General features: G+C 48.0%; 2 protein-coding genes across 2 annotated transcripts; both read right to left on the bottom strand.

Annotated features, from left to right (window-relative positions):
- Positions 1-29,504: 29,504 nt before the first annotated feature.
- On the bottom strand, positions 29,505-31,714 carry LOC124655708 (putative F-box/LRR-repeat protein At4g15060). Its single transcript, XM_047194561.1, has 3 exons — positions 30,746-31,714; positions 30,509-30,643; positions 29,505-30,406 (listed from the first exon to the last, which is right to left on the bottom strand). The coding sequence occupies exons 1-3, from the start codon at positions 31,712-31,714 to the stop codon at positions 30,005-30,007; spliced, it is 1,506 nt and encodes a 501-aa protein (XP_047050517.1). The 3' UTR covers positions 29,505-30,004.
- A 2,281-nt stretch (positions 31,715-33,995) lies between these two features.
- On the bottom strand, positions 33,996-37,274 carry LOC124653795 (protein lin-54-like). Its single transcript, XM_047192861.1, has 6 exons — positions 37,033-37,274; positions 36,842-36,907; positions 35,886-36,036; positions 35,703-35,795; positions 35,568-35,631; positions 33,996-34,760 (listed from the first exon to the last, which is right to left on the bottom strand). Exons 1-6 carry the CDS (start codon positions 37,272-37,274, stop codon positions 34,165-34,167), a joined length of 1,212 nt encoding a protein of 403 aa, XP_047048817.1. The 3' UTR covers positions 33,996-34,164.
- Positions 37,275-68,695: the final 31,421 nt, after the last annotated feature.

A 68,695-nucleotide genomic window follows, 5' to 3' on the forward strand; every position in this document is an offset into this window, starting at 1 on the left:
ACACTAAATGGAAACTATCATTTACATATGTAATGAGAGGAAATTATTTTTCCTAAGAAAAGAAACCAATGCACCTAATTATATTAAGTGTGTGATTAGAATAGTTTGTGTGAATGCATGCGATGCTTAGTATAGCTATTGAATTTGTTGAGTGATTATACCTCGTATTCGAATTTAGACGCTAGCACCGGAGAATACCAGGAAAAGGAAGGTTGCTACCAAGAGGAGGAAGATGAGAACTTTGATCACTACCAAGGCAAGCTAATATTCTTGCAAAGTGCAAAGCCCTTTGGGGCAAGGCACCATTAGTCTTACCTTTCTTACCACAATCCCATCCCAATTTTTTACCATACAAGTTTTTACTTGTTTATTTAAAGAGTTACTTTTATAGTTAACTTTGGTCTAAGTCAAAGGAGGTTACTAGAGTAGTAAAGTTAGTCTCAATCTAGCCAAGCAAAATAGCACCCCTCATGATTGGTGCTAGTACTAAATACTAAAAGTTGACTACTCTAGATGGGAACATGTGACTTGAAATGAATTTGAAACCTTGGAATGATGAGTCATTCCATTGAATGATTTTTTGAAGGTGAATATGACTTGGAGAAGATGGTGAATTTTGATTAAAACTAATATTGGTTTGAATGCGACACCTTTCCAATTTTGAGTACCCCCACAATACCTGATTATGGGTAGGGCTTAACTGGAAATTTATGCATCTTAGTATGGGTTCCCTCTGAACACACATCATAGGGGTTATGCCGAGGCTGCCTCCGTTGTTGAGAAATGATGTGAATTGAGGTGAATTGTATGGCTAAGCCCCGTGCATTTCCCAGGTTGACAGTTGGTCTTCACTGGGAGGCCAAGCTCATGGGGAGAGGTGCTCATACTAGGGTTTGTAAGTGAAAGGTTATGGTTGATGATCCGCGTACTGTGTTACGATGATTCGGGGTTATCCCGACGGATGAAATCAAATGTTGTGGCACAAGTGTGCAACCTCTGCAGAGTGTAAACCTATTCGAATAGCCGTATCCACAGTTACGGACGGTTGGAAAGGCCATACAGTTTCCGGTGTCAGATTCTTGAAAATACTTGGTGAAATGAATGGTGAATGGTGACTTGTTTGAATCACAACTTGAGTTGTGGGAATGACACTAATGTTCCCACTTGAGTTAGTTAGCACATGAATAAGTCTTTTCTCAAATACTTGTGAACTAAAATTGGCTTTATGCAAATAAACTAGAGCTTAGCACCCCTTACTAGAATTGTTAGCACTTACACTAGTATTAGTTTGCGAGTACTTAAAGTACTCACGGCTTTGTCCCTGGCTATTCAAATGGCCAGAGTATGAAGATGAACAAAACTACCAAGGAGATGACCAGCAGGACGCCTACGATAACTTGGATTCTTCCGACGTCAAGCGTTGGCCTGTGGACTAGATAATCCATTTATCTTTACGCTTCCGCTATGAACTTGTGTTTGTTCGTTGATCAATAGATCAACTATTTGTGTAATATGGATCATGTGATTCAAGTTGTAAGACAATATGGTTTGTAAGGAATGATGACTATGATATTCTACTATTATACCTCGCAACAACAATACTCCTGGGATTGCGATGAATGACATAATAGGCATCTGGACATAAAAATCTGGGTGTTGACAAGTTGGTATCAGAGCCATTGTTTGACCTTAGAAGACCCTAGTTATAATGGATGTTCAGAAAAACTTAACTTTGAAATCAAATGAAGGGAATATTTATGAAAATTTACTCACACTCTTGTCTTTGAGACTTTTTCAAAATTTGATGAATCATGCTCTTTCTTATTTGAATCTACTTAAATTTTTGCCACACTTGTTCACTCTCTAACTTACTTATCCATTTCGCTTTCAGATGGAGCCGAATGAACCCATCAACACCAAGTTCTACCAGCTTGGGAATGGTGGAAGCTTGATCTTCGAGCACGACCTCAACACCCTCTCGGACTTCCTTGGACGCCCACACCCCGAGTTCCACGGGATCCAGTTGGACGAACAGCCTGGAGGAGAGTTGCAGTGGGTCATCACCGCTGACTTGAGGGGCAAGATGGAGCCTCCCACCTCGGAGAGGATCCTCTTCTCCTTCCGCAAGAGCAACTGGCTCGACGGTCTTGCACGTGCCCTTCAGGAGTCACTTCCTCGCCTCTGCGGGCAGAATGTGGTGCGCATCCTCGCATCCCGCTTCGCGCATCTTGTGAGGCGTGATGCCATGGGAGTGCCCATGGAGCTGCAGCCGCACCCGGAGTTGAGGCACCATGTTGAGTACCTCGACTTCATGTTGTACCAGACTCAGAAGGATCTGGACGCCTCCCGCGCTTACGCCAACCAGACCCACGCTCACATCACTAAGCAGGGTGAGGCGATCAAGCTACTCGCCCGCGACCGCAAGACCCTTCGCCAGCAGCGTGCCAAGAAGGATGCTACTATCGTGCGCCTTCGCTCCAAGATAGCATCTTTGGAGGCCACTGTCAAGGCCCAGGAGGACCAGCTGAGAGAGATGGAGGAAGACGATGGAGGTATCGACCTTCAGAGAGGAGGAGCCTTCCTGAGCGACGACAATGACTTTGAGGAGGACGAGTTCACCGAGGAGGAGGACTACGAGTTCCTGGAGGCAGGACCCGACGACTTCGTCCCGATTGATGTCGATGATGAGGAGTAGTTGCACTTGATCACTTATGTAGGTGTGAGTTGTATCCCGCCCGTTGTCTCGTAGCATGAGAAATGGTTCTTAAAACCATGGGAAGTGTTAGTTTGTAATGTGTGATGTTGAATGAATGAATGAATGTTTGTGTTTGTCAAAAGAATTCAAGTTTCAAATTTATGAACTTACTCAAAATAAACCATAGAAATTTCCCTCTTATCTCATGATCTTCTCTATGTTCAGATGGCCCCTCCCAATCGCAACAACAACGACGCCATGATGTAACTGCTGCAAACCCTGATGGCAGATCGAGAGGCTGACAGGGCTGAACGCCAAGCTAACATCACAGCACTGCAAAACCTTGTCAATCAAGGCCATGGAAATCATGACCACCCCGGATCCAAGCTCAAGAACTTCCAGAACACCAACCCTCCGGTGTTTAGCAAGACTGAGGAACCCCTCGACGCCGACGACTGGCTCCAGACTATGGAGAACAACTTGGAGGTAGCCGGAGTGGAAGCCAACGAGAAGGTCCTGTTCGCAACCCATTACCTTGCCGGACCAGCCCGAGCCTGGTGGACTAGCACCCGTGCCATGAATGGAGGTCAAGTCATGACTTGGGCAGACTTCAAGCTCAAGTTTAGCAAGTACCATGTGCCCCCGGGTCTTATCAAGAAGATGAGGGACGAGTTCCGCGAACTCAAGCAAGGACGCATGACGGTGGTAGAATACCGCGACTGGTTCCTTACACTGTCAAGGTACGCCCCCGACGAGACTGACACCACCGAGAAGAGGCAGGAGAGATTCCTGAACGGACTGCATGATGAGATGCAGACTGTCCTCGTCAACATCCCTTTCGCCGACCTTGAAGCCCTAGTGGACTCCGCCATCCAGATGGAAGGCAAGCTGAACCAAGCCAACGAGAACCGCAAATGCCGTATGATGCACCAGAGTGGGCCCAGCAACGCCCCGAAGTATCGCCCGAGCTCAAGCGGAGGTTTCACTCCGAGAAACAACAACAAGCCCCAGATGCAGACTTCACGCCCAAGTTATCAGGACCGGAGTGGAGGAAACTCCAGGCCAGGAGGCCACCACAACAACAGCAACAACAACAACAACAACAACTTCAACCGCGCTCCGCCCAGAGCCCCCAACACCAACAACAACAACACCAACACCGCTCCAAGGACTGGGAGCAACGCCATCCCCGTCGCAACCAAGGACAAGGCCACCATCACTTGCTATGAGTGTGGTGTGGTGGGACACTACTCCAACGAGTGCCCCAAGAGGTTAGCCAAGAATGCCGGCAACACCGCTGCACCTGCTCGGCAACAACGCCGTGTCTCCACCGGCAAGAATTTCGTCCCCAACAACCCCAATAACCGCAACGGCCGTCTCTTCCACATGAACGTCGAAGAAGCCCAGGAAGCACCAGATGTTGTACTGGCTATGTTTTCTGTCAACTTCGTACCTGCCAGAGTGTTGTTAGATTCCGGAGCATCTCATTCATTTGTCACCGAAGACTTTGCATCCACAAGTAAAATTCAACCTATCAGTTTGAAGCATGTTATGATAGTTCAAATTCCCGGATCAACCACCAAAGCCAGAAAAATTTGCAAAAATGTACCCATCAGAATCCATGAAGTAGATTTTTATGCCAATCTGATTATTCTGGGAACCAAAGGTTTGGAAGTCGTACTAGGAATGGACTGGATGTCAAAACACCATGGACTGATTGACTGTGTAAGAAATCCATCACCATGACTAGCAGCACCGGTATCCTAGTAGAACATGTATCTGAAAGACTACCCAGAAAATTCACCTGCAACCAAAGTGTAGCCAAGCCAACTCGGATCAGATCGGTGGTCGTCTGTCGATACCCTGATGTGTTTCCGAATGATCTACCCGGTATGCCCCCAGATTGGGATACCGAGTTCATCATCGAGTTAATCCCCGGAACTTGACCTATAGCGCAGAGAGCCTATAGTATGAACCCAACAAAGCTTGTGGAGCTGAAGAAGCAGATCGATGATATGTTAGCCAAAGGTTTGATTCGACCTGGTGCATCACCCTGGAGATCCCCTGTTTTGTTTGTGGACAAGAAGGATGGTGCCACTCGTTTATGTACGGACTACCATAAGCTTAACGATGTCACCGTCAAGAACAAATACCCCTACCCAAGATAGAAGACTTGTTCGATCAGTTGACCGGTGCCAAAGTGTTCTCTAAGATTGACCTTAGGACTGGTGATCATCAGCTGAAGATTCGTGCCACCGATATTCCAAAGACTGCCTTTACCACTAGATATGGGTTGTATGAGTACAACGTCATGTCGTTTGGATTAACCAATGCCCCATCTTATTTCATGAACCTCATGAATAAGATCTTCATGAACTTTTTGGACAAGTTTGTCATTGTCTTCATCGACAACATCCTTATCTACTCCAAGTCCGAAGAGGAACATGAACATCATTTGGAGACTATCCTTGAAACCCTTAGACACCACCAGTTGTATGCCAAGTTCAGCAAATGTGAGTTTTGGTTGAAGGAAGTAGGATTTGTGGGACATATCTTGTCTGCAGGAGGAATTGCCGTAGATCCCGCCAAGATCAAAACTGTTACAGAATGGCAAGCCCCAACCACCCAAACCGAGGTCCGCGCTTTTCTTGGATTAGCCGGGTATTACCGCAGATTTGTAGAAGGCTTCTCGAGCATCGCTCGACCAATGACCCAACTGTTGAAGAAGGACAAGAAGTTCGAATGGACTGACAAATGTGAAGAGAGTTTCCAACAACTCAAGAGTAGACTGACCTCAGCCCCAATCCTAATCATGCCGGACATCACCAAGCCCTTTGACGTCTATTGTGACGCCTCCAAGATTGGTCTTGGATGTGTACTTATGCAAGAAGGCAAAGTGATATCATATCTGTCAAGACAACTGAAGCAACATGAGCAGAACTATCCAACCCAGGACTTAGAGCTTGCAGCCGTAGTTTTAGCCTTGAAAGTTTGGCATCATTACCTCATGGGTAATCGATGCGAGATCTACTCCGACCACAAAAGCCTGAAGTATATCTTCACCCAGAAAGAGCTGAATATGAGGCAGCGCCGATGGATAGAATTGATCAAGGATTATGACATGGAGATTCACTACCACCCCGACAAGCCCAATGTGGTAGCGGATGCTTTGTGTCGACTGCCGTGTCAGTTGAACTCCATGATCGCAATCGAGCAACCCAGCCTGTTTCATGAGTTTGAACAGTTTAGACTGGAACTTGTTAGTGAAGGATTCCTAGCCAGCATAGAGCTACAACCCACCTTGATCAGCCAGATTAAGGAAGCCCAGAAAGGAAACGTTAGCATCGACGGAATCAAGAACCAGATAGCCGCAGGGAAAGCACCAGGATTCACCGTAGATGAAGCCGGAGCTCTTTGGTACAAAGGACGCCTTTGTGTGCCATTGGACTCAGAGTTGAAGCAAGTCATCCTGAAAGAAGCCCATGACACCCTTTACTCAATCCACCCCGGAGGTACCAAGATGTATCAAGATCTGAAGGAACAATTCTGGTGGCATGGAATGAAGAGAGAAATCGGCAGCTACATCGCCAAGTGTGATATCTGTCAATGAGTCAAGGCGGAACATCAGTGACCCGCAGGACTGCTGCAACCACTGCAGATTCCAGAATGGAAGTGGGACTCCGTAGGAATGGACTTTATCACAGGTTTGCCCAAATCTAGCAAAGGAAATGATTCGATCTGGGTAGTTGGCGATAGACTGACCAAGGTAGCCCATTTCATCGCCGTCAAGACCACATACCAAGGCCCAAAGTTAGCTGAATTGTATATCTCCAGAATAGTCGCCCTGCACGGAACCCCGAAGTCGATAGTGTCAGATAGAGGATCTCAATTCACCTCAAGATTCTGGCAGAAAGTGCATGAAGGACTAGGAACCCGTCTGAATTTCAGCACCGCCTATCACCCTCAGACCGATGGACAGACGAAAAGTGTCAACCAGATATTGGAGGACATGTTGAGAGAATGTGTACTAGAGTACGGATCCAAGTGGGAAGAATGACTGCCTTACGCAGAATTCTCTTACAACAACAGCTACCAAGCCAGCTTACAGATGGCCCCCTTTGAAGCCTTGTACGGAAGGAAATGTCGTACCCCTCTGAATTGGTCGGAAGTCAGAGAAAGCCAAGTCTTTGGACCAGATGTTCTTCGTGAAGCCGAAGAGAAAGTGCACAAGATCCACGAGTACCTCAAGATGGCGCAATCAAGATAGAAGAGCTACGCCAACAAGAGACGCCGAGAGATGACCTTCGAGATCGGAGATTTTGTCTATCTCAGAGTATCCCCCCTGAAAGGAATGCAGAGATTCCAACTGAAAGGAAAGCTTGCACCCCGATATGTCGGACCCTTCAAAGTTCTCAGTCGCCGAGGTGAAGTGTCTTATCAACTGGAGCTACCAGAAGAAATGTCGGCTGTGCACGACGTGTTTCACATCTCGCTCCTCCGGAAGTGCAGTCCCCGAGAAGACCGAAGTGTTCAAGAACATCAATCACCGATCGGTGGGTATCAACAAGGACTTGACATACCGCGAAGTGCCGATTCGCATCCTAGAGGAAGCTTACCGAACCACCCGCACCCGAAGCATCAAGTTTCTGAAGATACAATAGAGCAACCATACCGAAGATGAAGCCACTTGGGAACGCGAAGACTTCATGAAGAAGGAGTACCCAGATCTCTTTAGTACCTAACTTTCTTTTAGATCTCGGGACGAGATCTTTTGTAAGGGGGAAGGTTTTGTAACATCCCAAATTTCAATAAGAAGAAGAAGAAGAAGAATTCCAGAGATCCAAAATTTAGAACCAACAAAAACTTTTATTTGCATATAGTGCCATGCATAGGAGTTGTGCATTTTGAGTGATATGCCATTATGATTGTTCTTATGCTTATGTGATAAAACCTAAAACCCTAAAGTGATCAAGTGAAGATCACAAACCAAATAAAATAAAAAGAGAAACAAATCAAATAAGAAAACCCTAAAACCTTCACGTATGGTTTAAGCCATTTTTACAAATCTTTACCCTAGACCAATTTGACCTTCACCATTAGTTGTATTATGTTACTAAACACTTATTACAACTTTTAGAACCAAAGAAACACAAATCAAATCAATTTCAAACTCAAATTGTGATCACATATGATAATGGTCAAATCTGCCATTTATATTCTGGTCACTACTTTGAGCCCTTGCATTTCAAGTTTTTCAAACTAAACTTTCCCAATTCTTTGCACCTCATCCAAGAGCACATCAAGGTGAACAACTTTGGTGAAGACCACCATGCCAAAATCATCTTGGATCAAAAACTATGCTCATCCAAAATTGAGACTTTTTAACATGTGCAACAATCTCACATTTTGCAAATTTGCATTTCTTTGATTTTTAAAATTCCACCACCACTTGTATTTGTCTCTGGTCATTTAAAACTCAACCAAACCAACCACTTTCAAATTTTGAAACCTTTTGAGCTCAACCAAATTTGGCAAGAAATTGAATTTGGCAAATAGGGATCAAATTCAAACACTATTTGGAATAGTGTTTTGGCCAACCCTACTGCCCCACTCGACCCTACCTTGTCCCCTGGTCCCCTCTCTCTCTCTTTCCTACATAGAAACCCTAGGAGGAGCCCTAAGATGGCAAGGACATGGCCATGCCGGCCATGTCTCACAATGTCCCTCACCCTCTCTTCTCCTTCCTCCCCAACCCTGGCCATGGCACCCCAGAGCACCACCTTGCTCTGCTACACTCGCCTGCCCTAGCCTTGGTCGAAGCAACGCCCTGCACGCGCCAGACACGGACGCGCCCGCGACGTCCTGCGCATGCCGATCATGGCGTGGACGCACCCACAGGCACACACTGGCCACGCGTCGACTCGCCGCCTCGCTCCATCCCTGGCCCCCTTTCTTCACCTCGAGCCTCGCCGTGCCACCGCGAATGCGCAGGACACGCTCAAGACACCGACCCTTGCCCGCCACCGCCGGAGACGACGACCGTATCCCGCAGCATATGCGCAGTACCCCGCGACCGATTTAGGCACCATCCGACCGCGTCGTCGCCGCCAAAAGAACCGCCTAGACACGCAGCACAGTGCCCCGCCATCGTCTAGCTCACTAGCTCGACGGAGCTCCCGCGTCGATGTCGACCTCGTCACAGCACCCGCGGCACCCTCTCGATTCTATAGATAGAGCAGCCCAGAGCACAAACCAAGCACACCATCTCACTCCCCTCTCTTCACTGCTTCGCCTCACACCATTAGCCAGTCCAATCGTCGCCGGAGCCGCCAGAATTGCAAGCTCGACGCCGCCAGTACCCGGAGGTTGCAGCCGTCGATTCAAGCCTCCCCAAACTCCGCCACTTGTACCAGTCGCCTCAGCATCATCGACAACGTCGCCGTGAACCTCGCCGCCGACCGCCGGAGCCCTGGTACTCCCTCCGACCCCCTAGGCTCGCCAGAGAAGCCACGGCATCTCGTCGGAGACGACGATGCCTGTGAGCCGTCCGATCTTGTTTTAATCCAACGCGCCACACTGCACCGTACCGTTTCGGGTTTAATAAGCCACTGACGGGTGGAGCCCACCCTGTCAGGCAGCCCACGCGTCTATGGACCGTGGTGGGCTGAGCAGGCCGTTTCAGTTTGAATCTGGCCCGTTAGCTTGTCCCGCCAGCCCTTTTATTCAAATTCGAAATTCCAAATCCTATTTACATTCAATACTGACCCTGTCTTTGAAATTGAATAGTTTCAAATTGTCTTGGCCAAATTTAACAAAATTTATATTGTTGGAAAGCTACTGAAAAGTTCTACAAAACCCCACTGGTCTCATTGTGAGATCCTTTGTAGAAATAATGTGACAAAAATAACAAGTCAGGGACTTTTGCACATTAAAATAAATCTTAAAAATCAACCAAAAATGATATTTAGTTGATTCCAACTCTAACAGCTCACATTTCACTTACACTAATTGTTTCTGCAAAAATATGGTGTGGTCACCTTGGATGATCATGGCCTAGTTGAAATAAAGGACTATATGGCTAGTTTAATTAAGTGATATTGTCCAAAACTATTATGCAAATCATATGAAGTGTTTCACTTCATTTAAATCTTGTCCCAAGTACTTTCATATGAAGTTTGGACCCCTGGTCAAATACTCTCACATGAAATACTTGGTGATTTTAAATCATATTTAGAATTGTTAAAGTGTATGAGGTATCCTACCTCATTTAAATCATTTTCCCAAATGATGATGATGAATGGTTGACTTAGGTCAACATGATTTCATGCATGATTATGGAGGAAGTTAAATCTTAAGAAGATTCAATGAGAGGAAATTATTCTCCTCCAACACTAAATGGAAACTATCATTTACATATGTAATGAGAGGAAATTATTTTTCCTAAGAAAAGAAACCAATGCACCTAATTGTATTAAGTGTGTGATTAGAATAGTTTGTGTGAATGCATGTGATGCTTAGTATAGCTATTGAATTTGTTGAGTGATTATACCTCGTATTTGAATTTAGACGCTAGCACCGGAGAATACCAGGAAGAGGAAGGTTGCTACCAAAAGGAGAAGAGGAGAACTTTGATCACTACCAAGGCAAGCTAATATTCTTGCAAAGTGCAAAGCCCTTTGGGGCAAGGCACCATTAGTCTTACCTTTCTTACCACAATCCCATCCCAAGTTTTTACCATACAAGTTTTCACTTGTTTATTTAAAGAGATACTTTTATAGTTAACTTTGGTCTAAGTCAAAGGAGGTTACTAGAGTAGTAAAGTTAGTCTCAAGCTAGCCAAGCAAGATAGCACCCCTCATGATTAGTGCTAGTGCTAAATACTAAAACTTGACTACTCTAGATGGGAACATGTGACTTGAAATGAATTTGAAACCTTGGAATGATGAGTCATTCCATTGAATGATTTTTTGAAGGTGAATATGACTTGGAGAAGATGGTGAATTTTGATTAAAACTGATATTGGTTTGAATGCGACACCTTTCCAATTTTGAGTACCCCCACAATACCTGATTATGGGTAGGGCTTAACTGGAAATTTATGCATCTTAGTATGGGTTCCCTCTGAACACACATCATAGGGGTTATGTCGAGGCTGCCTCCATTGTTGAGAAATGATGTGAATTGAGGTGAATTGTATGGCCAAGCCCCGTGCAGTTCCCAGGTTGACAGTTGGTCTTCACTGGGAGGCCAAGCTCATGGGGAGAGGTGCTCATACTAGGGTTTGTAAGTGAAAGGTTATGGTTGATGATCCGCGTACTGTGTTACGATGATTCGGGGTTATTCCGACGGATGAAATCAAATGTTGTGGCACAAGTGTGCAACCTCTGCAGAGTGTAAACCTATTCAAATAGCCGTGTCCACGGTTACGGACGGTTGGAAAGGCCATACAGTTTCTGGTGTCAGATTCTTGAAAATACTTGGTGAAAATGAATGGTGAATGGTGACTTGTTTGAATCACAACTTGAGTTGTGGGAATGACACTAATGTTCCCACTTGAGTTAGTTAGCACATGAATAAGTCTTTTCTCAAATACTTGTGAACTAAAATTGGCTTTATGCAAATAAACTAGAGCTTAGCACCCCTTACTAGAATTGTTAGCACTTACACTAGTATTAGTTTGCGAGTACTTAAAGTACTCACGGCTTTGTCCCCGGCTATTCAAATGGCCTCGAGTATGAAGATGAACGTGAACTACCAAGGAGATGACCAGCAGGACGCCTACGACAACTAGGAGTCTTCCGACGTCAAGTGTTGGCCTGTGGACTAGAGAGTCTATTTATCTTTACGCTTCCGCTATGAACTTGTGTTTGTTCGTTGATCAATAGATCAACTATTTGTGTAATATGGATCATGTGATTCAAGTTGTAAGACAATATGGTTTGTAAGGAATGATGGCTATGATATTCTACTATTATGCCTCGCAACAACAATACTCCTGGGATTGCGATGAATGACATAATAGGCATCTGGACTTAAAAATCCGGGTGTTGACAGGTTCCCCCTTCTCCCAAAAAGAAGAAGAAAGCCGCTGCCTCCCCCGCCAAGACCGTGTCAGAAACTTCCGCGCCGGCAAGCTCATCACCGGCCAAGGAAGCGCCGGAAGCTCCCGCGCCAACCAAGGACGCGCCAGCAACTTCTCCGGCAGCTCCTACCGGCAAGCCCGCTGCCGCCGAGCCAACTCGCCCGGGAGGCGCCCCTCTTACCACCCAGCAACTTGCTGCGGTGGTGACAGCGGCGACCGCGCCACCTTCCGGTTCGCAGGCACTAACGCTGCACGCCGGCCGCGCCGCCTTTGCGGCCAGTGAGAAGGCTTCAGCTCAGCTGGGTCGGATTACTGAGCTCAGCCGCGACAAGGTCAACCTGAGCCCGCTGCAGGCATGTGCCGAAAAGTGGAACCTGGCGGACTTGTCCCCGGCCACCCGCGGCTTGAGCAAGGACAAGCTTCCGGTTGCTGACCCTTCCGGCCCGCGGAGCTCGGCACAACACCTGAGCTGGCTTAAGCGCGCCGTCAAAGAGTTTGACCTTGCGTGGCACGACATTAGCGGCAACGTGGTGGTAAGTTTCACATCCAAACCCTTTTCTTCTTTCAACAATGCTGGTTTTTCATCTCTCAACTTATATATATATCCTCGTAGTCCCCGAGTTTCGGGTTAAGTACGCAGTTCTTAGCGCGAAACTTTGCTGAATCAAAATACCGGCATAGCCAGTCCCCGAGTTTCGGGTTAAGCACGCAGTTCTTAGCACGAAACTTGATTGAAACAAAAAACCGGAATAGCCAGTCCCCGAGTTTCGGGTTGAGCATGCAGTTCTTAGCGCGAAACTTGTTTGAAACAAAAAAAACGGCATAGCCAGTCCCCGAGTTTCGGGTTGAGCACGCAGTTCTTAGCGCTAAACTTGCTTGAAACAAAAAACCGACATATCCAGTCCCCGAGTTTCGGGTTGAGCACGCAGTTCTTAGCGCGAGACTTGCTTGAAACAAAAAACCGGCATAGCCAGTCCCCGGGTTTTGGGTTGAGCACGCAGTTCTTAGCGTGAGACTTGCTTGAAACAAAAAACCGGCATAGCCAGTCCCCGAGTTTCGGGCTAAGTGCGCAGTTCTTAGCGCGGAATTTTTTTGATTGCCGGCATAGCCTTACCGGAACCTCTTATCTTGAACAGGGCACCCTGGACAACCGGAAGCATCTCTTTGAAGAGCTTCTGTGGGAGCACCGGTTCCTTTTCGAGGCCCACAGCAAGTGTCAAGGTGAGTTTCCATCTTCCAGCCTCTTTTTGTACCAGTTGCTTTTCATAATGTATATTCATAAGTCCTTTGTACAGCTGCCCTTCCGGAAGCCTCCTTCGAGGACCTCTCCGCCCAGCTCTCCGCGCTCAAAGGTACCATTTCCTTGCTCATTTTATTTTTCCTCTTTTGAATCTACCGGTTTCTCTTTGTTAATCTTTTGTTCTTCCGGATTACAGCTGAAAAGGAGCAGCTCATCGTCGAGCACCGCAAGGCCCTGGACGCACAGGAGAATGTCTCCGCAGAGCTGAAGGATCAGCTCGTGCAGGCAGAACTCCGGCATGCGCGGGAGCTCAAGGAGGCCCAAGCTGCCGCTGAGACCAAACTGGACGAGTCGCTGAAGGACTTCACCAACGCCAGCGCTTAGCTGCGGAAGGAGCTGGAGGAGGAGTCCCGGCTGCTGAAGGAGGCGCGAGACCGGAACGCCGTGCTCACGTCTGACCAGGCTGAGTATGACCGGTTGGTCATTCAAGCCGATGCGCTGGCCCTCAGTAAGGCTCTTTTCTTCTCTTTTTGCTTATAAGCTTATACCTTCCGGTAGTATATCCTTATGCCGGTTCCTTTTTTTCCTTTTTCTTTCCTTGCAGAGCTTTTCCCGGAGTCTCAGCCGCACGCGTTCAAGAAGGTAGCAGAGCGCAGGGCTGAGCAATCTCTGAGCAATCCGGATGCGCCCTGGGACGCCTACGACCATCTTGTCGCGCTGGCCGCCCGGATCTCCCACATGAGGGCTGTAGAACGGCATCTGGTCGATCTTCCGGATGTGGCCATGCAGATTTTCAAGGTCATGTGGCCCGGGGAAGCGCCACCGGCAAATCTGACGCTCCACTCCAACCGTCTGAAAGACGCCAGCAAGAGGTTCAGCGACTGGCGACGCTCATCTGCCCGTGCCGGAGCTGACGCAGCGCTCCGCGTTGCCTGCTCTTGGTACAAGGATCTGGACCTCGACGCCCTCCACAGCTTGCGCGGTGGTGCGCCTACCGACACCGATCCCGCCAAGACTGTGAAGCGCAAGGACCGCGCATACCGGATTGCCCAGTCCGCTGCTACTAGCACCTTCATCCCTCCTCCTGCTGACTTAGCGGATGAGCTATCTGATGACGAGGAGGAGGAGGATGCCGGCGAGGACTAGGAGGAGGCCCCGGAAGACGACGTCGTCCCAGATTAAATCCCGGAAGCTCCGGCTGCCTAAAATATCTTGCTTTGTTTGCTTGCCACACCTGTTGTCTTAAAACAATGTCCGTTAAATTCTCCCCCGGTGTGCCGGGGTGTTTGATGTAAAACAATGTCCGTTAAATCCTTTTGGTTGCGTTATACTCTATTATGCTGGTATTTCACCGGTAACTTATGAAGTTATGTTGGTACGCTATATAAGCAATTTGCCTTTACTGTTTTGCTTTGATCTTGCACAGTGAAGATTCTGAAATTTTTTCTGCATCCAATCTAATGCACACTTTGTTCTTTTGCTTTGGCTCTGCCTACCTCTCTGGGTTTTTTGGCGTATGAGTCACAAAGTTCTTTTGCAAAGAAAGCACTTTCTTGAACTTAGAAAAAATTCGAATTTTTTCACAAAAAACCGGTACAACCGAGGTTAGTTAAACTTTCCTCGGATTACTTGTTCACAATTTCCCTTCGAATTTTTCACGTGTTTGGGTCCTTCCGGTTTATCTTTCTTGCCATGAAGCCGGGTTTCGGACAGTAGCAAGTCGAAGACTCCGGTAGGTTTAGCACGTTACTGAACCGGAAAAGAAATTGTCCAACAACCAAACCGGTATACTGAAAAAATAAACATGTTGCATGCAATTCCGGTAGAGGCAGTCCCCGAGTCTCACTCGAGGTGCCGATATCTTTTATTCATAGCAAATAATGTACAAAAAAAGAACTCCTTACAGCACATCTTCAGGAATAGAAAGGACGCAACAAAGCTATGTTCCATGGACGCTTGGTTTCATCTCCGGATCTGTACGCCTTTCCTTTCTTTGATTCCTGTGCATCGATCAAGTAGTAGGCATCATTGTGCAGAGCCTTGCTCACAATGAACGGCCCTTCCCACGGAGGTGAGAGTTTGTGGCGCCCCTCAGTGCGCTGCACTAAGCGTAGCACCAGGTCCCCTTCCCGGAACACTCTCGGATTAACCTTCCGGCTATGATAGCGTCTGAGGTTTTGCTGGTATATGGATGTTCTTGCCAAAGCTAGCTCTCTTGCTTCCTCGAGCAGGTCCACATCATTTTCTCGGGCCTCTTTTACCTCTTCTTCGGTATAAAGCTGAACCCTCGGTGAATCATGAATGATGTCGGTTGGTATCACGGCCTCTGCCCCATAGACCATGAAGAATGGAGTGTATCCGGTAGACCGGTTCGGAGTTGTTCTTATGCTCCACAGCACTGATGGTAGCTCATCGAGCTAGCATCGCGGTGTCTTTTCGAGCAGTTCAATGAGCCTTGGTTTGATACCTGAAAGCACCAGCGCATTTGTTCTTTCCACTTGGCCATTGCCTTGCGGGTGTGCCACTAAGCACAAATCCAACCGGATGTTGTTATCCCCACAGAATCTCTTGAATTCTCCTTGGGAAAAGTTTGTCCCATTATCAGTGATGATGCTATGCGGGTATCCATACCGCAAGATGACATCTTTCAAGAACTTCACCGCTGTGTGCCCATCACATTTTGCGATAGGCTTCACTTCCAACCACTTGGTGAATTTATCCACCATCACTAGGATGTGAGTCATGCTTCCCCTTGCAGTTTTGAATGGGCCAACCATGTCAAGGCACCAAACAACGAACGGCCAGGTTAAAGGTATGGTTTTCAGACCGGATGCCGGGGTATGGTTTTTCTTGGCGTACCTCTGGCACCCGTTGCATTTCCGTACCAGATCCTCGGCATCTTCGAGTGCAGTGGGCCAATAGAACCCATGCCGGAACACCTTTTCCACCAACGCCCTGGACGAGGCGTGATGCCCGCATTCTACTTGGTGAATTTCCACCAACATCTCTTTTCCCTCTTCCGGTTCCACACATCTTTGGAGGACACCGGTAACACTTCTCTTGTACACTTCGCCGTTGATGATGGTATAGGCCTTGGATCTCCTTTGGATCCTCCTTGATTCAGTTTCGTCAACCGGCAGTGTGCCGTTGATCAGGAATTCCTTAATAGGTTCGACCCAAGTTGGTGCTTCACGAACCGAGAACACCGGTACATCTATCTCAATGCTATCCACCAGCAGTGCTTCTTCCGGTTTTGACCTCGAAGTCCCCGGGTTTGCCGAAACAGTCCCCATGCTTCCCTCATCAATATCCACTGGCACAACATGTGACTCCGGTACGAAAATTGATTCGGATTCCGGACTTGGTTTGATTGATGGTGCCCTTAGGTGAGCCAAAGCTATTCCGGGAGGAATTTCCTGCCTGGAGGAGCCCAGCTTGGACAAAGCATCTGCGGCTTCATTTTCTGCCCGCTGTACATGGTGAAACTCACACCCTTCAAAGAATCCAGCAATATTTTGCACATGAAACCGGTACGAGGCCATGTTGGCATCTTTTGCATCCCAATCACCGGAACAGTGCTGCACCACCAGATCCGAGTCACCGTAGCAAATGATCCGGTGTGCACCGATTTCTTTTGCGACCTTGAGTCCATGGATCAGAGCCTCATACTCAGCGACATTGTTCGATGCCCTGAAATGTACTTGCAGAACATACCGGAGGTGATCTCCCTTAGGTGAAGTGAGAACCACGCTGGCACCCAGACCCTCTTTGAGCTTGGATCCATCAAAGTGCATCTTCCAGTACTCTATTTTTTGTTCCGGCGGCTTGTATTGCATTTCCGCCCAATCAACCAGGAAATCAGCCAAGGCCTGTGATTTTATGGCATCCCTTCTCTCGTATACCGGTACGTAAGGTGACAGCTGAATTGCCCACTTTGCAATCATGCCACTAGCATCCTTGTTGCACATGATTTCTGAGATTGGTGCCTCACTCACACTTTCATCGGGTGCTCCTCCAAGTAATGTTTGAGCTTTGTGGCGGCCATGAACACACCGTAGGTCATTTTTTGGAAGTGAGGGTAGTTTTTTTAGAGTGAGAGCACCTCGCTCAGGTAGTATACCGGCCTCTGCACGGTTTTTCCTTCCTCTTCTCTTTCCACCACAACCACAACGCTCACGACCTGGTTTGTTGTTGCTATGTATAACAGCATGGGTTCTCTTTCCAAAGGCGAAGCCAATACCGACGCAGTGGCCAGCATTTGCTTAAGCTCCTTGAACGCTACGTCTGCCTGCGGGGTCCAGACGAAGGTATCTGCTTTTCTCATTAAGGCATAGAGTGGCAGGGCTTTTTCTCCCAACCGGCTGATGAACCGGCTCAACGATGCCAAGCTTCCGGTAAACTTTTGCACATCCTTAAGATCTTGCGGTACAGTCATTCTCTCTATGGCTCTGATTTTTACCGGGTTAACCTCTATACCGCGGCTTGATACTAGAAAGCCAAGCAATTTGCCGGTAGGGACGCCGAAGGTACACTTTGCCGGATTGAGTTTCATCTGGAACCTTCTTAAGTTGTCAAACGTTTGCCTCAGATCATCGATCAAGGTCTCTTTTACCTTAGTTTTTATCATGACATCGTCCACATAGACTTGCACATTTTTTCCAATTTGATCAAACAAGCACTTTTGCATACAGCGCTGGTACGTTGCACCAGTGTTGCGCAAACCGAAAGGCATAGTGACATAGCAATAAGCCCCATGCGGGGTAATGAATGCAGTATTTATTTGATCTTCCTTTTTCAGGGGGATTTGGTGGAAACCGGAATAAGCATCCAAAAAAGACAACAACTCACAATCAGCGGTAGAATCGATCACCTGATCAATTCTACCTAAAGGGAATGGATCCTTTGGGCACGCTTTGTTCAGGTTGGTGTAGTCAATGCACATGCGCCACACCTTGGGAGCTTTGGGGTCCTCCTCTTTTTTCTTCTCGACCAGCACCGGATTGGCCAGCCACTCGGTATGTAGCACCTCCACGATGAATCCAGCAACCAGCAATTTTGTCACTTCCTCTCCTATGATTTTCCTCCCGTCTTCAGCGAACCGGCGTAAAGGCTGCCTTACCGGCCTCGCATCCTTCCAAACATTTAAAGAGTGCTCAGCCAGCTCCCTCGGAACACCCACCAAATCATCGGTAGACCAAGCAAAGATATTCCGATTCTCACGGAGGAAGCTGACGAGCGCGCTTTCCTATGCCTCATTCAGGCCGGCACCGATACGAACGGTGCGTTCTGGGTAAGCCGGGTCCAGCACAATGTCTTTCGTTTCTTTTGTCGGCTTGAATGCTGGTGTGCCCAAGTTTCCGCTCATCGCCACTAAGCACAGCTACGAGGACTGAGCCAGCGCCACAGCAGTTTGCATTCTTTTCTTTTCCTCCGCTATCACCAGCAATTCCGTCAGGTTTGATCTGGCAGAAGCGGTTTCTAGTGAGACTTTGTAGTTTCCCACCACAGTTAAGGGTCCACGAGGTGCCGACATTTTCATTTTGAGATATGCGGTATGAGTGGAGGCCATAAACACCGCTAATGCCGGTCTCCCCAGCAGTGCATGGTAAGGGGTGTCCAAATCCACCACTTCGAACAGAAGTTTCTCGACCCGGCAATTGTCACGTCCTCCAAAGGACACGTCCACCCGGACTTTTCCCATAGGAGAGCAGGACAAACCCGGAACAATCCCGTGAAAAGTTGTGTGGGTTGGCTGCAGCATGTTTTCTGTGATGCCCAGCATCCGTATTGTGTGCCGGTACATGATGTTTATGCTGCTCCCATTGTCTATCAGCACTTTGCTGAACTTGACTCTTGTCGTTGGCCCATGCATGATTGGATCCACAACCAGTGCATAACCACCCGGGTTTGGCATTATCTTTGGGTGATCCTTTAACGACCAGGTGATTTCCTGATCTGACCACAACATGTATTTTGGAACGGCCGACATCACCGCGTTCACTTCCATGGAACGGTGTTGCATACTTTGCTTATCTGTGGGCTCAGTGATGAACACGACACAGCACAAGGGTGTGGGTCTAGGTAAACATTCCGGCCGAAAGGCGCCAGGGGCGGTGCTTGGTCATTGCCATTTTCCACCTGATGGACTTCTTGCTGCTGCTGCCAGCTCTGCTGAGGCAGCACCGGGTGCGCACTTGCACCGGTAAGCGGTGGTGGTGGTGGTGGTGGTAACCTCCCGGAACCTTGATTCCCGGCATCTTTCATCATGCCTCTCTCCATCAACCTCTTGGTCCAGGAATAATCTTTTGTCAAATGATTTTTCGGTCTCGCCGGATTCGGTGTGTGCCACCGGCACGGTTGATCCATTGCGGATTCCACGGTGTATCTATCTTCATCTTGCCACTGTTTCTTTTCAACACATTGCTTTTTTGGACCCGCCCACGGCTGCGATCCTGTTTTCTGTCTCTGGCTCCCGCTGGTGCGGGAATGATCCTGCACCGCGGCCACTTGCTGCGGACCATACCTTCGATCCGGGAAATCTTCCCTTCTTTTGTTGTGCCGGTTATCCCGGTAGTGATCTTGGCGTGGCTGGCTCGATTGTGTCGGCTCTGCCTGAACTGCCGGTTGCATTGGATCTCCCAATGCGTAGCTATCTGCCACACGTATCATTTCTGCCAAAGTTGTTGGCATGTTTCTCTGCAGCTTTTGCCAAAGCGGTGAACCTCTTCTGCACCCATTGCAAAACCAAGCAATGGCCTGTGCCTCAATCACTCCTTCACAAGAATTTCTCGTGGAGTTCCACCGGGTCAGGTAATCCCGGTCTGTTTCGTTGGAGCGCTGCTGGCATAAAGCGAGCTGCTGCGGCCTGTTTGGCCTCCGGTACGTGCTGCTGAAGTTGCTCACGAAAGCTTCCTCAAAGTCCAGCCAACCATTTATGCTTCCCTTTGGAAAATTGTTAAGCCAAATTCGTGCCGGTCCTACCAGGAAGGACGGTATGATTCTCACGGCAAAACGCCGGTTTCCTCCGCCTATGGCGGTACCTCCGCCACCAGCGACGTATACTGCGGTCACTGATACGTCTCCAACGTATCGATAATTTCTTATGTTCCATGCTACTTTTATGATGATACACACATGTTTTATACATACTTTATGTCATATTTATGCATTTATTGGACTAACCTATTAACAAGATGCCACAGTGCCAGTTTCTGTTTATTATGTTTGTTTATTGCAGAAAAGGCCCAAAAACCAAAGTGCTCGGAAAATCCGGAAAAATCACAGAAATTCTATTTCACCGGAAGACTCACGGAGCCGAAGGGCAAGCCGTGGGGAGGCCCAGTGGCCTCCTCACAATAGGTCGGCGCGGCCGTAGGGGTGGTCACCCCACCCTATGGGGTGGGCCCCTCGGGACTCTTCCGACTCCGCCTCTTCGCCTATAAGATGCCTCGTGACCTAAATCTTCGACCACGCGATTGACGAAACCCGAGAAAACCTTCCGCAGCCGCCGCCATCGCGAAACTCCAATTCGGGGGACAGAAGTCTCTGTTCCGGCACCCTACCGGGACGGGGAATTGCCCCCGGAGTCATCTCCACCGCCGTCTCCACCGCCATCTTCACCGCCATCGCTGTCTCCATGATGAGGAGGGAGTAATTCACCCCGGGCTGAGGGCTCCGCCGTAGCTATGTGGTTCATCTCTCTCTTTGTGATCTAGTTGAATATCATCTATGTGCTACTCTAGTGATGTTATTAAAGTAGTCTATTCCTCCTCCATGATGTAATGTTGACGAGTGTGTGCATCATGAAGTACTTGGTATATGCTATGATTGTGATCTCTTGTAGATTATGAAGTTAACTATTACTATGATGGTATTGATGTGATCTATTCCCCCTTTCATAGCTTGTCGTTGACAGTGTGCATGCTATGTTAGTACTCGGTATAATTGTGTTGGTCTATCATGCACTCTAAGGTTATTTAAATATGAACATCGAATGTTGTGGAGCTTGTTAACTCCGGCATTGAGGTGCTCTTGTAGCCCTACACAATTAATGGTGTTTGTCATCCAACAAGGGAGTGTAGAGTGGTTTTATTATGTGATCAATGTTGAGAGTGTCCACTAGTGAAAGTAGGATCCGTAGGCCTTGTTTCCACACATCGAATCTCCGTTTGTTTACTGTTTTGTTGCATGTTTACTCGCTGCCATATTTTATTCAGATTGCTATTACCACTCATACTCATCCATATTACTTGCATCTCACTATCTCTTCGCCGAACTAGTGCACCTATACATCTGACAAGTGTATTAGGTGTGTTGGGGACACAAGAGATTTCTTGTATCGTAATTGCAGGGTTGCTTGAGAGGGATATCTTTGACCTCTTCCTCCCTGAGTTCGATAAACCTTGGGTGATTCACTTAAGGGAAACTTGCTGCTGTTCTACAAACCTCTGCTCTTGGAGGCCCAACACTGTCTACAGGAAAAGAAGCGTGAGTAGACATCAGTCACATAGTCCGCAAGCCAATCTTCCGGCTTAGTGGTGCCATCATATGTTTGTATCACGGGGCAACTGAAAGTTGCGAACCGGTGGTTCTTCTCTCATGATCCACGGGCCAAAGCACTTCGGACCCGGAGGACCCGCAGCTTTGATTATCTCAGAGAGATGCACTCTATCCAGCCTGTGCCTCGCATCCTGGTCTGGCAGAAGTCTTTCTCCAACACATTCTCCCAATGGGTTCCGGTAAGCTCCGACCCTTTCCATGCCTGAATCGGCTTCATCGTAATATTCCGGTACCGCGTCTCTTACCTGTCGGTACCTTGGTGGTGGCATTTCATCTTCAACATATGCTGCCCTTGCAGCTCGATAATTTTTCCCGGTTTCACCTTTACCGGCATAGCCCTTTTCGGCATAGCCTCGTGCTGCCCCTTGCCTTTTTCTGCCGGCATCATGTTGCCCGACCTGTTGCTTTCCGGCAAGTACCGGATCATACACAGTCATCTGCTGTGCATTTGCCTCTTTTTCTCTTCTTTTGTCCAAATGGGGGGACGATGCGTGCCCATGGGACTTGCTTCCGGCATTTCTTGTCGAACGCACCGAATTCGATGCCGCAGCTGCCTGGTTTGCCTTAGCAAGCTCAGCATTTTGCTCTTGTATCATTTCTAGCAATTCTCTAACTCGATCTTGTTGTTTAGCTAGAGCATCACCGGTAAGCAAATCACACATTTCTACCGCAGCCTTAGCAGCTTTTATTGTTTTATCCGGGCTGCTGCACTTAGGTTTCTCTACGATGCTCAAAGATGCCGATGTACTTTTTCCGGCAAGAACTTCCCGGCGCAAATCCTGATCTAGATTGCGAGCTCTAAGCCGGTTTTCTGGTACTCTAGCATCATGAGCGCTAACAGAAGCAAAGCCATGGGCAGTGTTATACTCACGTAGGGTTAGGTTCAGCTCGCGCTGCGCCCTGATGATGTCCGCGCCTCCGGAGAGCAGCTTCTTGCGTGTCGCCTCCAGCTCCGCCTGAGCCGCTGCTGGGTCGATGTTTTGCGCGATGGGCGTGGCCAACACGCTCATGGCCGCTTGGAGAGGAGTCTCTAGTGGTGCTGCAGATGTACCCGCAAGAATTTCCTCATGCTCGGTCAGCGGCTTGGCCGTGCACGCGGACTTCGTCTGTCCCTCGCCTTCTGGCGTTGCCTCCTTGCCGGCGTCAGCCGCGTCAATCACCAGCACCTCCACGTTGCCGGCGGCGCAGCCGTTGCGCAGCCCATGAGCAGATCTTGGCGGGTCCGGCGCTACCAGCACCGGCGAGAGGTACTGGCGCACAGGGACGGTGCCGAGGTAGACGCGGTGGCTGCCGAACTCGATGATGCGGCCGTTCTTGGGGAACTTACCGCCGTTGGAGAAGCAGCCAGCGTTGTCGTTGATGAAGTCCAGCGAGCCGAGGCGGTAGACGAGGCCACTGACCACACGCTCGCCGGAGATGGTGAGGAGGCCCACCCGAATATGAACTCCAGCAAGCGCAGCTGCTGGCCCCACGGTGGGCGCCAACTGCTGTCGTGGTGAACAGACAGATGCCATTGGATGGCTTAAGTTGGGGTCGAATGTGCGCTAGAGGATTCAGGGGAGGGTTTTGGTAACACGAGGATGGAATTCGGATGTAATACCGGTATATTATTGATGAACTTGGCCTTGGCCAGAGATTGAAGAAGCACAGTACAAGCTCTCTCTTGATTGAATCGATCTACTAACTCATGAACCTTCTAGCGTCTCATCGTCCCCCGCAGGGGTGTTCTCCCTCTCCTTATATAGGGGAGAGGGTGGCTTACAAGGGAAGAAACCCTAATGGCATCTTTGACTAGACAAAATACTTTACAAAGCCTCTTTGGCAGCCGGTGACGCCGGTATGTCTTTAATCAGGAACGCTGACATCCTCCGGTACCTTTTACGTCATCTTCTGCTTTGGCCTCAGAGCTTCGATTAAAGCTGAAGTGCTTCGCTCATCTTTGTCCTCTAGCTCTTGAGAGAATCTTTGACCAGCTTGCCGACGTGCTACTGTGTAGCCCATCCCGGTACTCCCGGTATCTTCTTAGCCTATTCCGGTATACCCCTTCTGGGATACAGGTATAGTTTCAGTTAGCCACGTAGCTGTCTTTGTCATCCGGAATAATCTCTAAACCGGTACAACAACTGCCTAGACAAGGCTAGTTTGCCAAGCCTTTGGCATACCGGGGGTCATCCCCCCGACATCAAGCGTGGAGCAAGTCTCATGAGACGCGGTCATGTAAAGTTAGCCCGGGCCGCTTCATCCCACCATCCCGCAAGATGCAAAGTACACTAACCAAAAACAACAAGAGCATCAACGCCAAAAAAAACCATTGTGTTCTACTTGTGCAACCAATCTATGCATAGACACGGCTCTGATACCACTGATGGGATTCGTAGCATAGAAAACAAAAAATTTCCTACCGCAAGAACGAATAACAAGCCAAGATCCAATCTAGAAGATGGTAGCAACGAGAAGATCATGAGACTAACCCTCGAAGATTTCCAAAGTCTACAAGATTAGATCTTGTTGTTGATGTAGTCGATCACTTGCCGCTTTCAAAAGCGCGTAGAAGATCTTGATGGTGCCACAGTCGGGCAGCACCTCCGTACTCGGTCACACGTTCGGTGTTGATGAAGACGTCCTTCTCCCCGTTCCAGCGGGCAGCGGATGTAGTAGATCCTCCTCGGAATCCCGCCAGCACGACGACGTGGTGATGGTGGTGGTGGAGATCTCCGGCAGGGCTTCGCCGTGAGCTCTGCGGGAGAAGAGGGAGGAGGGAGTAGCTAGGGTTTGGGAGAGGGGGAGCTAGGGCTGCGACTTGTGCACATCTTTGGGCTCCCCTTGCTCTCCTTTTATAGGTGGAAAAGTTCCTTGGGTCGTCCAAGACCTGCCCCCAAAGTTTGGGAGAGTTCCGGTAGGTTTCTGTCGGTCGAAACCTACTAGAACTAGGACTCTTTTGCCAAATCCGAATCTGCCTTAGGGGAAACTTCTTAACCCTTAAGGAAAACATGGATACACCTATTATGTAACCCTCCGGACTTCTTTAGACAGCCCGGGTCGTCCCGGACACTTCCGGAACCTTCCACAATATTCCGGACTATTCCGGTCCTTCCAAAACCTTCTAGAAGCTCCAGTCAAAACACCGGACTTTTTCCGAACCCCGGACAATGACTTCCCATATATGAATCTTATTCTCCGAACCATTCCGAACCTCCTCGTGATTTCTCGGATCCCATCCGAGACTCCGAACAACATTCGAACTCCATTCCATATTCCACATCTACTTAAAATGACATCAAACCTTAAGTGTGTCACCCTACGGTTCGTGAACTATGCATACATGGTCGAGACTCCTCTCCGACCAATAACCAACAGCGGGATCTGGAGATCCATAGTGGCTCCCACATATTCAACAATAACTTAGTGATCGATTGAACCATTTACATACGATACCGATTCCCTTTGTCACGCGATACTTTACTTGTCCGAGGTTCGATCATCGGTATCTCCATACCTAGTTCAATCTCGTTGCCGACAAGTACTCTTTACTCGTACCGTGGTATATCATCTCTTGTGAACTAGTCACATGCTTGCAAGCTAATCATACGACATTCCACCGAGAGGGCCCAGAGTATATCTATCTGTCATCGGGATGGACAAATCCCACTCTTGATCCATATGCCTCAACTCGCACTTTCCGAATACTTAATCCCATCTTTATAACCACCCATTTACGCAGTGGCGTTTGATGTAATCAAAGTACCCTTCCGGTATAAGTGATTTACATGATCTCATGGTCGAAGGACTAGGTAACTATGTATCGAAAGCTTATAGCAAGTTGAACTTAAATGACTTGATATTATGCTACGCTTATTTGGGTGTGTGTCCATTATATCATTTATCTAATGACATAACCTTGTTATTAATAACATCCAATGACATAACCTTGTTATTAATAACATCCAATGTTCATGATCACGAAACCATGATCGTCTATTAATCAACAAGATAGTTATACAAGAGGCTTACTAGGGACTCCTTATTGTTTACATAACACACATGTATCAATGTTTCGGTTAATACAATTATAGCATGGTATGCAAACATTTATCATAAACACAAAGATATATTATAATAACCATTTTATTATTGCCTCTTGGGCATATCTCCAACACCACCGGCGTAAAACACCTCGCGATGGTGCACAATGCCGAGACCGGCGGCAGCAGACTCCGGTCGCTGCAACTCACCTACGACGAGGCCGATGTCATGTACTGGCAGAGCATCCCTGTGCCGCTGCAGTTCAAGCTGCCGCACTGGCGGCATCTATCCAACACCGGCTATGCCGTGCCGCCGCCACCCCTGGACCGGAGACGCGCGCCCTTATCGCCGGCGGATGCACATGTCGCCGGCCGACCGAGGCCAGCCGGCAAACGGACAGAACAACCCGGTGTGTCCGGGGAGCTTCCAAGGCAAGCGCCACGTCGAGCTCGAGCGTCCGGCCGGCCGCGACGCCGGCTGTTTCAACAGCGTCGGCCATCGGGCCTGGTGGAAAGGCCACGACGCTGGCGGAGTACGACTACTGTCCGCGCGTCCACGGTGACCCCCCGCTCGTCCCGCTGTACTACCCCCAGGTGCAGTGCATGGCACCGGAGGCACCGCCTCTAAAGAGGCCGCCGGCAAGGACGACAGCCTCTGGAAACTTGCGCACCGGATCATCGACCGCCGGTGGCCGCACACGTTTGGCCGTGCAGGTGCCTCCTCCTGGCAGCGTTGTCATCCACGACGGCCCGAGGCGAACATCTTCGGCTCCGGATCGGAGGACGACAGGGATGGTTCAACGTTGTCGCCCCAAGGAGGAGGACGTCGTGGGCTCGACACCACCTCCGCCGGTGAATAAGAGGTGGTGGGAGATGGAGGCGGAGACGCAGGCGGCCCTCCGTGGCGGCGACGACCCAGAGGACTTCCCTGGTCACCACGTGATCTTCGGTTGGTACGTCGACAAGGACTACTGGAAAATCACGCTCGACCCGCGGCAGGCGGCGGTGTGATCCGCCAGGGACCACGGCGAGAACTTCGTCGACCTCGCCGGTCCATCTGTGCCGCCGACGCCAAAGGAGGAGGACGACTGGTCCTTCGACTTCTCCGACGACGCGGACAACCTCGACTTCAGCGCCTTCGACACACGCCGCTAGTTTTTTTTTTTAGTTTTTGATTCAAATTCGAGTCACTTTTGAATAAAACTATTTCGTTTTTTTTAATGTTTTTACATCAGAATTTTTTGTGGGGCTGCTGTATGGGGGGGCACATGCTCAATGCAGCTCGGACCAAGATTGCAGTTCAAGGTTTAATCATTGAGCACTGGGAAAAATCACAGTTGAACCGCCGGGCATATGAACCCGCCGCATCGACGGTTGCCATGGACGCAAGATTCTGACTCGAAGCAGGACCACTTACCGTATTTGCTATAATCTTAATGTATGAAACGCGTATCTAAACAGATGAACAGGAACGAGGAGATGGTCCAGGGCAGACATCAACTGATTGTCGGCTGATCAGGACCGAGGGACCATCTGCAGTTTACTGTGTAACGGGAATTAATGTCTAGTTTTTACCGTGCTGGCCTTTTCAAGGAGAAGGGGTGAGCACAGCGATCACACGAGGTGCACATAACTCGATCTCTTTACTTCCCGCTTCCTTGTCCCACGAGGTGCACATAACGCTGTTGTGCAGATGATTGGGTCAGAACGTACAGGCGTGGCGAATAGGGTCTCATAGCATAAACAAGTTGGTCGCCAAGCCAAAACGATTTTCTCACTGTATCTCCCTCCCAGCGGCTCTAGACTCCAGCCAAAACTATGGCCGACGACGAGCTCCTCCAAGTGCAGGCGGAGCTGCGGAGCCACGTCTTCGCGCGCACACCAAGTCCATGGCCTTTCTGTGCGCCAGTTGAGCTCGGCAACCCAACGCCGTCCACCTCTGCCGTGGCTCCGCCATGGTGCCCAACCTCTCGTCGCGCTCTCCCTCCTGCCGTCCAGGACGGCGCCTACCTGCGCCGCCTCTTGCGTCTGCTCGCGCAATCCGGATCAGAGGAGGCTCAGGCGTGATTGGTGCCTCATCGTATCGGTGCCAGAAGCGGGGCAAAGGCCTCTCGTTGTTCGCGCTTGACATGTTGCACTCCATCATCGTGTCCTGTCCATGTCGCTGACGTCGTGGTTCCGCACGGCAACGGCGTGGCGCGAGCCCTGGGTTCGGCGCAACTTTCAACGACTCCATGGCGTGCGTTGGCTGCTTCTTGATGGACCTGGTGGTACGCAGCCATGGCCATGGATGGACTTCCATCGACCATCGCCGGAAAAGCATGGTGGTGGTCCCGCCGCCTGCGATGGACGGTGGACATCGTCCACAAGATGGGTGCCCGCGGTGTAGGAAGACGAATTGCTCGTGCCCGCCCTCCAGCTGGAAGAAGAAGCTGCTCTGTGTGCCATGCGTGACGGCGAGGAGGCGGTGCTCGTTTCTTGGAAGAGAAGTCGGCCATAGCGAGGATGCACAGGTAGTTGCGCCCTTGCATGGTGCAGATGCCGACCATGGCGGAGGCGGACACGCCTGACGATGAGGTGTTGTCCAGCAGCGACAGTGTCGCACACAAGCAGGCGCCGGCATGTATGCGCAGTAAAACTGCGAAGAAATGGTCCCGGCCAGCATAATCAACATGTACTGACAATACCACGTCAGACTGCGGTCAACGAAAGGGACATGCATGTCTGCTCTTTGTACGGGGACGACGTATATGATTGTGTATTCACCGATTCGAACTGTGAGAAAAATGACCATGTTGCAGGCCCACCACTCCCTCAGGCGCCAATGGGAGGACGAGTTCAGGCCGGTGCATGTGCCGCCCGGTTCTGAAACTCCACTCTCTTGAGCACTGCCATTAAACTGTACAATCAATGGTTCTTGCATTCACAAATAGATGTCACGCTCAGAAGAAAGACATGCAGAGGATACATGAACCTAGTAGCATGAAAAACTTCATGCGTAGCTAGAGATAATGATGAACTTATTATCGCTGCTACCAGGTGAAATAACAGGGTCATGTTAAAGCAAAATCTATAACGCTGAGCTTGACCAGCCTCTGTTGTTCGAACAACTTGCAAAAGCCAACCATGGAACACCATGAACGGGCTTGTTCAGTGGCGAAGGACGAAAACAACGGTAGGGCGAACCTTGAATGATGCAAATACCAAAATAATTCTAAAATAGTTCAAACACAATTTTTGAGTATACGAAAAATAAAAATATATTTAATTGTAAGTAGAATCTAAAAACACATACCAATAATGTCAACTCAATGGTAAAGCTTTACCTCTTTAAAAATATCTAGTGTATTTAAACAATCAAGATGTTCGATTATCTCTCGTTCGATTGGTAACTCGATCTTAATTATATTTATTGCCAAAAAATTACTTTCAATTATTGATGCCGCCCATGGATAAATCAAGGTCATCTTAAAGAAGTGATAATAAGGTCAGAGAAAGTATAATGTGTCTTTTATATCTAGAAATCTTCAAAGTCTAAAATTCTATGAGTATAAATAGTGAATAACTCGAGTTTACCTTATATATACTAAGGTCAGTGAATGATAAATCTTTGTAATGTTACATTGAACTTAGAATATGAGCCTACATTTGGAGGTAAATAGTCTATGTTTTCGGTTTGTAATCGATTTTGCGCAATGTTCACTGAAACAAGCATAACTTTTTCATTCGGAATCCATTTTCGATGTATGACCACTCAAAATTTGCAGAAAAAACACATGCATCAAAGTATATTCACCAACCTTGCCCTACTGGGAGCTTCGCCCTTGGACTTGTTGGGCGTGGCTCAAATCCACGTAAATACGTAATTCAGAACAGTGTGACCCAAAAGCAAAACACGCAAGATAACTACCACAACATAAAGCAGCTGATCATTGCAGAAACTTGGGTTCAGCATTAAGAAACCATAAATCAGAGGGATGGAGAGGCACAGCAACCTACTCCTATAAACATCAATACATTGGTTTACTAATTGGCTCCACTGCCGTAAAAGTTTACAATGTTCCAACCTCGGCATTACATCATCAGCAGGCAACAAAATTGACACACAAATTATACATTCCACAGACGCTGACGGCGAATGAAACAGGGCAAGGAACTTGCTTGGTCATGCAATTGGGCAAGGGGGCTTGTTGCACCACGGGTAATACCTTGATCTGACGAGTTTCATACACCAAATGTAGTGACACCAAAACTCAGAACCACCAATTTGGGTACGCTTATCTTCATTTTCTCATCAAATAAGTCTCCATCGGCACAGGTTAGTTTCAACAGAACTAGCATCATGAATAGCATGTTTAACTGCCATAAGGTTCCAAAAACTTAACCAAGCTACAAACGTGAGAACTACTAACAGTTACCACAAAGCATAAAGTTGGTATCTGCTATTGGAGGCTGGGTCCTTTCAAAGGGATCAGCTGGATCCAAATCATGGACACTAGGATCCAAAGAGATATAGCGATACGACCAATCTGATGTGAAACGAAGCCGTGCTCCTCTTGAGGCCCTGCTATCCACCTGAAGCATCTCACGTTGTTGTGCAAAAAACGCCTCATTGTAATCTTTGTCATGAACCTCAAAGGTCATTAACTCTAGCACTCTAGCATTTAGTAGAAAGAATGTGGCGAAATCAACATGTGACTTGATGCCCCGATAATGCCGGCAAACAACTGTCTTCAGACGGATGTCGAGAGATCTTATAAGATTCTGGTGTTTACGACGCCACAAGTTGGTTTTCCCTGGTCCATCTGACTGAAAATGAACATAGACAAATAAAAACCAATCATTTAGGAACAGTAAATAGATCAAACGAGTAATGAATACTACGAACAAACATCACAGATGAATTGTCACCTGAAGGTACAGCTTTTCCAAAGACGGGAAGCATCTCATCAAGTCAATAACAACATCCAGACTAAGAGCTTTCATATCAACAGCTAAAATCTTGACAGTGCGCACCGTTGTTGTGAAGCTATGAACACGCAATTCCTTCATGAAACATGGAAGATAACATTAGGCCAAATATAAGTGCAGGTGCTAGGTAATCCATCAGCGCAAAGAAATGCAGACTAGTGGAAAGGGCACAGCTACCTGAATAACTGTGGAGTCAAACACGAGCCTGGAACTAGAACCAGAAGAAAGGTAGCCTAAGGTCTCCAATTTAGGCGCAGAGATTACCGATATATGCAGGAAATAACATAAACCAAGTTGGAGCAATCTTTTTAGAGAAGGGGCATTCTCAATAACAAGTTCCGGAAATTCGAGCCCTGTCTGATAGCTAAAACCTCTCACGCCTATGCTTCGAAGGCTACTGGAGTTGATTCGGACACAACGGAAGCCGGTGCTATCATGAATCAGCAAGCACTCCAGAGCAGGGCAAGCAGCAAGCAGGGTGTGTAGCGAGGTTTCGGAGATGCTGACCCGGTTAAGCGCGAGCTTCTGAAGCTTGGGGAAGAGAAGCGCTTGGACGGTGCTGTCGGTAAGGTGGCACTCTCCGATGGTGGCAACACGGAGGGTGTCAGAGAAGCGGAAGGCAGCCGCCGGCAGTGGCTGCGGCGTTGCCGGTGGAAATAGTAAGTAAAACGTGTAGCTGCACAGCTCAAGCTCCTGGAGGTTGTCCAGGGCGGGGGACCGGAGCCAGGCTTCGGCTCGGTCGCCGTGGAGATGGTACACGGGCGCGCAGAAGCGGCGGCCGGGGCCCTGGTGGACGGCGAGGATGCGCGATATGATGGCGTCGCGGGCATGCCTGTCGAATAGGTAAGGAGTGCAGTGGAGGTTGAGGGGGGCGGAGCGCCAGAGGCGGCGCCACCGGGAGGCGAGGACCTGGGTGCGCGCGCCTTCCTTGGTGGGGAGGAGGGAGATGATTTCCCCGAGGACGGCGTCGGGGAGGTCGCTGATTCGGTCGCTGCCGCCTCCTTCCGCTCCGGGCAGCGGCGGCGGCGGCGGCACCTGGTCCCCCGCCGTAGGTCCCGGACCGCGCCCTTCTGAAGCCGCCCCAACCTCGGGCGAGCCGAGCTCAGCGGACTTCCTCTTCCTCGAGCATCGGCCGGCCACCTCCATCTCGGATCTGAACAGATTTTGAAATTTTGTTCTCCAATTTTTCTTTTTAAGTTAGATATTGAAAAAGAAAAATATTAACAAAAGAAACAGCAAAAAAAGAAAAAAACGTACCTACTACTAATGGGCCGCGGCCCAATCAACCGGCCTGGTCGGTGGGGTGTGCGGTGGCCCGTACACACCGACCAGGTCGGTGTACAGCACTCCCCCTAGGGTCTGTCTGGGGCGGCGTTGCTGGAGCGGAGACGAGGTCGAGGACCAGCACAAAGTGATGAAACCAAATGGTAGCCCAGCCCGGACCAGTACTGTAGCATGCTCCAGGAACGTTACTGGGTCCCGCATGTCAGAAGAGCTTCACTCTGCTTCGTCTCTTTCGCCAATTGATCACCAATGTTTCGGATTTGGCTGCTTGCTTGGCTACCGCTTTTTAATTTTGTCCATTTATCAAAAATAAAATTTTAAAAATAAAGGATAAACTAGTTGAAAAAGATAGTTCTACATATGCAACTTAGAAAGCTGGAGTGCAATCCCCTATAGTACAGATATTTCAGATAACCGAAGAAAGGACTGAAAATGTTAGATTATAAGGTGAGAAAGAGAAAGAGATGAGCTACAAATCTATATGTAACTATTATTCAATTCTGTCTTTATTGCACAAACAACTAAGCCTTACATGTCTTTTGCATAAAACGTCAACTATAGGTGTAATCTGTTGCATAAATGTTAAAATATGGGATTATACTGCTTAACAACAAATCCGACGGTTAGGATGTACATGCCAGTGATGATGTGGCGTCCATGTGTCATGAACTAGACTCTTTTTCAAGCATTTTAAAATATATGAAAAATCTGAACAAGTTTAAAGAAATTTAGATCTTCCGTGTGAAATATTTATCCTTGTTTGTAAGATTCCGCCAAAATTTGGTGACACGTGGATGCCACATCATCACTGTCATGTGGGTCCTGACCATCAGATTTGTTGTCAAACAGTTTAGTCCTAGATTCGGACCTTTGTGCAACAGATTGCATGTGTAGTTAGTGGTTTATGCAAAAGACACATAAATTGAGTAGTTTGTCAAAACAGATAATAATAGTGAGTGGTTTGTGCAATTTCATCCTCCAATTTTATCATGCTAGCAATGATGTACTGGGAAAACTCTTTGCATAGCAAGAGATTATTTGCGTATCCATGCATGTCACAATTTGTCTTCATTCTCCTATCTCAGCTGAATGCTAAAGACCTTCACAATTTTGTCTCTAAACACAAGAAAACAAAATGGATACCACAAACTTGACCAATACTATCAACCAGGTCACGCTCATTTAAAAAAAGAAGTGAAGTGATTGGATGGTGTTGTTGGAGAGGTTGCATCCTCCGATAATGACAACGCGGGGGGGGTGGTCCAAAAGCGAAGCATGGATGCCGACAACATATGGTGTTGGTCGTACCATACATTGGTGTACCATACACCGAGCTCTTGTAGGCTATCCAAGGTGGGGGAGCGGAACCAGGTGTCCATGGCCGCTCTGTCTACCCCCTCCATACAGGTGGCCGATGCAGAAACATCGGCCATGGCTTTGGTGGGAGGAAAGGATGTGTGATACAACACAAGCGAAGTCATCCTCACACTTGACGAGGCGACATCAATCGAGGTTAAGAGGGGCGGAACGTCAGAGGTGGCGCATCGGGACGCCAGTTGGTGTGGTCGCATGCCTTGCTGGGGAGCAAGGAGATGATGTCGCCAAGGACATCGTCGGGGAGGTTGCTCATGCGGTCTATACCTCCTCCATCATCATCGTCCCCGAGCAACACCAATCTGCTCCTCTTCGGACTAGGACTCCCGTCATCATCTCCATGGAGCATCGGCGAGGCTAGGGTTTGCCTCAATCAAAGGGGCCCATTGTTCTGGGAGCCAGCCGAGCAAAGAAGGCGGAGCAGCGGAGATGTGTGGGGTGGCCGGCGGTGATTCGATGAGGGTTGTTGTGGCACTGGAAGAGGGGAGCTCTCGAACCAACTATTTTGCTCTAATAACCCGCAAAGAAAAATCTGCTCTATTAAAGATGCCTGATAATAGATGATATTTGGTTACAAGTTACAAGTCAATCTGATCACAAAATACAAAACTAGCTTTCTGAGTTCTGACATAGACTAGAACTGACTTGATCTTCAAAACATAGCCTGAAGAGATGGGAAACATAGGTGTATTTCCAGGCCACATGTGAACCTTGAACAAATGGCATGGTAAACTTAATTTCTAGCTCGAGATCACTATGAACATATTGCTGCTAAACACAATGGGCATCAATATAGCTTCACCATAAATAAATCAGTCAAGTGCTAGATACATCAATAATAAATCATAACAAGACTAGCCATATATCTACAGTACAATCACATACTTATTTTAGGTTGTACGCCGGAGAAAAATCGCTGTGGTGCTACTATCTCTCTACTACACAAGGCTCCTCATCTTGCGCTTCAGCCACATGGTCCGGATATCTACACTCAGCGAGAGGAAAATCTCCCGGCTGCTCGCGTCCAAGAAGACGTCCGGTGCGAGCGATTTCTCGACCGGTGACAGCTCCGCCATGCCATTCATCACCTCGATGCACCGCGTGATGCTGTACCTGTTGTCAACATGGCTCTCCGGCTGCTTGCTGTTGTTCTCCCTATGAAACTTGGAGTGGTCAGTGTGCCCATCCATGACGTCAGATGTCCCGTCCTCACTGGGCCTCCTCGAGAACCGCCATTGCTCTCCCCGTGATTCCTCAGCAGGCCTCCTGGAGAGCGGCCATGACTCTGGCCGCACCTGGGTCAGCGGTTTCGGGTACAGGTGCCCGTTCATAGTATGAACTTCCACGCCCACCAGAGTATCCTGTTGGAATGAAGACTCTCTGGATACTGGAGATGGGGGGATAGGTGACAGTGGGCGATTCATGTAATAATCATCTTCATCGTCATCATCATCACTTGAGTCAAGTTCTGTTCCATTCCTTTCATTAGCTGCAGGTGCGGTAAGAATACTTCGACTATCCATAATAACACCAACTGCAGAACATGAACGGAAAATGTTGATTTTAAATACAGATTTAAAGGAATACTTGAGATTAAGTCATCATCACAATCAGGGGGGTAGCAAGCATCAGAAAGAACAAATCCAAAATATTGTGCCAAACATCTTTAAGAAAATAAGTATTAGGATAGAACCCATCAAGCAAATTCCATTATATCAAAAAATAATATGCAGCATAAAGCAAGCTATTCTAGAGGGTCCTGAAACCAGAAAGCATTCCAGGGTACCTGTAACCAGATCACCTACCCACTTCGACTCATTGAAGTCAAAAGAACACCACTTAACTCTTAACACCATATATTCAGAGTTTTTTTTTTTTGCAAGGATACTGAGAGGGTTGTCAATGCTGCCATATGTCTATAACTGGACGCATAATCTAAATAATCGACTGTTTTCCTGCTAAACATCTATTTATCCCATTTAGTCACTGAAATACAGTTTATTTCTACTAATCTATCTAGGCAAAGTTGAGCAAGTTATTTTGGGATGGAAGGAGTATTACTAACATAACTAATTTATAATATTGTGTACTGCTGTCCACAATATGTACCATATAGGCACATATTTGCAAGTAGACTATAATGTAGAGCATAGCTGGTAAAAGAAAAAAAAAAACAATGTATGTCTTTTTCAATTAATTTTAAACGATTGGGGCAAAAAAATGTTTTCCGGCCAATTAAAAATATAAACAAGGATACGTAAATGTCTTTTCACAACATTGACTTTAACATTGCAATTCAGTAGTTCGCTAATTCCAAGAGTTCACACCAGTTTAACCTTACCTTTTCTTCCATACGGGTTTTTACAATCATCACATTTACAGTTGATGGAGCATCCTGCTCCTCCCTTCAAATACAGAAGAAACTTGTCACGGGCTGAGACAAGAGAAAACTAACAGGATAGAGTTGGATACAAACCTGATAGCAGTCACAGTATTTCTTAAGACAGCTTGACTTTTTGCACGTGCATTTTCTTCTAAAAATGTCCATTGGAGATCTTATAAGTTGTTCCTAGAGAGAATAAAAATAGCAGGACCATCATAAACAGAACGAGAAAATAGTTAGGGCATTTACAGGGTCGTGTTTGAACAAGATTTATACCGCTGTATCTTGGCCAACCTCTGCTGGTCGAACAACCTGCAAAGGCAAGCCTGGTGCATTCCGTGGAACGCCATGAACAGGCTTGTTGTAACATGGCTCACATCCACATAATTCAGAGCAATGTGATCCCGAAGCAAAACACACACAGTAACTGCCACAACATAAAGCGACTGATCATTACAAACAAAATGAAAATTGAATTTGGCAGTAAGAAATCAGAAATCAGGTTGTGTGCAGCATGAGCATGGTTAGGCAGGTAGGGTGTATGTCTGGGTGTGTAGGGTGGGTTGGGATGGCTGGGTTCACCGATGCGTTGCAGAAAATCAGCGTTACCCCCTGTTTTCTATGCACCACTATCCCCTGCCCAAATTTGGTTCCCTCCGTGGGCAGTGCTGGGTACTTGGGTAGCATTAGGATTACATGGCACTAATATGCTGGCTATCTACAACTCGACCGGAAATCACAACCAATCTGCTCATCTGAATTGTGATTCAAGTGTGTGCCATTGCAGTAGTAATAAGTATAGGTGAACGATTTCCCCTCACTACTTTCACCATAGAACACTCAAGAACTCAACACGTTGAAATAAAGTTCTGGGCTTGTTTCAGCAGAAAAAAATAGTTCCATGCATGTTTCAAATAGAGCTGGTAAACATGCTCAAATAGACTTGCACAATTATGATAGCAAGGCAGTCTCAAATTCACTACATTGGGTTTTCTTTCCATCGTACAACTGAAAAGTTCGGCTACCGAATCTAGAGTTGCTACAAAACAGCAGCAGACTCATTGCCGATGTAAAACTCACTCAGTGCTTAATCAAAATGGCAACCGCATCCAAGACAATTAGACGCTGTAGTGGAAATTCAATTGGCTCATCTCTAAATTCTCGCCTTGTACAATGAGGTACACGCAGCATTCGCCATTTAACGAGACAGTGGAAAACGAGCGTGCACTTACAGCTTGAGGCACCTGGACTTCTTGCAGCTGCACGTCCTGCACCCGTCAGCGTCGTCCGCCCTCCGCCTGACAAACACACGCACAAAAAGGTGTTAATCGGGGGGAAATACCAAGCACGCAACGAAACACAATAGGAAATCGGGGCCAAAGCCAAAACTTTGCCGGGAAGGGGAAAAGGGGGGGTCACCGACTTTTTCTTCCTGTCGGAGTTCCCGTTGGCCTCCGCCGGCGGCGACACGGCCGTCCACACCGCGGCGGGTGGGGGTAGGGGTACGGAGGCGGGCGCCGCGGCTTCGGTGGCTGGGGCGGCCGGGGTTGGGAGGGCCGGAGGCGGGGGAGGGGCGGGGGCGGGGACGGGGTCGTCGGGGGGAGCCTCCGATCCGGACGGCTCGAGCGGGGGCGGAGGGTTCGGGGGCTCCTCCTCGGCGGGCATCGGGATGGGCGACGGCGGCCGCCCGATCGGCGCCGGAGGTGGGAGCGGCGGCGGTGGATTCGCCGTGGTGGCGGTCGAGGGGAGAGGAGAGAGGGTGGAGGAGTGCACGAGGCGGAGTGGGATTGGAGAGCGAGAGGCGAGAAGAGGGTGGATCGGACGGCGCGTGGACTGCTTTACGATTCGGGACAGGGACGGTGGAGGGTCCAGATCGGTGGGTCCTCTTTTGCTCTCGATTTGCTTCTGATTAAAAAATTCTTCAGGAGAATCGAAGGCGATTTACACAGGAATAACTCTTTGTTGCAACTATAGCACAGACTGACCCTCTGGTCAAACTATTTCACCCATCTAACTTTTCTGTGTGGCGTTCCGCACATCGGCGCCACACCTCACTGTGTGACGCCCGTGCCGGCGGCGCCACTCTCCCAGCCGACGTGGCGCCCTCGACACTGAGCTGTGCGCCGATCTGACGTGGCAGGATGGCGCCGCTCCCATCGGCGCCACACATCCACTTATAATTGGCCAAAACATACTTCTCCTAGGACTTAGCCGTCTTGGCGAGGTTGTATGTGTGGCGCCGATGCCACGGGCGCCACACTTCACAGTGTAGCGCCGATGCCACGGACACCACACAAACAGCTCATCAAAATGGCTAAGGACTGATACGCGTGAGGCACATGTCTGTTGGGAACCCCAAGAGGAAGGTGATGTCTACGGGAGCTTCTATTCTTGTAGACAGTGTTGGGCCTCCAAGAGCAGAGGTTTGTAGAACAGCAGCAAGTTTCCCTTAAGTGGATCACCCAAGGTTTATCGATCTCAGAGAGGAAGAGGTCAAAGATATCCCTCTCATGCAACCCTGCAACCACAAAGCAAGAAGTCTCTTGTGTCCCCAACACACCTAATAGGTGCACTAGTTCGGCGAAGAGATAGTAAAATACAGGTGGTATGAATAAGTATGAGCACTAGTAACAGCGCCAGAAAAGTGCTTTGCCCAGGACTGGCGTGTGGTTGATGGTGGTAATATTGCAGGCAGTACAGGTACAGTAAAACAGTAAACAAGCAGCGATAGCAGTATTTAGGAACAAGGCCTAGGGATCATACTTTCACTAGTGGACACTCTCAACATTGATCACATAAATAAATAGATAGATGCTAGACTCTACACCCTTTTGTTGGATGATGAACACCACTAGCGTGTAGGATTACACGAACCCTCAATGCCGGAGTTAACAAGCTCCACAATATTCGATGTTCATGTTTAAATAACCTTAGAGTGCATGACGAGATCAACATAACCAAACCAAGTACTAACATAGCATGCACGCTCGTCACCTTCACACTACGAAAGGAGGCATAGATCACATCAATACCATCATAGCAATAGTTAACTTCATAATCTACAAGAGATCACAATCATAGCCTACGCCAAGTACTAACACGATGCACACCTTGTCACCATTACACCGTGCGGGAGGAATAAACTACTTTAATAACATCACTAGAGTAGCACACCAGATAAATTGTGATACAAAACACATTGCAATCATAAAGAGATATAAATAAGCACCTCACTATGCCATTCATAACAGTTGAATAAGTATTCAGTGAAATATAGCCTAAGAGACCCACACGGTGCACACACTTTGTCACCTTTACACACATGGGGCAAGGAGTCTCCAGGAGATCACATAAGTAAAATCCACTTGACTAGCATAATGACATCTAGATTACAAGCATCATCATATGAATCTCAATCATGTAAGGCAGCTCATGAGATTATTGTATTGAAGTACATAGGGAGAGAGGTGAACCACATAGCTACCGGTACAGCCCCGAGCCTCGATGGAGAACTACTCCCTCCTCATGGGAGACAGCAGCGTTGATGGAGATGGCGGTGGTGTCGATGGAGAAACCTTCGGGGCACTCCCCGTCCCGGCGGCGTGCCGGAACAGAGACTCCTGTCCCCCAGATCTTGGCTTCGCGATGGCGGCGGCTCTGGATGGTTTCTCGTACCGTGGCTTTTCCGTCTCGAGGTTTTAGGTCGAGGGGGCTTAAATAGGCGAAGAGGCGGAGTCGGAGGGTCGAAGAGGCGGTGAGAGGGTAAGGCGGCGCGGCCAGGGTCTGGGCCGCGCCGGCCTACCTCCTGGGCCCACCAGGGCTCCCCTCTGGCGACTCTCGGGTGTTCTGGAAGCTTCGTGGAAAAATAGGATGCTGGGCGTTGATTTCGTCCGATTCAGAGAATATTTCCTTACTAGGATTTACGAAACCAAAAACGATGAAAACGAGAAGCGGCCCTTCGGCATCTCGTCAATAGGTTAGTTCCGGAAAACGCATAATAATGACATAAAGTATGCATAAAACATGTAGATATCATCAATAATGTGGCATGGAACATAAGAAATTATCGATACGTCGGAGACGTATCAGCATCCCCAAGCTTAGTTTACGCTCGTCCGAAGCGAGGTAAGCGATAACAAAGATAATTTACTGGAGTGACATGCCATCATAACCTTGATCATACTATTGTAAGCACATGTAATGAATGCAGCGATCAAAGCAATGGTAAATGACATGAGTAAACAAATAAATCATATAGCAAAGACTTTTCATGAATAGTACTTCAAGACAAGCATCAATAAATCTTGCATAAGAGTTAACTCGTAAAGCAATAATTCATAGTAAAGGCATTGAAACAACATAAAGGAAGATGAAGTTTCAGCGGTTGCTTTCAACTTGTAACATGTGTATCTCATGGATATTGTCAACATAGAGTAATATAACAAGTGCAATATGCAAGTATGTAGGAATCAATGCACAGTTCACACAAGTGCTTGCTTCCTGAGATAGAGAGAAATAGGTGAACTGACTCAACATAAAAGTAAAAGAAAGGCCCTTCGCAGAGGGAAGCATTGATTGCTATATTTGTGCTAGAGCTTTGGTTTTGAAAACATATAGAGAGCATAAAAGTAAAGTTTTGAGAGGTGTTTGTTGTTGTCAACGAATGGTAGTGGGCACTCTAACCCCCTTGCCAGACAAACCTTCAAAGAGCGGCTCCCATTTTATTTTTATTTTTGGGTGGCACTCCTTCCAACCTTTCTTTCACAAACCATGGCTAACCGAATCCTCGGGTGCCCGCTAACAATCTCATACCATGAAGGAGTGCCTTTTTATTTTAGTTTTATTATGATGACACTCCTCCCCACCTTTGCTTTCTCAAGCCATGGCTAACCGAATCCTTCGGATGCCGTCCAACAATCACATACCATGGAGGAGTGTCTATTTTTATTAATTAATTTGGGACTGGGAATCCCATTGCCGCTCTTTTTGCAAAATTATTGGATAAGCGGATGAAGCCACTAGTCCATTGGTGAAAGTTGCCCAACAAGATTGAAAGATAAACACCACATACTTCCTCATGAGCTATAAAACATTGACACAAATCAGAGGTGATAAATTTTGAATTGTTTAAAGGTAGCACTCAAGCAATTTACTTTGGGATGGCGGAGAAATACCATGTAGTAGGTAGATATGGTGGACACAAATGGCATAGTGGTTGGCTCAAGAATTTGGATGCATGAGAAGTATTCCCTCTCAATACAAGGTTTAGGCTAGCAAGGCTATTTGAAACAAACACAAGGATGAACCGGTGCAGCAAAACTCACATAAAAGACATATTGTAAACATTATAAGACTCTACACCGTCTTCCCTGTTATTCAAACTCAATACTAGAAATTATCTAGACCTTAGAGAGACCAATTATGCAAACCAAATTTTAGCATGCTCTATGTATTTCTTCATTAATAGGTGCAAAGTATATGATGCAAGAGCTTAAACATGTGTTATCACCAGATTTTGGCCAGATCAGGAGATGGGCCGTAAGGGAGATGGGCTTGGAAGATTACACATGGAAGATCTCTGAAGCGGCCTTGCACGAAGAGTTTGGGCTAGATTGCCCGTGTATACGTAATATAGTAGATCGCATCTTAGATTAAAAGATAGAGTTTTACCCGTGCACGGTTAGGTGCACGCCTAAGTTAGAAAGTCCCCTGGACTATAAATATGTATCTAGGGTTTATGAAATAAACAACAACCATCATTCAACACAAATCAATCTAGGCGCATCGCCAACTCCTTCGTCTCGAGGGTTTCTTCCGGGTAAGCATCATGCTGCCTAGATCGCATCTTGCGATCTAGGCAGTACAAGTTTATTCGTTACCATGCGTTGCTCGTACTGAAGCCTTTTTGATGGCGAGCAACGTAGTTATCTTAGATGTGTTAGGGCTAGCATTGTTCTTCGTATCATATGCTATCGTAGTGCAACCCTTATACATCTAGCCGCCCTTACACCTATCTTAGGTGTAGGGGCGGCACCCGCTTGATCATTATTTAGTAGATCCGATCCGTTACGGTTGCTCCTTGTTCTTCAAGGATTAGTTTAATATACGCAATAGTTAGGCCTTACAAAGGGTTGGAGGATCCGGCGACGCGTAGGGTGTAGTTTGCTAGCCCTATACGGGATGTTCCGGGGATCAACCTCGTGTTGGTTTTTAGGCCTTGTCTAGGATCGGCTTACGATCACCGTACGTGACCGCGAGGCCCAATCGTGAGTAGGATGATCCGATTATGCGGTGAAAACCCTAAATCGTCGTAGATCGCTTTAGCTTTATCTTGATCAAGCAGGACCACCATATATTCGTACACCTCGTACGAATCATGGGTGGATCGGCTCCTTGAGCCGATTCACGGGATAACTCGGAGCCGATCGAGGCTCGTATTTAATGTTTACGTGTATGCCATGCGAGGAAACTAAGCGAGCATCTCCATCACCTTCCCGACCGGGTATAGGTCAGGTGGCACGCCCTTGCACCAGCATCGGACGTGCGTGCCGGAGGCTTTGCGGGCCGTCGCTCAGAGGGACCAGGGCCAGCCGCAGCCCTAAGTTGTTCCCGGCTCTACTGTGTTGCCCATCGTTACTCGCCGGTGGGTTTCTGACCGCAACACATTCTGGCACGCCCGGTGGGACAATCTTCGACATCAACCACATCGCCATCTACATCTGAGATGGCGGACGGCACTCCAGTCACGTACGAGGATCGGCCGAGCGAGCTCAAGAAGAAGTATGACGAGGTCAAAGCTATCCTCGAGGCCGACCTCATCGGCTCTTTTCACAGAACCCGTTCACATGGCATCAGGTGGAAAGGGTTCTCGCCTGATGGTGCGCTCGATGGAATAGACCTGTCCGCTACGTCAGAAGAACGCACCAGGTCCCTTCGTCAGGAGATTAACTACATGGTGGCTCACTCGCTGCACCGCCACTCTGAGAACTTGGTGAACACTTTGGAGCGTGTCGCTCTTCGGGTGATCCAGGAGATCATGAGGCACCAGTACTCTCCGTCAGGACCACCTCTCGGGACACACCAAGGAGAGATGCCACTCCAGTCCCGTCCACCGCTGCCATTTGCGTTGGCAGCACCGTAAGTGCCGAATTCACCGGCATTCGTCGTCTACAAGATCGGTGGTGACCCTAGTGATCGCCGGTTCTTGCATGAGGCGCCCGAGGAGATCCCTCACGGTACATGTGCACATATGTGCCGGACCGAGGTAACTCGGGCGCTCACGTGCTCAGGCCGCAACAGCAGGGACTTCGGAAAGCGGGAGGAACGTCGACAACGGATCTTGAGAAGCGGACGTGGCTAGCTAAATGTGCCACCCCGACGAACCTCCCGAGCTCAGCTCCGCGGTTGGCTCGAGCTGGAAAAGCAAGCATGGCTGGCTGAGTACGCCACCCCGGCGAATCTTCGAGTTCGACTCCTGCGCGGCCAGCACCGTGGATCAAATCGGTACTATGCCGAGAGACCGATTCGGCATGGTGCCGAAAAGGAGGACAATCGGCTATTCCAAGCCGTACCCGACGAGTACGAGTTGGTCCCGCTACCACCCAAATATCGGCTCCCTGATTTCTCCAAATTCGAGTGGATCAGATGGTTCCGGCTCCATCGAGCATGTGAGCCGATATTTGGCATTGACTAGGAACGGCCTCAGCGTCGGATCCACTACGTGTGAGGTTCTTCGCACAGTCCCTCACGGGATCGGCTTTCGGGTGGTACGCTTCGTTGCCACCAGACTCGATCCGGACTTGGAAGCAGTTGGAAGAACAGTTCCACATGCAGTACCATTCAGAGGCTTCCGAGTCTGGCCTTGCCGATCTAGCACGAGATACGTCGAAGCGTGGAGAAGCGTGGCGAGAATACATCCGGCGCTTCAGAAATCCGAAGAACCGATGTTATTCGGCTCGTGTGACCGAAAAGAAGCGATCGAGTTGGCGGTGGTGGGCCTTGCCTCACAAATCAAGGATATGGCTTCCCAAGCGGACGACCCTTCACCGGCGCACATGGTTCGAAAGCTGTCGGCATATGAACAGCGCCATCCGGACTTGTACCGGGACAAATTCAAGCGTGCGGTAGTCCTGGTTGAGGCGGATGAAGACGAAGGCTGCGGGAGATCAAGAGGTAGCAGTGGCTGAATGGACTCGGGGGGGCAACCCCCGTGTCCTGCAAATGGGTAAAGCCACCAGGTCCGCCCAGAGGGTTCGATTTTGACGTGACTAAAACGGAGCAAATCTTCGACCTCCTACTCAAGGAAAAGCAGTTGAAGATACCCGAAGGCCTCAAAATCCCCACGGTACAGGAGCTGAACGGAAAGCCATACTGCAAATGGCATAACTCGCTCTCCCATGCCACCAACGACTGCAGGGTGTGGCGTCGGCCAGATCCAAATGGCTATAGAACAAGGACGTCTGATTTTCAACCAGTACGCCATGAAGGTCGACACTCACCCCTTCCCCGCCGTTAACATGGTGGAGTGCACTTACCCTGAAGGTTGCTAGCCAGGATCCTCGTTCAGCGTCAACATGGTAGGACCTGGGCACCACTCTGGCAAGGATGGAGACGAGGGCAGCTGCTCTCGTAGCAAGGACACGAGAGGAGGCCGCTCCACGCGATCGGCTCCGTCACGATGGCAAGCGCTACGTCACGAGAGGAGAAGTGAAGAACATAAGATATCAGCGACCTCTCTCTCGATCACCTCCTCAACAAGTATGTGAGTCAATATAGCCAACGCCTACGATCCGGCGACGATGATGATAGGAGACCGTCCGGCTAGGGACGCCGAGGAGACATCGTCGGCATGATCGCGATGAGGAGGAGTACGAGCGCCGTGCCAAGGAAGAATCGAGGGAGCAAGACGACGAGGATAGGCACCGGGATTGCCCCTTCTTCGGACACTGCGCGGGATTCGGGGAATGAGCCGATTGCCTACAATCGGCAGCGCGAGAATGTAGACGAGAAGAGGAAGGATGCAGCTAACGTGTCCGTGTTCAAACGTCTAGGGCCTCTCCCACCACAAAGCAAACACGCTGAGTCCCCTCGGATGGAAGATCTCGAGGATTTGGAAGACGAGGGAGAAGAAGAAGAAGACAGGTACCACCGGCCAAGGTGGTGCCCACGATGGACTCAGCCGTTCCCAAAAGCGTAGGGTTCAGCGATTGCGCGGCTTGGAGGAAGCCGAAAGGTTATACCTGCACACGCTAAGGAAGGCGCGGCCTGATCTGGCCGCGAAAATTCAGCGAACCCTAGATGAAGAGGGTCGACCACAAAAGATGGTGTGGCGCCCCAAGCAAGGAAAGCCGATGATGAGACATCGGCTGCGCACAAGCTATGGTGCTCGTCCTTCCGACGGAGTTTAGTGCTCCGAGGATTACACGAGGCACCCAATTTGGACGACTGCGAGCGCATCGACGTGACGAAGGGCAGGGTTAGGCTGGTCTTATCCACTGGCCTGACTGTGTAGCAAGAGCAAACCGATGAGCAAATGTGGCGAGGCCGATCCTTGGGATCGGCCCCCAAAGGTATATGAAGGAAAAGCACAACGCCTTCATTGAGCACTTCGATCAATATGGAGGCCGATTCCGAGCAATCGGCCAAAATTATCCTCACCACATGTTCCGCTTGTGTTCAACATCGATCTGCCGGGCGGCGGTTTTACGTCGGTCGATGGAGTTAGGAAGAATCGACATTGGTCCTACCGAAGCCGACGTGCAAATACGGTGCCTTGGCTAAACTACGAGCCGATATACGCGGTTACACGCGAGTTCGGCTCGGGGGGCACCTAATCAGGTGAACATGTGAGGTGAACATGTGCAGATGAACATGTGTGCAGTGAAATATTGGGGGCCGATAGAAAAAATCGGCCAGTAAAAAAAAATATACTCATAGCGGGTATACAGCCGATGCACAGACATCGACTTTAGAATAGAAAGCCGATGCATGGCCATCGACTCAAGAGGTACAGCTGATATAAGCACCCGATGGAGCAGTTGTTGAGTTACAAGGAGAGGCTCTCTTTGGATGAATTCCTTCTCAAGACCTCCAACTCTTTACGCAAGTCTTCAAGTTCAGCAGTGCCAGTGTAAGCATGCAGATCAGGTTAAGGGTGAGTCCAACAAGGGGAGCATACCTATCCTAGGAGCATGAGCACAGCCGATGACAAATCAAGCGGCTATGACGTTTTTGAATGGCGTGGACCAAGGTGGCGGCTTGGTCGATGTCACTTTCAGAGGTTGTTACATCCAGAGTCTTGGAGGGCACAGGAAATTCAAAACATCCTGTTGCGGTCAAAACCCACCGGCGGGCAGCGACGGGCAACACCGTAGAGCCGGGAACAACCTAGGGCTGCGGCTGGCCCAGGTCCCTCCGAGCGACGGCCCGCAAAGCCTCTGGTGCACACGTCCGATGCTGATGCAAGGGCGTGCCACCCGACCTATACCGAGTCGGGGAAGGTGATGGAGATGCCTCGCTTAGTTTCCTGCATGGCATACACGTAAACATTAAATACGAGCCTCGATCGGCTCTCGGGTTATCCTGTGAATCGGCTCAAGGAGCCGATCCACCCATGATTCGTACGAGGTGCACGAATATATGGTGGTCCTGCTGATCAAGATAAAGCTAATTAGATCTACGACGATTTAGGGTTTTCACCGCATAATCGGATCATCCTACTCACGATTGGGCCTCGCGGCCACGCACGGTGATCGTAAGCCGATCCTAGATAGGGCCTAAAAACCAACACGAGGTTGATCCCCGGAACATCCTCGTCTAGGACTAGCGAACGACACCCTACGTGCCGCTGGATCCTCCAACCCTTTGTAAGGCCTAACTATTGCAGATATTAAACTAATCCTTGATGAACAAGGAGCAACCGTAACGGATCGGATCTACTAAATAATGATCAAGCGGGGTGCCGCCCCTACACCTAAGATAGGTGTAAGGGCGGCTAGATATGCGAGGGTTGCACTACGATAGCATGTTTAAACGAAGAACGATGCTAACCCTAACACATCTATGATAACTACGTTGCTCGCCATCAAAAAGGCTTCAGTACGAGCAACGCATGAACAACATAAAGCTTGTGCTGCCTAGATCGCAAGATGCGATCTAGGCAGCATGTTGCTTCTCGGTAGAAACCCTCGAGACGAAGGAGTTGGCGATGCGCCGAGATTGATTTGTTGGTTGAACGTTGGTTGTTGTTTATTCCATAAACCCTAGATACATATTTATAGTCCAGGGGACTTTCTAACGTGGGAATAACCCCCACCGTGCACGAGACGAATTCTAACTTCTAATCTAAGATGCGATCTACTGTATTACAGATACAAGGGCAAACTAGCCCAACTTTGCATAACAGGCCGATTCTTGTTCTTTCTTCCATGTATATCTTCAAATCCATCTTGATCGCGGCCCACCTCTGACTCGGTCAAATTCTGGTGATAACACATGCCCCCCTGGTTTTGGAATTGGTAATTCCAAAATCACTCTGCTTTTCCTTCGTTGGGTCATGTCGTGGCAGAACCGTTGCGGTATCCGTCATCATGATGCCTTGCCTTCTCAACTTCTCCGCGTGACCTGGCAGTTTTTTTTTTAGGCACCACTGCCTCGGAAACTGTTGTGGCATTGAATTTCCACTATATCCCCTTTTATTTAACCGCTCCGCACAGTTTATTTCCGCATCTTCTTCGCATCAGCACTCCAAAAGCCCTCCTGCGCCACCATGTCTTCTTCCTCCTCTGCTTCATCGGATCTTTCCACCCAGTCCTCTTCCTCCCGCGAGCCGACGCCGGAGCCGAACCCGGCGGAGGTCCACGCAGCCAACACCCGCCGCGCCATTGAGGCCGGGGAGGAGTCTAGCCATGACTTCTCCATCTGGTCGGAGGACGACAAGTCCCTGACCGACGGGGAAAGCGACCTCTGCTTCCTCGCCGACGGGGAAACGGAGGAGGAGAGCGACGACGATCGCTTCTCCTGCGACTTCACCTCTCCCGAGGAGGAGGAGGAAGAAGAGGAGGAGGAGGAGGAGGATGACACCTCCTCCGACGAGCCGCTGGCCAAGCGGTTCTGCCCCTGGCCGGGAAACCTCAGCGACTTCGACAGCGACGATGACGCTGACGAAGAGGACGAGGACAATGAGGGCCCGGTCGGCGGCCATTGGAGCGACGACGAGCCCGCCGGGAGCAGCGCCGACAGCGGTGACGACGGCGACGACGAGGGCAGTGACGGCCCGTAGATAGGACCTCTAGTATAGGGCCAGTAGCAGTAGATGGGGCAATGTATCCCCTAGTACTTCCTTTTGAGAGCAATCAGCTCTTTATGTAAGAAATCTCGCCTATCAATGAAGAACTTTTCCCAATTTGATTTTGCCAATTTCCTTTGAGCTTAATTTAGCCGATTTCCTCTCATACTGACCTTGCCGATTTGTCCCCTTTGCCAACGCGTAATGAGCCGATAGCAACGCATCGGTCCTTTTAAAATTCACCCTTCGATTCTTCAACTGATGATCTTGAAATCTGGTGGATAATGTAGAATCTTTAGGGAAGCCTTTGAATTCTTCCAACCAAACCTAATGGTCTTCTTTAACACTCATCATTCGTGAAGAAGGTTGCGACGAAAGATCGGCCGATGGTACCCCAATCGGCTCATGAAACGGAGCATCTACCGGGCTGCTGCCCCCGAGCCTTACTCGAGGCGAGAATGTCGAGAGAGGATGCGCCAAAGCCGATCACCTTTCTTCCTTAGAAAGCCGATATACCCCTTACGTCAACACGGCTGAACTAGTATCAAAGGTTGGAAATCCTCGACAAGAAGGTTCAGGAACCCGGATCGGCTCGAAGCGGCTGAAGAAGTTCTCATTGTTTTACTCCCGCAGAAGCGAAGGCCTACAGCTGAACTGGACTTGGTGGAGATCCGGTAAACCTCGTATAATTGTACTAGAGTCGATGGCTGCGCATCGGCTTCGTCTCTTAGTTCTAAAGTCGATGCCCTTGCATCGGCTGTAAAAATTTTTTTTTACTGGCCAATTTTCTCCTATCGGCCCCAATATTTCACTGCACGCATGTTCTCCTGCACCTGTTCCATGTTCATCGTGTTTAGGTGCCCCCCGAGCCGAATCTGTCAGGGAATGGCAGATATCGGCTCTGTAATTCGTACGTCGGCTCCGGTAGGATCAAGGACGAACACAAGCGAGAACATGTGGTGAGGATAATTTTGGCCGATTGCTGGGATCGGCCTCCATATTGATTGAAGCGGCTGGCGAAGGTTACGCGAACGTCCCTTCATAGATTTTTGGGGCCGATCACAAGGATCAGCCTTGCCACGTTTGCTCATCGCTTTGCTTCGGCTACATGGTCGGACCGGTGGATAAAACCAGCTTAACCCTTCCCTTCGTCACGTCGATGCGCTCGCGATCGTCCAAATTGATACCGAGAGGGGTTCTTGGCCTGCTTGCTTCCCATGCGTTCATGCCGGCCATTGAAATTTCGGCTGAGTCATCGGCACTAGACGACCTCTACCTCATCTCCATCCCATTGTATTATGCATTGGTGCATCGTGGAGGGAATGCAACGATTGGCGTGGATCCAATCTCTTCCTAGCGAACGAGCATAAGTGCTCGTGCTATCGACGATGAAGAACGTTGTAGGGATAGTTTTCCTTCCTACGGTCGGATCCACGTTCGAGAACACCTTGTGCGTCGGACGCTTGGCCGTTGAAATCGCTCAATGTCACGTTGGTCTTGATTAGATGCGAGCTAGAACGACCCAGCCGACGTAGCATAGAGTACGGCATGATGTTGACTTGCCGCTCCGGTGTCCACCGGCATCTTATTTACAGGCCTCCCATCGATATAACCTCGCAAGTACGGGGCCTTCGGATGTACGCAGCTCCTTTCTCGTGGCTTCTCAAAGATAACCGGCCGTGGGCCGCCGATCAAGTTGTGCCACGGGTGCCTCGTCTAATCCTGGAGCACTTGAACTCCGAAGGGAGGATGAACACCATGTTTGTGCCAGCCGATGTTTCATCATCGGCTCTCCTTTGCTTGGGACGCCACTCCATTTTCCGTGGACGACCCTCTTCATCCAGGGTTCGCTGAACTTTCGCAGCCAGATCAGGTCGTGCCTTCCTTAACGTATGCAAGTATAACCTTTCGGCTTCCTCCAGGCCGCGCAATCGCTGAACCCTGCGCTTTTGTGAACGGGTGAGTCCATCGAGGCACCACCTTGGACGGTGGTACTGTCTTCTTCTTCTTCTTGTCCCTCGTCTTCGAATCCTCGAGATCTTCCCATCGAGGGGACTCAGCACGTTTGCTTTGTGGCGGGAGAGTCCCTAAGCGCTTGAACACGGACACGTTGGCTGCCTCCTTCTTCTTCTGGTTGCATTCTGGGCAATTGCCGATTGTGGGCAATCGGCTCATTCCTGAATCCCAGCGAGTGTACGAAGAAGGGGCAGGTCCCGGTACTGTCGTTGTCATCTTGCTCCCTTGATTCTCCTTTGGCACGGCGCTCGTGCTCCTCCTCATCGTGATTGTGCCGACGATGTCTTCCGCTTCTCTAGCCGGACGATCTCTTTCATCATCATCGGCTGGATCGTCGGCGTTGGTCATACTGACTCACATACTTGTTGAGGAGGTGATCGAGAGAGGGTCGACTGATATCTTATGTTCTTCACTTCTCCCTCTGTGACGTAGCGCTTGCCATCATGACGGAGCCGATCGCGTGGAGCGGCCTCCTCTGTGTCCTTGCTACGAGAGCAGTTGCCCTCGTCTCCATCTTTGCCAGAGTGGTGCCCAGGTCCTACCATGTTGATGCTGAACGAGGATCCTGGCTGGCAACCTTCAGGGTAAGTACATTCCACCATGTTAACGGCGGGGAAGGGTTGTGTGTCGACCTTCATGGCGTACTGGTTGAAAATCAGACGTCCTTTTTCTATCGCCATTTGGATCTGCTGACGCCACACCCTGCAGTCGTTGGTGGCATGGGAGAGCGAGTTATGCCATTTGCAGTATGGCTTTCTGTTCAGCTCTTGTACCGTGGGGAATTTGAGACCTTCGGGAATCGTCAACTACTTCTCCTTGAGCAGGAGGTCGAAGATTTGCTCAGTTTTGGTCACGTCAAAATCAAACCCCCTGGGCGGGCCTGGTGGCTTTACCCATTTGCAGGACACGGGGTTTGCCCCCCGAGTCCATTCAGCCACTGCTACCTCTTGATCTCCCGCAGAAACTTCGTCTTCCTCTGCCTCGACCAGGACTACTGCACGCTTGAATTTGTCCTGGTACAGGTTCGGGTGGCGCTGTTCATATGCCGACAGCTTCTGAACCATGTGCGCCAATGAGGGGTAGTCTGCTTGGGAGGCCATGTCCTTGAGCGGTGTTGCAAGGCCCGCTACTGCCAACTCGACTGCTTCCTTTTTAGTCACACGAACCGAATAACATCGGTTCCTAAGATTCCTGAAGCGCTGGATGTATTCGTCACGCGTTTCTCCACGCTTCGACGTATTTGTGCTAGATCGGCAAGGCCGGACTCGGAAGCCTCGAGTGATACCGCATATGGGACTTGTTCTTCCAAGCTGCTTCCAAGTCCGGATCGAATCCTGGTGGCAACGAGGTGTACCACCCGAAAGCCGATCCCGTGAGGGACTGTGAGAAGAACCTCACGCGTAGAGAATCCGACACTGAGGCCGTTCCTAGCTGTGCCAAATATCGGCCCACATGCTCGATGGAGCTGGAACCATCTGATCCACTGAATTTGGAGAAATCAGGGAGCCGATATTTAGGTGGTAGCGGGATCAACTCGTAGTCGTCGGGGTACGGCTTGGAATAGCCGATTGCCCTCCTTTTCAGCACCATGCCGAACTGGTCTCTCAGTATAGTGCCGATCCGATCCACTGTGCTTGGCTGTAGGAGTTGAACTCCGAAGATTCGCCGGGGTGGCGTACTTAGCCAACCATGTTTGCTTTTCCAGCTACGAGCCAACTGCAGGAGCTGAGCTGCGGAGGTTCGTCGGGGTGGCATACTTAGTTAGCCACGTACGCTTCTCAAGATGCGTCGGCCGACGTCCCTCCTCGTTTTCCCAGAAGTCCCTGATGTTGTGGCCTGGTTTGTGAGCGCCCAGTTACCGCAATCTGGCACATACGTGCACGTGTACCCGTGAGGGATCTCCTTAGGCGCCTCCTGCAAGAACTGGCAGTCACTAGGGTCACCACCAATCTTGTAGACGACGAATGCCGGTGAATTCGGCACTTCTGGTGCTGCCAACGCAAATGGCAGCGGTGGACGGGACTGGAGTGGCAACTCTCCTTGATGCGTCCCGAGAGCTGGTCCCGACGGCGAGTGCCGGTGCCTCATGATCTCCTGGATCACCCGAAGAGCGACACGCTCCAACGTGTTTACCGAGGTTCTCGGAGTGGCGGTGTAGCGAGTGAGCCACCAAGTAGTTGATCTCTCGCCGCAGGGACCTGGTGCGTTCTTCCGACGGGGCAGAGAGGTCTATCCCATCGAGTGCACCATTAGGCGAGAACCCCTTCCACCTGATGCCATGTGAACGGGTTCTGTGGAAAGAGCCGATGAGGTCGGCTTCGAGGATGGCTTTGACCTCGTCATACTTCTTCTTGAGCTCGTCGGTCAGATCCTCGTACGTGACCGGAGTGCCGTCCGCCATCTCAGATGTAGATGGCGATGTGGTCGATGACGAAGCTTGTCCCACCGGGCGTGCCAGAATGTGTTGCGGTCAAAACCCACCGGCGGGCAGCGACGGGCAACACCGTAGAGCCGGGAACAACCTAGGGCTGCGGCGGGCCCGGGTCCCTCCGAGCGACGGCCCGCAAAGCCTGCGGTGCACACGTCCGATGCTGATGCAGGGCGTGCCACCTGACCTATACCTGGTCGGGAAGGTGATGGAGATGCCTCGCTTAGTTTCCTGCATGGCATACACGTAAACATTAAATACGAGCCTCGATCGGCTCTCAGGTTATCCTGTGAATCGGCTCAAGGAGCCGATCCACCCATGATTCGTACGAGGTGCACGAATATATGGTGGTCCTGCTTGATCAAGATAAAGCTAATTAGATCTACGACGATTTAGGGTTTTCACCGCATAATCGGATCATCCTACTCACGATTGGGCCTCGCGGCCACGCACGGTGATCGTAAGCCGATCCTAGATAGGGCCTAAAAACCAACACGAGGTTGATCCCCGGAACATCCTGTCTAGGACTAGCGAACGACACCCTACGTGCCGCTGGATCCTCCAACCCTTTGTAAGGCCTAACTATTGCGGATATTAAACTAATCCTTGATGAACAAGGAGCAACCGTAACGGATCGGATCTACTAAATAATGATCAAGCGGGTGCCGCCCTACACCTAAGATAGGTGTAAGGGCGGCTAGATATGCGAGGGTTGCACTACGATAGCATGTTTAAACGAAGAACGATGCTAACCCTAACACATCTATGATAACTACGTTGCTCGCCATCAAAAAGGCTTCAGTACGAGCAACGCATGAACAACATAAAGCTTGTGCTTGCCTAGATCGCAAGATGCGATCTAGGCAGACATGTTGCTACCGGTAGAAACCCTCGAGACGAAGGAGTTGGCGATGCGCCGAGATTGATTTGTTGGTTGAACGTTGGTTGTTGTTTATTCCATAAACCCTAGATACATATTTATAGTCCGGGGGACTTTCTAACGTGGGAATAACCCCCACCGTGCACGAGACGAATTCTAACTTCTAATCTAAGATGCGATCTACTATATTACAGATACAAGGGCAAACTAGCCCAACTTTGCATAACAGGCCGATTCTTGTTCTTTCTTCCATGTATATCTTCAAATCCATCTTGATCGCGGCCCACCTCTGACTCGGTCAAATTCTGGTGATAACACATCCTCACCGGAAGTTGCATCAGTCTGCCAAAGATGATGAGCTGATCTGATCAGCAAGGCGCAAAGGATTGAACTAGGAGGAGTCGGAAATCCATTATAGTTGAGGTTTCTTAGTTCAAGGAACGGATTTGCTGATCTTCCGAACCCTTTCAGTGCGTCGGTTCTTTGGGCGTAAGCTTTCCTGCCGCGTTTTGATGGGAGCTGAAGAGGCTCGGGGGGCAGCTCGCCCTGAAAAATCTTTGCTCTGGAGAGCCGATTTTGTTGGAATCGGCTGGTTCTGCATTATAACTTGGAAGCCGACGGTGACACATTTGGCTGATTCATTACTGTTCTCGCCTTGATGAGGCTTGGGGGGCAACTCGCCCGAAAGGTTCTTGGCTCTGGGGAGCCAATTTGGTTGGAATCGGCTGGCTCTACATCGCAACTGTTCTGAAGAGTGGTGCTTGTGTTACGGAGTTATCAATTCCAACATCTAAGCTGGTTCAGCAACAGTTCCAGGACTCTCTTAAAGACGCCTGCTCAAGACCAAATCGCCGGCCTGCTGCGAATGGCTGTACCAAGTGCTATCGTCATCGGCGGAGCTGGCTAACTTAGAGGGATGACTGAATTGGCCTGTCTCGCAGATTATCGTGAGAGACCGATGTGTTGCCATCGGTCATTGAGCATTGATTAGACTAACAATCGACAAAGTCAGATGAGAAAAAATCAGCTAAATCAACATAAAGGACATCGGCAAGGTCAAAGGAAGTTTTCATTGATAATAAGATTTCTTACAAAGAGAAGCCGATTGTTCAACAAAAAGGGACAGATTGCTACTGCTAATCCTATGCTAGCAGGTCCCTACTCTAAGGGCTGTTGCTGTCTTCGCCGTCGCTGGGGTAGTTGCCGTCATTGCTGCTGTCGACGAGTTCCTCGTTGCTGCTACTGTAACCTTCAGCGGAGGCTTCTTCCTCGTCATCATCATCGTCCTCGTCTGACCAAGCCCAGCCACGGATGCGCTTTGGCGGCGGTTCGTCGGAGGAGGTGTCGTCCTCCTGTTCCTTCTTCGTGTCGGAGGAGATGTCTTCGTCCTCGTCATCCTCTTTTTCTTCTTTGGTGATGGAGGTGAATTTACCCCGGAAGGGAGGGTCGTCGTCGTCGCTCTCCGCCTCCAGTGCTCCGTCAATCAGGAACCGGAGGTCATCCTCCCCGTCAGTTAGGGGCATGGCCCCATTTGACCAGACGAGGTCCTCGGGTAGGCCCTCTGGCATGAAATCGAAGTCCCACTCTCGCTCGTCCCAATGCTTGGGAGCGCGCCTGTTGTACGCCTCCATTTGGTTGTGCCCTGAGATCGACTCGCTTGAGGAAGAGGATTGGAGAGAAACGGAAGAGGAGGAAGAGGACGACATGGCTGTGGAAGGAGAGGGTTTTTGGGCTGACTGCTAATTTGGAGGAAGGGGATGAAGAGGGCTACTCAATCGGCACGGTTAAATAATGAGGAGCCTAGTGGAGATTTAATGCCATTGTAGTTTCCGAGGAAGTGAAGCCAAAACTGTCAAATCGCGCAGAGAAGTTGAGAAGTCAAGTCATCATGATGAAGAATACTGCGACGGTTCTGCTCTACCACGACATGACCCGACGAAGAAACTCAGAGTGATTTTGGAATTATCAATTCCAAAACCAGGGGGGCATGTGTTATCACCAGATTTTGGCCAGATCAGGAGATGGGCCGTAAGGGAGATGGGCTTGGAAGATTACACATGGAAGATCTCTGAAGCGGCCTTGCACGAAGAGTTTGGGCTAGATTGCCCGTGTATCTGTAATATAGTAGATCGCATCTTAGATTAAAAGATAGAGTTTTACCCGTGCACGGTTAGGTGCACGCCTAAGTTAGAAAGTCCCCTGGACTATAAATATGTATCTAGGGTTTATGAAATAAACAACAACCATCGTTCAACACAAATCAATCTAGGCGCATCGCCAACTCCTTCGTCTCGAGGGTTTCTTCCGGGTAAGCATCATGCTGCCTAGATCGCATCTTGCGATCTAGGCAGATATAAGTTTATTCGTTACCATGCGTTGCTCGTATCGAAGCCTTTTTGATGGCGAGCAACGTAGTTATCTTAGATGTGTTAGGGTTAGCATTGTTCTTCGTATCATATGCCGTCGTAGTGCAACCCTTATACATCTAGCCGCCCTTACACCTATCTTAGGTGTAGGGGCGGCACCCCGCTTGATCATTATTTAGTAGATCCGATCCGTTACGGTTGCTCCTTGTTCTTCAAGGATTAGTTTAATATCTGCAATAGTTAGGCCTTACAAAGGGTTGGAGGATCCAGCGACGCGTAGGGTGTAGTTTGCTAGCCCTAGACAGGATGTTCCGGGATCAACCTCGTGTTGGTTTTTAGGCCTTGTCTAGGATCGGCTTACGATCACCGTACGTGACCGCGAGGCCCAATCGTGAGTAGGATGATCCGATTATGCGGTGAAAACCCTAAATCGTCATAGATCGCTTTAGCTTTATCTTGATCAAGCAGGACCACCATATATTCGTACACCTCGTACGAATCATGGGTGGATCGGCTCCTTGAGCCGATTCACAGGATAACCTGAGAGCCGATCGAGGCTCGTATTTAATGTTTACGTGTATGCCATGCAGGAAACTAAGCGAGGCATCTCCATCACCTTCCTGACCGTGTATAGGTCAGATGGCACGCCCTTGCACCAGCATCGGACGTGCGTGCCGGAGGCTTTGCGGGCCGTCGCTCGGAGGGACCAGGGCTAGCCGCAGCCCTAAGTTGTTCCCGGCTCTACTGTGTTGCCCGTCGTTACTCGCCGGTGGGTTTCTGACCGCAACAACATGAGCACAACAATTGCCAAGTATCACATTATCCAGAACATTTTACCAATTACTACATGTAGCATTTCCCGATTCCAACCATATAACAAATTAACGAAGCAGTTTCAACCTTCGCCATGAAAATTAAAAGCTAAGAACACATGTGTTCATATGAACCAGCGGAGCGTGTCTCTCTCCCACACAAGCATTTATTAAAACAAAAACAAAAAACAAAAACACACAGACGCTCCAAGTAAAGTACATAAGATGTGACCGAATAAAAATATAGTTTCAAGAGAAGGAACCTGATAATTTGTCGATGAAGAAGGGGATGCCTTGGGCATCCCCAAGCTTAGACGCTTGAGTCTTCTTGAAATATGCAGGGGTGAACCACCGGGGCATCCCCAAGCTTAGAGCTTTCACTCTTCTTGATCGTAGTATATCATCCTCCTCTCTTGACCCTTGAAAACTTCCTCCACACCAAACTCGAAACAAACTCATTAGAGGGTTAGTGCATAATCAAAAACTCACATGTTCAGAGGTGACACAATCATTCTTAACACTTCTGGACATTGCCCAAAGCTACTGGAAGTTAATGGAACAAAGAAATCCATCCCACATAGCAAAAGAAGCAATGCGAAATAAAAGGCAGAATCTGTCAAAACAGAACAGTCCGTAAAGACGAATTTTATTGGGGCACCAGACTTGCTCAAATGAAAATGCTCAAATTGAATGAAAGTTGCGTACATATCTGAGGATCACTCACGTAAATTGGCATAATTTTCTGAGTTACCTACAGAGAATTTGGCCCAGATTCGCGACAGCAAGAAATCTGTTTCTGCGCAGTAATCCAAATCTAGTATGAACCTTACTATCAAAGACTTTACTTGGCACAAAAATGCAACAAAACTAAGATAAGGAGAGGTTGCTACAGTAGTAACAACTTCCAAGACTCAAATATAAAACAAAGTACTGTAGCAAATTAAACACATGGGTTATCTCCCAAGAAGTTCTTTCTTTATAGCCATTAAGATGGGCTCAGCAGTTTTAATGATGCACTCGCAAGAAATAGTATTTGAAGCAAAAGAGAGCATCAAGAGGCAAATTCAAAACAAATTTAAGTATAACATGCTTCCTATGCATAGGAATCTTGTAAATAAACAAGTTCATGAAGAGCAAAGTGACAAGCATAGGAAGATAAAACAAGTGTAGCTTCAAAAATTTCAACACATAGAGAGGCATTTTAGTAACATGAAAATTTCTACAACCATATTTTCCTCTCTCATAATAACTTTCAGTAGCATCATGAGAAAACTCAACAATATAACTATCACATAAAACATTCTTATCATGAGTCTCATGCATAAAATTATTATTACTCTCCACATAAGCATAATCAATTTTATTAGTTGTAGTGGGAGCAAATTCAACAAAGTAGCTATCATTATTATTCTCATCATCAAATATAGGAGGCATATTGTAATCATAATCAAATTTATCCTCCATAACAGGCGGAACCAAAAGGCTACTATCATTATAATCATCATAAATAGGAGGCATATCATGATCAACATAAACTTTCTCCTCAATACCCGGAGGGCTAAAGAGATCATTTTCATCAAAACCGACCTCCCCAAGCTTAGAATTTTCCATAGCATTAGCAACAATAGTGTTCAAAGCATTCATATTAATAACATTCCCATTAGCATGCATATAAAGTTCCATGGGTTTTTTAATTCTCTCTTCAAACACATCATGTCCTAATTCAAGATAAAGTTCATAAAGATCTCTCATATTTTTGTTGTTTTCCATTATGCCTAACTAGTGTAAACAAGAAACAAAAAGATGCAATTGCAGGATCTAAAGGAAATAGCTTCGAGCACAAACACAATGGCGCCGTAAAAGTGCTTGATGTCTACGGGAGCTTCTATTCTTGTAGACAGTGTTGGGCCTCCAAGAGCGAGAGGTTTGTAGAACAGCAGCAAGTTTCCCTTAAGTGGATCACCCAAGGTTTATCGATCTCATGGAGGAAGAAGTCAAAGATATCCCTCTCATGCAACCCTGCAACCACAAAGCAAGAAGTCTCTTGTGTCCCCAACACACCTAATAGGTGCACTAGTTTGGCGAAGAGATAGTGAAATACAGGTGGTATGAATAAGTATGAGCAGTAGTAACGACGCGCAGAAAAGTGCTTTGCCCGGGATCGGCGTGTGGTTGATGGTGGTAATATTGCAGGCGATGACAGTACAAGAAACGAGTAAACAAGCAGCGATAGCGATATTTAGGAACAAGGCCTAGGGATCATACTTTCACTAGTGGACACTCTCAACATTGATCACATAAATAAATAGATAGATGCTAGACTCTACACCCTTTTGTTGGATGATGAACACCACTAACTGTGTAGGATTACACGAACCCTCAATGCCGGAGTTAACAAGCTCCACAATATTGGATGTTCATGTTTAAATAACCTTAGAGTGCATGACAGATCAACATAACCAAACCAAGTACTAACATAGCATGCACACTGTCACCTTCACACTACGAAAGGAGGCATAGATCACATCAATGCCATCATAGCAATAGTTAACTGCATAATCTACAAGAGATCACAATCATAGCCTACGCCAAGTACTAACACGATGCACACACTGTCACCATTACACCGTGCAGGAGGAATAAACTACTTTAATAACATCACTAGAGTAGCACACCGATAAATTGTGATACAAAACACATTGCAATCATAAAGAGATATAAATAAGCACCTCACTATGCCATTCATAACAGTGAATAAGTATTCTGTGAAATATAGCCTAAGAGACCCACACGGTGCACACACTGTCACCTTTACACACGTGGGGCAAGGAGTCTCCGGAGATCACATAAGTAAAATCCACTTGACTAGCATAATGACATCTAGATTACAAGCATCATCATATGAATCTCAATCATGTAAGGCAGCTCATGAGATTATTGTATTGAAGTACATAGGGAGAGAGGTGAACCACATAGCTACCGGTACAGCCCCGAGCCTCGATGGAGAACTACTCCCTCCTCATGGGAGACAGCAGCGTTGATGGAGATGGCGGTGGTGTCGATGGAGAAGCCTTCCGGGGGCACTTCCCCGTCCCGGCGGCGTGCCGGAACGGAGACTCCTGTCCCCAGATCTTGGCTTCGCGATGGCGGCGGCTCTGGATGGTTTCTCGTACCGTGGCTTTTCCGTCTCGAGGTTTTAGGTCGAGGGGGCTTAAATAGGCGAAGAGGCGGAGTCGAAGGGTCGAAGAGGCGGTGAGAGGGTAAGGCGGCGTGGCCAGGGCCTGGGCCGCGCCGGCCTACCTCCTGGGCCCACCAGGGCTCCCCTCTGGCGACTCTCGGGTGTTCTGGAAGCTTCGTGGAAAAATAGGATGTCTGGGCGTTGATTTCGTCCGATTCCGAGAATATTTTCTTACTAGGATTTCGAAACCAAAAACAGCAGAAAACGAGGAACCGGCCCTTCGGCATCTCGTCAATAGGTTAGTTCCGAAAACGCATAATAATGACATAAAGTATGCATAAAACATGTAGATATCATCAATAATGTGGCATGGAACATAAGAAATTATCGATACGTCGGAGACATATCGGAAGGTGTGATGCGTACTGCGAGTAAGTTTTCCCTCGCAAGAAACCAAGGTTTATCGAACCGAGTAGGAGCCAAGAAGCACGTTGAAGGTTGTTGGTGACGGAGTGTAGTGCGGCGCAACACCGGGGATTCCGGCGCCAACGTGGAACCCGCACAACACAACCAAAGTACTTTGCCCCAACGAAACAGATGAGGTTGTCAATCTCACCGGCTTGCCGTAACAAAGGATTAGATGTATAGTGTGGATGATGATTGTTTGCAGAGAACAAGTAAAACAAAGATTGCGATAGATTGTATTCGATGTAAAAGAATGGACCGGGGTCCACAGTTCACTAGTGGTGTCTCTCCAATAAGAAATAGCATGTTGGATGGACAAATTACAGTTGGGCAATTGACAAATAAAGAGGACATAACAATGCACATACATATCATAATGAGTAGTGTGAAATTCAATTGGGCATTACGACAAAGTACATAGACCGCTATCCAGCATGCATCTATGCCTAAAAAGTCCACCTTTGGGTTAGCATCCGCACCCCTTCCAATATTAAGTTGCAAACAACAGACAATTGCATTAAGTATGGTGCGTAATGTAATCAACACAAATATCCTTAGACAAAGCATTGATGTTTTATCCCTAGTGGCAACAGCACATCCACAACCTTAGAACGTTCTGTCACTGTTGTAGATTAAATGGAGGCATGAACCCACTATCGAGCATAAATACTCCCACTTGGAGTTACAAGTATCAACTTGGCCAGAGCCTCTACTAGCAACGGAGAGCATGCAAGATCATAAACAACACATAGATGATAGATCGATAATCAACATAACATAGTATTCCATATTCATCGGATCCCAACAAACGCAACATGTAGCATTACAAATAGATGATCTTGATCATGATAGGCAGCTCACAAGATCTAACAATAATAGCACAATTAGAAGAAGACGACCATCTAGCTACTGCTATGGACCCATAGTCCAGGGGTGAACTACTCACACATCACTCCGGAGGCGATCATGGTGATGAAGAGTCCTCCGGGAGATGATTTCCCTCTCCGGCAGGGTGCCAGAGGCGATCTCCTGAATCCCCCCGACATGGGATTGGCGGCGGCAGCGTCTCTGGAAGGTTTTCCGTATCGTGGCTCTCGATACTGGGGTTTTCTCGACGAAGGCTTTTTATAGGCGGAAGGGCAGAGTCGGGGGGCTGACGGGGGCCCCACACGCTAGGGCGGCGCGGGCCCAGCCCTGGCCGCACGGCCCTAGTGTGGCGGCGCCTCGTTGCCCCACTTCGTATCCCCTTCGGTCTTCTGGAAGCTTCGTGGAAAAATAAGACCCTGGGCGTTGATTTCGTCCAATTCCGAGAATATTTCCTTTGTAGCATTTCTGAAACCAAAAATAGCAGAAAACAACAACTGGCTCTTCGGCATCTTGTCAATAGGTTAATGCCGGAAAATGCATAAATATGACATAAAGTGTGTATAAAACATGTGAGTATCATCATAAAAGTAGCATGGAACATAAGAAATTATAGATACGTTTGAGACGTATCAAGCATCCCCAAGATTAGTTCCTACTCGTCCTCGAGTAGGTAAACGATAACAAAGATAATTTCTGAAGTGACATGCTATCATAATTTTGATCAATACTATTGTAAGCATATGTAATGAATGAAGTGATTCGAAGCAATGGTAAAGATAATGGTTAAACAACTGAACCATATAGCAAAGACTTTTCATGAATAGTACTTTCAAGACAAGCATCAATAAGACTTGCATAGGAGTTAACTCATAAAGCAATAGATTCTTAGTAGAAAGTTTTGAAGCAACACAAAGGAAGATATAAGTTTCAGCAGTTGCTTTCAACTTCAACATGTTTATCTCATGGATAATTGTCAACACAAAGTAATATGATGAATGCAAATAAGCAAGTATGTAAGAATCAATGCACAGTTAACACAAGTGTTTGCTTCTAAGACAGAAAGAAGTAGGTAAACTAACTCAACATAAAAGTAAAAGAATGGCCCTTCGCAGAGGAAAGCATGGATTGCTATATTTGTGCTAGAGTTTTTATTTTGAAAACATAGAAACAATTTTGTCAACGGTAGTAATAAAGCATATGTGTTATGTATAAGACATCCTATAAGTTGCAAGCCTCATGCATAGATTACCAATAGTGCCCGCACCTTGTCCTAATTAGCTTGGATTTACATGGATTATCATTGCATAACATATGTTTTAACCAAGTGTCACAAAGGGGTACCTCTATGCCGCTTCGTACAAAGGTCTAAGGAGAAAGCTCGCATTGGATTTCTCGCTTTTGATTATTCTCAACTTAGACATCCATACCGGGATAACATAGACAACAGATAATGGACTCCTCTTTAATGCATAAGCATTCAACAATAGATAATATTCTCATAAGAGATTGAGGATTGTTGTCCAAACTGAAACTTCCACCATGGATCATGGCTTTAGTTAGCGGCCCAATGTTCTTCTCTAACAATATGCATACTGATACGCGTACAGCACGCGTCCGTTGGGAACCCCAAGAGGAAGGTGTGATGCGTACAGCGGCAAGTTTTCCCTCAGTAAGAAACCAAGGTTTATCGAACCAGTAGGAGCCAAGAAGCACGTTGAAGGTTGATGGCGGCGAGATGTAGTGCGGCGCAACACCGGGGATTCCGGTGCCAACGTGGAACTCGCACAACACAACCAAAGTACTTTGCCCCAACGAAACAGCGAGGTTGTCAATCTCACCGACTTGCCGTAACAAAGGATTAGATGTATAGTGTGGATGATGATTGTTTGCAGAAAACAGATGAGAACAAGTATTGCAAGAGATTGTATTCGATTAAAAGAATGGACCGGGGTCCACAGCTCACTAGTGGTGTCTCTCCCATAAGATAAATAGCATGTTGGGTGAACAGATTACGGTTGGGCAATTGACAAATAGAGAGGGCATGACCATGCACATACATGATATGATGAGTATTGTGAGATTTAATTGGGCATTACGACAAAGTACATAGACCGCTATCCGAGCATGCATCTATGCCTAAAAAGTCCACCTTCAAGTTATCATCCGAACCCCTTCCGAGTATTAAGTTGCAAACAACGGACAATTGCATTAAGTATGGTGCGTAATGTAATCAATAACTACATCCTCGGACATAGCATCAATGTTTTATCCCTAGTGGCAACAAAGACATCCATAACCTTAGGGGCTTGTCACTCCCCAGCATTCACGGAGACATGAACCCACTATCGAGCATAAGTACTCCCTCTTGGAGTTACAAGCATCAACTTGGCCAAAGCATATACTAGTAACGGAGAGCATGCAAGATCATAAACAACACATAGATTGATAATCAACATAACATAGTATTCACTATTCATCGGATCCCAACAAACACAACATACAGCATTACAGATAGATGATCTTGATCATGTTAGGCAGCTCACAAGATCCGACAATGAAGCATAAAAGGAGAAGACAACCATCTAGCTACTGCTATGGACCCATAGTCCAGGGGTGAACTACTCACTCATCACTCCGGAGGCGACCATGGCGGTGTAGAGTCCTCCGGGAGATGAATCCCGTCTCCGGCAGGGTGCCGGAGGCGATCTCCTGAATCCCCCGAGATGGGATTGGCGGCGGCGGCGTCTCTGGAAGGTTTTCCGTATCGTGGCTCTCGGTACTGGGGTTTCGCGACGAAGGCTATTTGTAGGCGGAAGGGCAGAGTCGGGAGAGTCACGAGGGGCCCACATGCTAGGGCCGTGCGGCCAGCACCTGGGCCGCGCCGCCCTAGTGTGGCGCCGCCTCGTGGCCCCACTTCGTCTTCTCTTCGGCCTTCGAAAGCTTCGTGTGAAAATAGGCCCCCGGGCGTTGATTTCGTCCAATTCCGAGAATATTTCCTTACTAGGATTTCGAAACCAAAAACGAGCAGAAAACAACAACCGGCTCTTCGGCATCTCGTTAATAGGTTAGTGCCGGAAAATGCATAAATATGACATAAAGTATGCATAAAACATGTAGATATCATCAATAATGTGGCATGGAACATAAGAAATTATCGATACGTCGGAGACGTATCAGCATCCCCAAGCTTAGTTTCTGCTCGTCCCGAGTAGGTAAACGATAACAAAGATAATTTCTGGAGTGACATGCCATCATAACCTTGATCATACTATTGTAAGCATATGTAATGAATGTAGCGATCCAAACAATGTAAATGACATGAGTAAACAAATGAATCATATAGCAAAGACTTTTCATGAATAGTACTTCAAGACAAGCATCGATAAGTCTTGCATAAGAGTTAACTCATAAAGCAATAATTCAAAGTAAAGGTATTGAAGCAACACAAAGGAAGATGGAGTTTCAGCGGTTGCTTTCAACTTATAACGTGTATATCTCATGGATAATTGTCAATGCAAAGTAATATAACAAGTGCAATATGCAAGTATGTAGGAATCAATGCACAGTTCACACAAGTGTTTGCTTCTTGAGGTGGAGAGAGATAGGTGAACTGACTCAACATAAAAGTAAGAGAAAGGCCCTTCGCAGAGGGAAGCATTGATTGCTATATTTGTGCTAGAGCTTTGGTTTTGAAAACAAGAAACAATTTTGTCAACGATAGTAATAAAGCATATGTGTTATGTAAATTATATCTTACAAGTTGCAAGCCTCATGCATAGTATACTAATAGTGCCTGCACCTTGTCCTAATTAGCTCGGATTACCGGGATTATCATTGCAATGCATATGTTTTAACCAAATGTCACAAAGGGGTACCTCTATGCCGCCTGTACAAAGGTCTAAGGAGAAAGCTCGCATTGAATTTCTCGCTATTGATTATTCTCAACTTAGACATCCATACCGGGACAACATAGACAACAGATAATGGGCTCCTCTTATATGCATAAGCATGTAGCAACAATTAATTTTCTCATATGAGATTGAGGATATATGTCCAAAACTGAAACTTCCACCATGATTCATGGCTTTAGTTAGCGGCCCAATGTTCTTCTCTAACATTATGCATGCTCTAACCATTAAATGAGTGATAAATCGCCCTTACTTCAGACAAGACGGACATGCATAGCAACTCACATGATATTCAACAAGGAGTAGTTGATGGCGTCCCCAGGAACATGGTTATCGCACAACAAGCAACTTAATAAGAGATAAAGTGCACAAGTACATATTCAATACCACAATAGTTTTTAAGCTATTTGTCCCATGAGCTATATATTGTAAAGATAAAGAATATAAATTTAAAGGTAGCACTCAAGAAATTTACTTTGGAATGGCGGAGAAATACCATGTAGTAGGTAGGTATGGTTGATACGTCTCCGACGTATCGATAATTTCTTATGTTCCATGCCACATTATTGATGATATCTACATGTTTTATGCATACTTTATGTCATTATTATGCGTTTTCCGGAACTAACCTATTGACGAGATGCCGAAAGGCCGCTTGTCATTTTCAGCTGTTTTTGATCCGAGAAAGGCTGTTCGGGCAATATTCTCGGAATTGGACGAAATCAACGCCAAACCTCCTATTTTTCCCGGAAGGCTCCGAACACCGAAGAAGAGTCGGAGAGGGCCAGGGGGCCACCACACCATAAGGCGGGCGCGGGCCGGACCTCGGCCGCGCCGGCCTAGGGTGAGGCCACCCCGTCGGCCCTCCTCGCGCCGCCTCTTCGCCTATAAAACCCCTTTCGACCTAAAAACGCAGTACGAATTGACGAAACTCCGGTAAAGACTCCGTGGGCGCCGCCACCATCGCGAAACTCCAATTCGGGGGACAGAACTTCCTGTTCCGGCACCTGCCGGGCGGGGAGTTGCCCCGGAGCCATCTCCACCGCCATCTTCACCGCCATCGCTGCCTCCATGATGAGGAGGGAGTAATTCACCCCCGGGGCTGAGGGCTCCGCCTGTAGCTATGTGGTTCATCTCTATCAGTGTCAATGCGAGGCATGAACCCACTATCGAGCATAAGTACTCCCTCTTGGAGTTAAAAGCATCTACTTGGCCGGAGCATCTACTAATAACGGAGAGCATGCAAGATCATAAACAACACATAAGCATAACTTTGATAATCAACATAACAAGTATTCTCTATTCATCGGATCCCAACAAACGCAACATATAGAATTACATATAGATGATCTTGATCATGATAGGCAGCTCACAAGATCCGACAATGATAGCACAATGGGAGAAGACAACCATCTAGCTACTGCTATGGACCCATAGTCCGAGGGTGAGACTACTCACTCATCACTCCGGAGCGACCATGGCGGTGTAGAGTCCTCCGGGAGATGATTCCCCTCTCCGGCGGGGTGCGGAGGCGATCTCGGGATCCCACGAGATGGGATCGGCGGCGACGCGTCTCGGTAATGTTTTCCGTATCGTGGCTCTCGGTGCTGGGGTTTCGTCACGGAGGCTATTTGTAGGCGGAAGGAGCAAGTCGAGAGGCGGCACGAGGGGCCCACACCACAGGCGGCGCGGCCAAGGGGAGCCGCGCCGCCTGGGGTTTGGCCACCCTGTGGCCCCTCTTCGTCTCGTCCTTCGGACTTCGGAAGCTTCGTGAGAAAATAGGCCTCACGGGCTTTTATTTCGTCCAATTCCGAGAATATTTCTTTACTAGGATTTACGAAACCAAAACAGCGAGAAAACGACAGCGGCACTTCGGCATCTTGTTAATAGGTTAGTTCGAGAAAATGCACGAATATGATATAAAGTGTGCATAAAACATGTAGATAACATCAATAATGTGGCATGGAACACAAGAAATTATCGATACGTTGGAGACGTATCAGCATCCCCAAGCTTAGTTACGCTCGTCCGAGCGGGTAAAAGCGATAACAAAGATAATTTACGGAGTGACATGCCATCATAAACTTGATCATACTATTTGTAAAGCATATGTAGAGAATGCAGCGATCAAAACAATGTGTATGACATGAGTAAACAAGTGAATCATAAAGCAAAGACTTTTCATGAATAGCACTTCAAGACAAGCATCAATAAGTCTTGCATAAGAGTTAACTCATAAAGCAATAATTCAAAGTAAAGGTATTGAAGCAACACAAAAGAAGATTAAGTTTCAGCGGTTGCTTTCAACTTGTAACATGTATATCTCATGGATATTGTCAACATAGAGTAATATAATAAGTGCAATAAGCAAGTATGTAAGAATCAATGCACGGTTCACACAAGTGTTTGCTTCTTGAGGTGGAGAGAAATAGGTGAGCTGACTCAACATTGAAAGTAAAAGAATGGTCCTCATAGAGGAAAAGCATCGATTGCTATATTTGTGCTAGAGCTTTGATTTTGAAAACATGAAACAATTTTGTCAACGGTAGTAATAAAGCATATGCATCATGTAAATTATATCTTATAAGTTGCAAGCCTCATGCATAGTGTACTAATAGTGCTCGCACCTTGTCCTAATTAGCTTGGACTACCTGGATTATCACCGCAATACATATGCTTTAACCAAGTATCACAAAGGGGTACCTCTATGCCGCATATACAAAGGTCTAAGGAGAAAGCTCGCATTTGGATTTCTCGCTTTTGATTATTCTCAACTTAGACATCCATACCGGGACAACATAGACAACGAGATAATGGACTCCTCTTTTAATGCTTTAAGCATTCAACAACAATTAATTCTTTTCTCATTAGAGATTTGAGGATGTTTGTCCAAAACTGAAACTTCCACCATGGAACATGGCTTTAGTTAGCGACCCAATGTTCTTCTCTCACAATATGCATGCTCAAACCATTCAACTCAGTGTAGATCGCCCTTACTTCGGACAAGACGAACATGCATAGCAACTCACATGAAATTCAACAATGAGTTGATGGCGTTCCCCGGTAAACATGGTTATCGCACAACAAGCAACTTAATAAGAGATAAAGTGCATAATTACATATTCAATACCACAATAGTTTTTAAGCTATTTGTCCCATGAGCTATATATTGCAAAGGTGAATGATGGAATTTTAAAGGTAGCACTCAAGCAATTTACTTTGGAATGGCTGGAAAATACCATGTAGTAGGTAGGTATGGTGGACACAAATGGCATAGTGGTTGGCTCAAGTATTTTGGATGCATGAGAAGTATTCCCTCTCGATACAAGGTTTAGGCTAGCAAGGTTGTTTAGAGGCAAACACAAGGATGAACTAGTACAGCAAAACTCACATAAAAGACATATTGAAAGCATTATAATACTCTATACTGAGTCTTCCTTGTTGTTCAAACTCAAAACTAGAAATTATCTAGACCTTAGAGAAACCAAATATGCAAACCAAATTTTAGCATGCTCTATGTATTTCTTCATTAATGGGTGCAAAGCATATGATGCAAGAGCTTAAACATGAGCACAACAATTGCCAAGTATCACATTACCCAAAACATTTATAGCAATTACTACATGTATCATTTTCCAATTCCAACCATATAACAATTTAACGAAGGAGAAACTTCGCCATGAATACTATGAGTAGAAACCAAGGACATATTTGTCCATATGCTACAGCGGAGTGTGTATCTCTCCCATAAAGTGAATGCTAGGATCCATTTTATTCAAACAAAACAAAAACAAAAACAAACCGACGCTCCAAGAAAAAGCACATAAGATGTGGCGGAATAAAAATGTAGTTTCGGGGGAGGAACCGATAATTTGTTGAT

This window comes from Lolium rigidum, chromosome 5, assembly GCF_022539505.1.
Source record: "Lolium rigidum isolate FL_2022 chromosome 5, APGP_CSIRO_Lrig_0.1, whole genome shotgun sequence".
Lineage (NCBI taxonomy): Eukaryota > Viridiplantae > Streptophyta > Magnoliopsida > Poales > Poaceae > Lolium > Lolium rigidum.

What these genes read in the sequence shown, in the direction of transcription:
- LOC124655708 (XM_047194561.1), bottom strand. Translation starts at nt 31,714, where the DNA reads ATGGAGGTGGCCGGCCGATGCTCGAGGAAGAGGAAGTCCGCTGAGCTC. An exon ending in TTGACTCCACAGTTATTCAG is followed by an intron (nt 30,644 to 30,745) that starts GTAGCTGTGCCC and finishes TGTTTCATGAAG; the next exon opens with GAATTGCGTGTTCATAGCTT. An exon ending in TGGAAAAGCTGTACCTTCAG is followed by an intron (nt 30,407 to 30,508) that starts GTGACAATTCAT and finishes GTTCATTTTCAG; the next exon opens with TCAGATGGACCAGGGAAAAC.
- LOC124653795 (XM_047192861.1), bottom strand. Translation starts at nt 37,274, where the DNA reads ATGCCCGCCGAGGAGGAGCCCCCGAACCCTCCGCCCCCGCTCGAGCCG. An exon ending in AACTCCGACAGGAAGAAAAA is followed by an intron (nt 36,908 to 37,032) that starts GTCGGTGACCCC and finishes TGTGTTTGTCAG; the next exon opens with GCGGAGGGCGGACGACGCTG. An exon ending in AAACCCGTATGGAAGAAAAG is followed by an intron (nt 34,761 to 35,567) that starts GTAAGGTTAAAC and finishes CATGTTCTGCAG; the next exon opens with TTGGTGTTATTATGGATAGT.